Source organism: Ptychodera flava, chromosome 16 (assembly GCF_041260155.1).
Source record: "Ptychodera flava strain L36383 chromosome 16, AS_Pfla_20210202, whole genome shotgun sequence".
NCBI lineage: Eukaryota > Metazoa > Hemichordata > Enteropneusta > Ptychoderidae > Ptychodera > Ptychodera flava.
In genome coordinates this window covers 19,661,410-19,724,382 of record NC_091943.1, presented here as the reverse complement: position 1 = coordinate 19,724,382, position 62,973 = coordinate 19,661,410, and the positions used below count along the sequence as shown (strand labels likewise).

At 37.5% G+C, this 62,973-nt stretch overlaps 2 protein-coding genes across 2 annotated transcripts; one reads left to right on the top strand and one right to left on the bottom strand.

Moving 5' to 3' along the window:
- Positions 1-8,146: 8,146 nt before the first annotated feature.
- On the bottom strand, positions 8,147-31,237 carry LOC139114229 (anaphase-promoting complex subunit 2-like). Its single transcript, XM_070675806.1, has 10 exons — positions 31,115-31,237; positions 29,490-30,046; positions 28,857-28,989; positions 26,524-26,821; positions 25,601-25,718; positions 24,861-25,036; positions 23,072-23,367; positions 22,176-22,434; positions 10,901-11,139; positions 8,147-9,673 (listed from the first exon to the last, which is right to left on the bottom strand). The coding sequence occupies exons 1-10, from the start codon at positions 31,190-31,192 to the stop codon at positions 9,461-9,463; spliced, it is 2,367 nt and encodes a 788-aa protein (XP_070531907.1). The 5' UTR covers positions 31,193-31,237; the 3' UTR covers positions 8,147-9,460.
- A 184-nt stretch (positions 31,238-31,421) lies between these two features.
- Positions 31,422-37,722, top strand: LOC139114230 (peptidyl-prolyl cis-trans isomerase-like 3). Its single transcript, XM_070675807.1, has 5 exons — positions 31,422-31,594; positions 32,262-32,389; positions 33,013-33,121; positions 35,057-35,175; positions 35,736-37,722. The coding sequence occupies exons 1-5, from the start codon at positions 31,592-31,594 to the stop codon at positions 35,872-35,874; spliced, it is 498 nt and encodes a 165-aa protein (XP_070531908.1). The 5' UTR covers positions 31,422-31,591; the 3' UTR covers positions 35,875-37,722.
- Positions 37,723-62,973: the final 25,251 nt, after the last annotated feature.

Here is a 62,973-nt window from a genome sequence, read left to right as displayed (position 1 = left end):
GGTCATGTTCTCGTTTACCCTTCATTATTCATTTCTGGTTTCTCTGGCTGCCAAGGTCTTGTTTTCAAAGCTTAGATCACTCCGAAAATTCAGACATTGATATTTTTCTGTTAGTAGTATCCTCTTAAAAATTAAAGTCAAAACATCGAAAGGGACGCCTGCTAATAGCGGGTTACTCATCGCGCTGTGAAAGTATTTAAAAACACCAAACGAATAGACAGGAGAAGCGACGTAAACCCATCTAATGGGTCAGTGAAGATTGCAGAATGCCAAATCGACAAGATTTGCCGTTTTGCGTCGCTCTACGTTCTAGCTACCTAAAGGTAAGCTCATCTGAGAGAGAGAGAGAGAGAGAGAGAGAGAGAGAGAGAGAGAGAGAGAGAGAGAGAGAGAGAGAGAGAGAGAGAGAGAGAGAGAGAGAGAGAGAGATGCTGACAGACAGACAGACAGACAGACAGACAGACAGAAAGACAGAAACTTTTTACCGGATGTAGGTAAAAAGCAAATGCTGGAAAAGTTATGAAAATGCGAATCCAATGGAATAAGTTTATAATACATAAACGAAATCTAAAAACAAAACATTTCTACATAAATTTCAACATGTTGTTGACGTTGGAAGATTTCTTTTTTTCAATTCGAAAGTATCAGAAATAGTACTGTTTGAGAACTGTATTTGTTGCTTTGTCGACTGGTGACATTAATCCTAAACAGAATATCTTTCACCTTTCTGATTTTATTTTCTTTAGAGAGAAATAATCAAACAGCAGTAGCTGTCAATGAGTTCGATAATATATCTGTATATCAATCGAATAGATAAAACAGTGTACAAGTCAAGCGAAGGAAAATGTCGATTGCAGAAGAGAATACGATTTTGCTTAATAATATTAAGATCTTCTGCAGAGATTTTCTAACGTAAGGGAACATTAACATCACGTACAGCAAAGTCTTTCCATTATACCTGCATACAATAGTGGAAAAGGGACTCAAAAGACATAAACATTTAAAACCTAGGTGACAATTGCCGGAGGAAACGCTGAGCTAGTCTCTATTCAAATTATAATATGGTAGCGGAATTATACTGCACAGGCCCTCAGTAGTAGTATACCAAGTTGTTTCAAAAGGGTGTAATGATTGATATTAATTAACTCTTAAAGAAAACGATTTTACGGAAACAAGATCAAAAACACGACTGGAACTAATTTGGGATAATTGGATGGTGGAATAATGTCGATTTAATCTGCAAATGTAACCTCATCTGATTTTCTTTTTAAGTTACATACTTGTTTTTATGAGTAATTTGTAATATCGCAGCATTCAGCTATAGGGCACCTAACACTTTTGAGAAATTCGTAAAAATATAGAGATCCAATTATCACAAATTAGTTCCAATCGTGTTCGTAACTTTTTTCTTCTTTACTTTGCAAAATGGGTTTCAAAGAAGGCATTGTAAGCACAAACTGGTAATCAAAGAGTTTAAGACAGTATTGTTTTTGGAAATACTCCCCAAGGAAAGCATTTAGCGTCATATGTCAGGGGAATTTTTACCAAAGTGTAAAAGCTTTCGCACTCAGTGTCTTACATTATAAGTTATTGTGTTCTAATACTGCAATAATAGGCAAACATCCCATAAATAATTTGCATTATTGTTTCAGGTCTACATCTACATTTGTTTCTGGTAGTTAAAAGACTACAGGATGACATGGGCGAGAGAAAGTCTGCCAACGTTCAAGAGATGAATGTTTTACAAATCATGATTTACATGCTGATAGAACGAGATTAATGCTCGTTCTTTCGTTATAGGCGTGTGAATTAAATGGTTCTGAGATCGTCACCCAGAGGACATTTTCCTACCGCACACTATATTAGTATCTCTAATCCAAAACGAACCGGTCGTTGGCAAATTTCAAAGATACAGTTGTGAAGTGGGCGCAAGTTAAGCAAGAAAAATTTCCACTGTCTTTGTGTTTCGAAAATCGAATAGAGTTAACATGGAGATATTGGTAAATGAGGAGTCCCTGGTGGTCCTGGGTTAGGGTAACGGACTCACTATCAGAGGATGGTGAGTTCGAGACCCGGTTCAAGACCCAGTAGGTCCAGAGTAATGGACTCACTGTTAGAGGACGGTGACTTCAAGACTCTAGCACGGTGTTGTGCCCAGAGCAAGGCACTTTACTCCTCAGTGCTCCATTGGGGGTTAGTGGGTTATGCGTACCTCCATCCTGTAATTGGGCTAATGCCCGTTGGACGATAGACTTATTAAGAAAACAATAAAAAAATAAAGATGTAAGTTAACTTGTTTCTGTAGTACCAAACTTTGCAAGGTGACCCCTGATATTTTAGTCCACACACTTGAGCTGATATGGTACCGATGTCTGTCTGTCTGTGTGTGAGTGTGTGTCTGTGTGTCTATCTGTCTGTCTGTCAGTTTATCTCAAGAACGCTGAAAGGATTCAAGTCAGATTTGGTACAAAGATTTTGTTTAAGAATGGCGAGAACTAATTAGTTTTTGGTGGGCGTGGCTTGCATATTTCGTGCTCATTTGCATAATTGGTAACTCATTTTAGCTAATTACTAACTAGGGATGTATATCTGGATTGACTTGACCAAAGTTGACGAATCTTGCTACGTATATTGTATACATACTAGGATATAACATTACCAAAAATCAGCTTTGATTTTTTAAAACATCTTATTACTAATTTGCATATTTAACAAACTTTTCTAATTAGGGGTATATCTTGATTGACTTCATTAAAGTTGATGAACCCTGCTATGTATATTGAAGAAATATGATAAAGTATTAATGAAAGTCGTTCAGCATATTTACATCAGCAAGATACAAATTTGTTTATTTAGCTAACTTTCCCCATTAGGGATATGAGACTGGAAGGACTCTAGAAAAGTTTATGAAACTTGCTATGTATATTGATGAGACAATTATGTTGTATAAGTGAAAGATATTTTGCATTTTCATGTCAGCTACTTTATAACTTATGTATGTAATGAACAATCACATTTGGCAAATATAGCTTGAAGGACTTGACCAAAGGCAATTACACTTGTTATATAAAGTGGTGATACAATGACAGCAGTCAAAGACATTTGATACGTATTTTTATTTCTGCTAATTAAAGATTTGTATACTTAATGACCTTTAGAATTAATCTGTGGTGAATATTCTTCATGATGTTAATTATAACACTTTCAATGACGTTGCAAAAATCTGACAAAAGTTTAAATTCACAGACAACTGCAATATATACTGAAAAACGTGATCATTTTCAGTTCATATCTGATTATTCTTGATTTGGTAAGAAGATGGTTGAAAGTTTCATTAAGGAAAGTTTGAGCAAAAGTTTGTGTTTAACTTAAGATGCGCATGATACCTTAAAAGATATTTCAAAAACAGGTGTCTTCTTAAGTGAATTCGAATCTGACATCAATTTGGCACATGATGACCAAGTATTTAAATTATACCAAAGCTATGAGAGATTCTTAAATTCCATGGGGATCCGCTGATAGTTGGTTCCACCTGTCAAAACCCTTGTCAAAATTTTCGAACACAATTTTATCAACTATTAAATCTTGTTTAGAGCGCCACTGTGACAAAGTTTATGCAGCTACTAACATAAAGCAAATATATGTGAATATTAAAAAGTTCAAAAGAATTAATACATTTTTTGCAAACTAACAAAGGCGTCTAGTACAGTTCATCACACACATTTTTCTCTTTGACATTGTACACAACCATTCTGTATGACAAATTTAAAGATATACTGTCGTTTCTAGTGGAGAAAGATAAAGATATACTGTTGTTTCTTTTAATAAGGAAAGCTTTCCTTCATGAGAATGGTAATCTCAGGTATGAATACATTGTATCGAGTGCAACTCAGGATGGGAAATTTACCAACAACCATGATGCAAAATGCAATTTGGAATTAATCAAGAACGACAACATATTTATCAAAGTTGCTTGAATAAAATTCAGGCAAACTACATGTATATACATTCTGATTGGCACAAACTGTGCACTATATCTTTCAGACTTATATATATATATATATATATATATATATAATATATATATATATATATATATATATATATATATATATATATATATATATATATATATATACATATATATACACATATATACATATACATATATATATATACACATATATACATATATACATACATATATATATATATATATATATATATATATATATATATATATATATATATATATCCAGATGACTTGGAAATAAACGAGACAACTGACAGTGTGGACTCAGCATTTTACCTTGATACATTTTTTTAGACAATTAGACAAAATAATTGCATTTTAAGTTATGTGTCAAAAGGAACGGTCTCAGTTTTTGACGAGCTTTCTTTACCTGTCCATTAATACGCCATCAACTCCAGTCTATCATATATACAGTTCAAAACTTCTTGGTGCGAAACGGTTGAGCTTGTAACTATATCAGTAAGACACAACTTATTATAGCATCGTAACAGAAGCCTGTGAGACATACAAGGATTCTCAGAAAGTAGATCAGCTAGACCATTTAAGCAGTTCCATTATAGATACAGAGATATTGTATCAAAATATGACACATCTGTTTCTAAAATTGATGAGTTACAGCATTCCTGGCTATAACTCACGACAATAACTTGGTGCCTTGGCCGAATTACACGAATTTTTGTCACTTTGGATCAAGCTTGACAAATGTAACATACAGCGGGGTACGCTTACCCATTCAGGACACCTGGTACCACCACTGAACAGTGTTTCAAGATGCCTGTATCGTTATTGTCATTTTCTATTTGTTCGTACGAACCTGGTAAATTTTTTATCTTGAATGATGCTGACCTGTTTTAATGTCGTACTTTACAAACATGAATCGGTTAATTTAACCAATCATGAGCCTATTTTTCCTTCGCAATGGAATCTCGTATTTTCAACAAGTGCCTATACGTTATGCTTCGAACTACAGAGGCTTATCAAAGCACTGATACACGCTTACTCCATCGGCAGATTTTACCGATTTTTTCCCAACAGACTGCGGCACTATTTGTTCTTCATCACAAGAGCCCTTAAAAACTAAATTTTGCAATGCGTGGTAAAACTGCGCACACATCTACATCCTCATCATTAGAACGATTACTCTGATGTTGCATATATCAAGTTCAGTTGACAATATTACTTTTTATGGAATTTCACCAATCCAAAGAATAATCTTTTGACTGCCCGAGGGGGAGGGGTACTCCTGATATTTTCATACGGGGGTATGCCGCCCAAATGAAACCATCTACCAACGTATATTCCAAAAATATGGCCCATTGTTAGGATTTTCTCGACAAATTTAGCGAATTTTCACCTTTATTTTATTGTATCCGGAGATTTTCCTAAAGCGTGAGACATTTGCTTTGTTACCAACCCGTGTTGAGGTTCTTTGGGATGAAAAATCTACCCATGTAAAGGGATTTTTCTGAAAAGTGGATCCATTCGAGCGGCACATACCCGTACACTTTTCTATGGCAGTACCCCCGGATGGTTGAATGTCTGTACACTAAAATTGGTAACAACAGCTTTGCAAATACGAAAGAAGACAATGAACCCTGAGGAGTGTGTTTGATGCATAGGTGTTATTAGACTTTAGAATGAACATCATTCTTCTCAGGTTCTAAGATATTGATATTGTTAGTGTTAATGTCAGTGGCATTTAAATTTTTGTAAGTGTACTATTGATATTGAAGTAAACCATTTAATTGATGCATTTTTGATTACATATGACGAATGCTCCTCGTTTTCAACTTTAACCTGATTTCCTTCCTACTTTTGGTACACAGGACAGATACAATAGTAAGCAGAAGAAGAAAGAATAAACAACAACAGTAGAAGTTAATTGACGTAGCAAGTGCTCTTTCAAAACTGGAACTGTCCTCACAGATGAGATCGGATATACTGGTGAAACTGCGTTTACAGTCCAGACTGTATACTTTGTCACCGAAGGCAATGCTGTTTACTAACAACTTGAATAATCTTAATAAGGATTACCTACTGCTCAGCATTGTTTTACTGTACTTTGCCGGGGCTGTCTTCTTCGTTGTTTTCGTGGTCTCCTGTTGGGATGTTATTATTGGTTGTCATGGTAGAAAGCCGAAACGGCTTGTTCCGACCTACAGCACAATCCAAGGCCAAGAACCTTCCGATCAGGAGGATGCTGACCTTGAGGCAACCGGTGGCAGTGATGTGGATCGGTACGTCACAACTGAAAACACCGTGACGCGGATACCTGACATTTCATGGATATAAGTGATATAGTGCAGTACTTTTCCAACTTCCAGAGACCTAGAATTTTGGGAATGATATACGTTTCATGGTTCGGATCGAAATTGATGTCACAGAGTCTGAAGTTACTAAGGTGTGGACAAAGTGTTTTGTTTTGCAGGGAAAAGAGTCATCGGCCCAGAAAGTGAAGAAATTGCGGAGAGACATTGACAAAAAGATGATAGGTTCTGAAAACGGTGTGTTATTACGCCACAATGAAAATTACTGTGTGTTTTTGTTTGCTGTTTTGGTTTGGTTAAAAATCATTTATCATAAATGAAAGTTACAGATTTGCGGGGTATTTTGTGAAAATAATGGTACTTGTGTGATTAAATATAGAAAGAATATCATAGAGTAGTTATCGAGTTTGCTCTTCTTTTGATCAGCGAATTTATAAGTGTGCCTTCTGTATGAACATACCCGGTATATAAAGTTTAATGTTGCCTGACATGTCTCATGTGAACCAACGTAAAAACCATAAGTAAACACAGTTAAATTACAAAGATATTATTGTATATATCCGCTATTCTGCCGATTTTCAGGCTACCTAAATGTCAAAGTAATTTTTTTTTAGATTTTCATTTTTCATATGAATATCGGTATCACACTGACCACATAAGAAAACAATTTTGTATCTTAAACATTACATGGACAACAAATCGTTGTTTCTTCAGTACGCTGAAATATTCATGCTCAACTTAGCCTCAGGTGTACACGTTTCACGGTAATTCCCGCATACAAATTAGCTTAGAGCAGGAAAAACCAAAATGTAGTTACATGTAAACAGTGTATCTTTAAGAATAATCCGACACGAGAAACCAACTGGAACGGAAGTCAATTGCAATACGAAGACTCGAGGCCATGGAAACTGGCTACCGATTGCAATACCTGCCCGCAAGGCATTTCATGTTCAGCGGTGACTTCATTTTCACGAGTGTGATTGGATATCCACTTGATTTTCACACAGTCCCTCCCGTGATTTTCACAAGCCTGATGGACAAGTCTGGTGCCGCAACGATTACCTCTGAATCGCTGTGATGGATAGGTAGGTTATTGACGTTAACAGACCGTAAAGCGAAGTTTCGCCTTCTACACGAGATTTTGGAATGGATTGAATGTAACGTCACCGACTGCAGCACATTGACGGATATTTTGAAACTAATGACTGTTATGAGATGGTATTTGTAGAAATGTTGCTGCCGACTTTTTTATTTGGCCAACTCGATTATTATTTATGTAGACAGTTGGTGAAGATAGACGATACCAAGTCGATATTTCTTGAGTGTCACATCACGATGTATATCTCAATATTTTTCAAGATCAAGAACTGTCATTTAAAAACATTTAATATTCTAAATAATATACCAAAATGTGAGCTAAGAATGACTGTTTCTTAAAATAGCTACAGATTTATGGTAATTTTTCTCATGGTTTGTAGAAAATTCAATTTTTTAAAGAGATAGTTGCTGTTACTGAATTTGTGATTGTTTCACTTGTTGTTACTGTCAATTACACTTGCTTTTTCATCTCTCTAAAGGGTGTCAAGATACACATTGTAAGCTCACAACTGGCAAAAATCGTAGAAAGTTATAGGATGGAAAGTTACAGCTAGTGGTCCTTCATAGGAACTGTGCTGAGTTGACCCGGATCATCAGTCGTGTAATTTGCTGTAATAACTAAAAAGTCCGCTGCACATTGTAAAGTACAGCTAGTTTCCACTTGTTGATAACTTGTATCTCATCCATTGACTCACCAACTAAGCATATAGCTGGTGATAATAATACTTCAAAATCAGTCTTAACAAAATTTGAACTTTTGAGCTATTTATTGGCGTTATATTTACAATGAAGTGTACCTCGATAAGGTATAAAACAATACATTTGTTCGGCAGTGAAGTCTATAGCAATGAGATATACACAAGAACACATTGGCATTCGAAATGGACACCACATCAAAATGAGGCCAATTTGGGTTTACTAAGTATTGGTCAGGTTCTGATCACTTATTTCAATTTTTGCTGTCATTTGCAGAACATGATTGATGAATAATTGCTTAGTCAGCATATCCTCACTTATCACAGCAATTGTTTTTTTTTTGCGCAAAACTTTTGAAAGCTGCATCGTTACAAAGGACGTCTTTCACAGCTTTGACTATAAACCCCAATGACAGGTGCATTGTTCTGTATATGCTTCAAGATATAGGAATTCTTCACATACTGTAAAGCAGTGCACTGTGATATACTGATGTACAAAATTTTGATTTGCAAATCGCATGGCTTACAGCTGAGCTCAAGAGAAACAAAATCCAACTGTACTGTATACAAGATGAAGGTTGTGTTTGTGGTGTACGAAGTTATCACGTGACATTTTATCATTGGCACCTCATATGATCACGACTGAATTACCATGCAACAAAATCAGCCCCTGTGATTGGATATTGCTTTTGCAACAATAGTGTTGTACAAGATATTTTCACCTTGATTATGGAGTGCCAAACTACAAAACCTAGACTTTGAATGAAGGGTGGGGTAAAACAAAAGCACATGCACATATGTGCATAGAATTATGTTTCTCTTACAATTTTGTGCATATTGTACCCACAGAACACTGCGTATTTTTTATTCCCCATAGACCCATTATACACCCTCGTTTCATCAAAAGCAGCATCAATGAGTTTGTGTTCCTGCAGACTTTCTGCATGCATATTTTGGTCTACCATGTGGTGGCTCATTTTGAAGCTCATGGAGAAAATAGCATTTTCACCTGCTTATTATTCTTAAAATCTAGAACTTTATATTTTGCTGTAGAGTTACAAGCAGGGACGGTGGCCATTTTGAATTTCAAGTGTTGGTAAATATTTGGTATTTTGTGTTTTTTCAGTACTGAATTTTGCTCAACGACACCTGATTTTTATTATTGATTTCAAAGGGGAAAGGGTTTGAGTTTCCTATGGAAAGGTGGAGCTTAACTTTAACTCTTTATAATTCCAGGCGTGTACTATCTTCACCGTGCATAATGAACAATTTAAAAACAAATTGTTTACTAATGGTTGTTTACTTGACACAAGTCTTTTATAATGCCTCTTCTACGTGTATTTTATCCGTAGTTTTGCACGGAAATTTTAGCTTGTTCCCTTGGGAAGCCTGTACACTCCACCGGAGAAGATCAACTTTTGTTCCTTGACTTTGCAGTCCAGGAAATGTCTCAGCTCTTCCTCACTGCATTCCACGGCAGATGGTCCCTGCATGGCAAACATCTTCAGCATGGAGTAGATACGTTCTAATGGCAAGCTCTCCAAGTTTGTTAACATGCCCACAATGTAAGACCAGAACACCTGCAGGAAAAAAATCACATAAGACGTGACGGAACTGTTAATTCCTGCTCTATCTGGTATTATGGGTTAGACTTTCTTTTCAGAGTCCTTTACTTACCTTTGAGGCCTTTTTCATGAATTTGTAATATTTTTTGGTAGAATAACACTGAAAAGTATAATTTACCAACAAATAATTGAATGAAGAAACTCTTGCTTCCTAATAATTGTTATTTTTGTTGTTTTCCTGTGTAATTTATTATTGTTTGTTTTTTAAAGGGCCAGTAGCTGTAACTTTGGATGATTTTTTTCACTATATTTGTCTTGTATATGCCATTGCAATAGACGATGTTCCGCTGATTGCGAGATCTCGCGAGTCTTTAATACATGCCCGTAGAAACAGGTTTCCAGCTTAGTAATACAAGTCAACCTTTGTATGGAACTAGAAAAAGTGCAGAACTAAGCAAAGATTGCAACTTCATATATTTATTTAGTGTTTAACTTAATTAGCGACTTGTCCTGTTTTACGCAGTTTGTCCTGTGTTGCGACAACACGTCCACTGCGAACCACATATTCTCGCGATATCTAGAATGTCTCACGCGGTTCGGAACATGGTCTATTGCTTGTTCTACTCCCCAACTGGAGCATGTTGAAACACCAGCTGTATGGCTTGCCAACACAGCATTTGTACATGAAGAATGTACGCCTAACTTATTGTTAACATTTGAATTCTAGTCTGGACCATGATTCACTTGCCAACAATAACAATGCAGACTACATATATACAGGTTGTGTGTTGACAAGCTGAATACTGTGTATCTCAACATGCTTCGGGGAGTACCGGTTGAACAAGAAACCTGTAGTTGACACTGAAAACAAACCAAGAGGAAAAATAAGCGAAAGTTGCAGCTACTGGTCCTTTAATTATCAAGATCTTGGCAATAATGGTAATGATCAATATCGCATACTAATAATCTACTTCAACAACATATATTTGTGTAGCAGGTGTCTTGGGTTTAATCATCTTAGATTCAACCTTCAGCATTCTACTCCACATCTTAATCTCTTACTACCGAATGTGACTTTCACAATACACTTTTGAGCTTACAATGAATGTTTATCCATTTTTACAAATATGTATTTTGGTCCCTTTGTGTCATTTCTTACAAATATTACACATATTAAGTATCAAAATATTTGACATAAATTTTGGATGACAGTAGGGGTTAAGATTATAAATATCACAATACCTGTAGTTCCTCTTCTCTCTGGTCTTGCGCCGATGCCATGGCCGATTCAGTCTCTTCGTCGCTGTCAATCATCATCACTTCATGGTTGCCACGGCCACCAGGCCGTTCCTCGATAAGGACAAATGTGTCTGGGGCTTGCTCTTTGACCACGCCCTGACTCTGCCAGTAGGCAATCTTGCGTCTGAGGGCAGTGCTGGGTACCTGCATCACGTTGCTCAGTTCCTCAATGGTCCAAGTGTCTAACAAGGCAAAGATTGTTGGATTGTTTGAATGGATATAACCTGTTCGCCCCAAATTCCCTGTAAACCGGTCCATACTCACCATTGATAACAAGGGGTTTGGGCCAAACCATGGTGGTGAAAGGCTGAAGTCAGGGACCACACACTCAAAATCACTTAAAAATACCGTCAAGGACACTATGTGCTCACATTCGGTTTGAATTGGTCCATTCGAGAAATATTTAAACCAGGAAAAACAAGAATGACAAAAGCAAATAAGGTCTCCAACTTAGGTACTTTAGGAACATGCATATCAACTTCTATAGCAATGGGAGAAGCAGATTCTAAATAGTATACATAAGCAAATGTCAACAACAAAAAACAGAGAAGGCTTGATAAAAAGAAAAGGTGGGAGTGGGACAAAAATGCACAAGGGATCTGGTAAAAAAGTAATGCTACATCATTGATCTTCTAAACCCTACCCCCTCCTGCATATCAAATGTTCCACCCCTTGGTATTACATAAGACCAAATGACAGGAAGTACATTTACAACCTTGGAGATTTTTAATTAATGCCATGAGTGTTATCATCTAATGTAAACAGCACTTAAGTTAATTACAGATAGTGAAATGCCTTCCACTGTGGTGGTGATTACAACATCTGGAATTATCCTGGATCCAAATTTCTCATCAGTTTTTGTATGTCTTACATAGAAAAGTTGCAAAAATTGGTCCAAAATGAAAATCAAAGTGAGACTTGAGTGGACACCGTGGGTCATCAGTATGTATTAGGGAGATGGTGCAGTGGCAAAGAATGTGAAATTTTCAGAAGAGTTACTTTCAGAATGTGCTTAGGAATACAATTCAGAATAACATTCAGACACTCACTATGTGAGATAATATTCTGTATATTCCAGAAGAGTCCTTTCAGAATGTGCTTTGGAATACAATTCAGAATAATATTCAGACACTCACTATGTGAGATAATATTCTGTATAGAAGTAACAAGTCATTGACATTGACATAGTCCCCACTTGTAATAGGAGTATTAGTCTTGATGGGGCAGGGAAATGAGGTCATTAAGAAGTATCACTGGAGTGTATATGTTCAGATCTATGGACACTAGGTCGATGTCATTGTTCCCATTTTGAAACAAGAGGCATGTCTAAGTTATGGTTCTAAATCAGGAAAAAAAGATCAGACCTCTAGCTGTATTGGCCAGCCAAGAAATACATATGTGCATAATAAATGAGGTACAAGATGTGACATCTTAAGGTCTACTATCTTATCAAATTGAAGCGTAAAGAACTTGTGGTTACTGAGTTATGCATATATATGCATATTCAAGGTCAAAGGTTATCAAGGTCACGTGACATTTTGAAAAAAAAAACCCTGTATTGCTAATTAATCCATATATGCCAAAATTCAGACCTCTAGCTCTATTGGCTTGCCCACAATTATATATGGGCATAATTAACGAGGTAAAGCATGTGTTGTCATAAGGTCTCCCATCCTACTAAATATAAAGGACATAGCACTTGTGGTTACTTATTTATTGACATAATCGTGTATTTTAGGTAAAAGGTTATCGAGGTCACATGACATTTGTCAAAAAATTTCTATCCTATAGTCTGTCCCTATATACTAAAAATCATACATTTACCTCTATTGGCTTGCACAAAATTAGATATGCACATAATTAATGAGGTACATATGTGGTGTCATAAGGTGTCCCATCATACCAAATATGAAGGGTGTAGCACTTGTGGTTAGTTATGGACAAATATGTATATTTGAGGTCAAAGGTCACCGAGGTCACATGACATTTTGTCAAAATAATTGTATTGCTAAGTTATCCCTATATACCAAAAATCAGACCTCTAGCTCTATTGGCTCGCTCAAAATTAGATATGTGCATAATTAATGAGGTACAATATGTGGCGTCATAAGGTGTCCCATCATACCAAATATGAAGGGTGTAGCACTTGTGGTTACTGAGTTATGGACAAATATGTATATTTGAGGTCAAAGTCACCGAGGTCACGTGACATTTTGTCAAAATAATTGTATTGCTAAGTTATCCCTATATACAAAAACCAGACCTCTAGCTCTATTGGCTCGCTCAAAATTAGATATGTGCATAATTAATGAGGTACAATATGTGGCGTCATAATGGTGTCCCATCATACCAAATATGAAGGGTGTAGCACTTGTGGTTACTGAGTTATGGACAAATATGTATATTTGAGGTCAAAGGTCACCAAGGTCACGTGACATTTTGTCAGAATAATTGTATTGCTAAGTTATCCCTATATACCAAAAATCAGACCTCTAGCTCTATTGGTCACTCAAAATTAGATATGTGCATATTAATGAGGTACAATATGTGGCGTCATAAGGTGTCCCATCATACCAAATATGAAGAGTGTAGCACTTGTGGTTACTGAGTTATGCACAAATATGTATATTTGAGGTCAAAGGTAATTGAGGTCACGTGACATTTTGTCAAAAAATAGCATTGCTAAGTTATCCGTACATACCAAAAATCAGACCTCTGGCTCTATTGGCTCGCTCAAAATTAGATATGCACATAATTAATGAGGACAATATGTGGCGTCATAAGGTGTCCCATCATACCAAATATGAAGGGTGTAGCATTAGTGATTACTGAGTTATGGACAAATATGTATATTTGAGGTCAAAGGTCACCAAGGTCACATGACATTTTGTCAAAAAATTGTATTGCTAAGTTATCCATATATACCAAAAATCAGACTCTAGCTCTATTGGCTTGCTCAAAATTAGATATGCACATAATTAATGAGGTACAATATGTGGCATCATAGGGTGTCCCATCATACCATATATGAAAGGTTTAGCACTTGTGGTTACCGAGTTATGGACAAATATGTATATTTGAGGTCAAAGGTCGCGTGACATTTTGTCAAAGCGTCTGAGATATCTGCGTGAACGGATGGACTCACATGGATGGACTGACGGACTGACATGACCCAATCTATGAGCCCCCTGGACTTTATCTGTGGGGACTAAAAACTGTGTCACTGCATCCTTTTTGCAATATGAATACGATGAGAAACTAAATTTTTATTGTTCTTGGCCTTATACATGGGAGTCTATGGACTGCCTTATACATGGGAGTCTATGGACTGCCTTATACATGGGAGTCTATGGACTGCCTTATACATGGGAGTCTATGGACTGCCTTAAACATGGGAGTCTATGGATTGCCTTATACATGGGAGTCTATGGACTTCCTTATACATGGGAGTCTATGGACTGCCTTATACATGGGAGTGTATGGACTGCCTTATACATGGGAGTCTATGGATTGCCTTATACATGGGAGTCTATGGATTGCCTTATACATGGGAGTCTATGGATTGCCTTATACATGGGAGTCTATGGATTGCCTTATACAGGGGAGTCTATGGAGGCGAAAACTAAAAAGTCCTCTAACACGGCCAAATTTGATCACATTGTGAAACAAATCAACATGCATCTGTATGAGGTAGAGTACTATCCTTTTACCAAGTTTGAACGAAATCGCTCCAGGCGTCTCTGAGATATCTGCGTGAACGAAAAAGTCATAAAATATGCAAATGAGCAATTAATTAATAAGCCACACCCACCAAAATCTAATCAGATCTAAGTCTCATCATGATAATACCAAATACCAAATTGCATGACATTGGACCTAAGGGTTCTTAAGTTATGAGTGGAACAAAATCTGTCTACGGACGGACGGACGGACGGACGGACGGACAGACAGACGGACACACACACAGACATTGTGGCGACATAGGACACCTTTGGTGCTTCGCACCACGGTGTCCAAAAATCAGACCTCTAGCTCTGTTTGCTGGATCAAATTTTCCTACAAATTGGTATCAAATATGACAAAATTATGTTCACAGCCTTCAAAATTGTCTCACAACATATCCTGGGTTAGTATAGGTCATTTAAGGTCACAAACTGAGAAAAGTATCTAAAATATACAAATTTTTGGGTTTCCCAACACTTTGAGCAGAGAATTTATCTAATAACATCTTTCGGGACTTTATACCAAATTACAAAGCTATCAAACAAGGGACTTTATACCAAATTACAAAGCTATCAAACAAGTAATGTTGAGATAAAGTTTTCTTGACCAAAATGACAATATTGTCTTAAAAATACAATTTTTTATATTTCAGGACAATTTCCACATATCTAACTATTGTCATCTCTGTACGTCTGTGTAGAAATATGAAAGCTGTCTGTCCAGGGTTTTAAAAAGGAACACTGTCTAAGATTTTTTGACCAAAAATGACAAAATTGCACAAAAATAGTAATTTTCCCAATTTTGTCATAATTTCAACAATTAGAAGAGTAACACCCTTGCAAAGAGACAACCCAAATTTGAGAGCGATTGGGCTGGCGGTTTCAGAGAAGAAGAATTTTTACTGAAAATGAGAAAAATCACAAAAAAATTCAGCAAAAATACAAAATTAAGGATATCTTCACAATATTCATAAAACTGTATAAGGTTAACCTAAGGTACTTGCACACAAATTTTCAAAGCAATCAAAAAAGTGGTTCTTGAGTTATTAATTCTTAACCATTTTCACATTTTGTAAGCTCATTTGCATAATTTTGGCAATGCAGACTTCATTTGAACAAAATCCCATCTATAGCCCAGGATGCATCCACACACCAAATACCAAGATGAAACGTGCAGCGGTTTGCGTGTTTTTGATGTTGACGGACATAATGTACATACATACATACATACATACATACATACATACATACACACATACATACAGACGCCATCGACTTCAGCCTATACGATAAACTCACATTGGTAAAACCAAATGTGAGCTAAAAATTCAAGGATTTTCAAGGACATTTTGAGGCCAGAAGCACTATTTTCCAGGTATCATTTTTGCACTACATTACTTTCATATATAACTTTACTTATCATTTTTATGATATCACTACTAATTATTTTGTGATGTTCGAAAACTGTGGAAGTATTGTCACTTTTCCAGGACTTTCAAGAATTTAATTTCATTTTCAAGGATTATTCCATGACTTCCGGGAGGCTTTAAATTTAATTGCTTTCAAGGACTTTTCAGAAGCATATGGACCATGAAAGAGAATTCAACAACACAACACAACAACAGTATCAAAATGAGCTCACTCCAGATTAAAATAATACATATCAGCTACAAGACTTGTCCTTAAGCAAGACCAATGAAAACTTTACAAATTGACACACTCCTGGGGGCTCAAGCTGATTTAAAAAGCTGTGGGAGGGCCCAAAGAAAACTCAATAATTTGTATAAGGAAGATTTCGGTAGTGCGCCTTCCATTGAAACAATTAACAAAAGAAGTTAGTTGATGGTGTTAAGAACAAGCATGCTTGTATTATATCATACATGGCTACAGTATGCATATGTCAATGCTCATTTACAAACTTGTTTTTCTATGAAATGCTGTGCATATCCAAAGTATCTCAATCAAGTTGCTGCATGGACCTTAAACGGTAGCTAAATACCTTTTAGACACTTTCAGATTTTATTTTTTTCTCAATTGAACATGTCCCAAACCCCAATAAAGTATACATTTTCTGAAAGCCCTGATATAGAGCTATCCGACCAAGCACAGTGCACGGTCATTGTTTGCATAAGAGTCACGTGACAAGCGTTTTGCTGAACCTTCAAAAAACCGGTTTTCCCGGCCTTATGCGAACACGCTGCAAGATTTCCGGTTGGAATTTCTTCATTGACAAGCCTTGACAATATCCTTCAAAAAGGTGTCTGCGATTTTTTCTCGGAGGCTCCATTCAAATTATATGGCGTGATAATTAAAATTCCTTGAAAAGCACCTTCGTCCAACACCTTTAAGAGCGCATTAAAAAATAACAAAGGCATATAAAGGAAATCCCAGACACAGATTTTGAGTTCATTATGTTTCCAATGGACGGTGTGAATTTCAAGCAGCTAGTGTTTGTGAGCGCGAATTGACGAGGTGCCAAAGAAGGGTACTTCATTCACACATTGAATTCGAGAAAAACGCAAAAAACATGTTTTGATACTTCTACGCTACGGCATTTGATAATTAGACGTGCACGAGCCTCAACGCGGACATACTTCGTTACCAAGTGATGATGTCGGCCGGAATGACAGTTGTTCAGAGAAAAAGTCCAAGGAAAATAAAATAAATCGCGGAAAACTACCAATTTTTGGAGCCTTGCGTGTCGACACATCGCCACAGCAAATGGCTTCAGTGGGAAAAACAATGACGTCAGCAGTAATTACTGATAGCGGGCGTGTCCTAAATTCATATGCAGATAAGCTTGTTTGCGTTCCCAAGATCAAACTCCCCTCACACGCTACATAGACATTGCAGAACCGTAGACTTAATAGCGTACTATCGCACTAATTGCAAAGTTAATTCTAGAACGCACCATTGCGAAATAAAATCTCGAATGGCCCTCATTTCTACGTTTGACGCGCCACTAAGGGCGCTACATTATATGAATGGGTCGATCACGCAGAGTTCACTTAGTTCATACATTCGCGTAGTTCCCGAAGGTCATTACCTCAGTCATAGTGTGACATGTAAAACGATTCAGTTACCTATCAACCTTAGCAATTACATACCCACTACAGCATATATGGTGGTACATAGGAAGCTGGGTAGAAAGGACTGATGTGTAGGGGCAACGGTGTTTTGGAGCCGTACGCATGTGCATGGCCGATGAATATAAAACAACGGCACTGGCCGCTGCGTAAAGGTGGAAAGCTAGTCGACACTCGGATTTTTAACGCCGGTATAGTTGATGAACCCAGGATCATCGGGAAGTCCCTTAAATTGAAGCGTTTGCAACGTCTACCGTCCATACAAACGAGACGTTGAACACTGCAAGGAAAACGTCCATGATCGTTTTGAAGAGCAACACATTTTAGGTCGAACACATCTCGTTTTCCAGAGTAGCCAGGTCTTTGCATAGAACAACACCGCTGTGTAAAATCCTTTGGCCAGAACCAATGATCGTTAATTTGCTAATACATACGAGTTATGTTTACAGTTAAGGCCATTATTCTTCGGTGGGGCAAGTTGGTAATTACCTACCAATTTAGCTAGGGATATTGCAATATACCAAGGGAACTTCCTAAGCCAAACTCTGTTTTCCTATCTGGAGCGGCAAGATGAAATCTAAACAAACACAGCGGGTAACAAATTTTACAGCCACGAATGGTGATCTGATACCGGGATGAACCATAATGTACTCCACTGCCCGCTTTATGTTTCACTAATTTAGCTGGTCAGAGGGAACTTTGGTAGTGATTTTCTATGTGTGGCTCAGTTCATCGTGTAGTATGTTGAACACTGTTCTGATTGCCGGCTGGTTTTGTACAGTACAAGTTTTCTAAAAAAAAGTATTTTGTCAATATTTTACTGGCTGCTATCAAAGGTTTCTTCACCCACAAAAAATTAAGCAACTAGTTGTGCAGGTCATGTCAAACTTTTTGATTGTGGTCTTCTAGGATGTTTTGGGCAATGGTACTGAGAATGAGATGGGCGATGACATGCTGAAGTGCCGTCTGTGGTGCATTTATTCTCTGAGCGATATTTCTAATAGTTTCAACTTCATGTAGCTTCGTACAATTTGTTCATCTTGTCTCGAATTTCGATGGAGCTTTCAAGACAGACTGTAAAGTTGACTTTTTTTGAGTCGCTGATTGCTTTTGAATTAGACTCCTGTGAACCACACAGTAAAGACCAGCTTTTGAAAGATTAATAGACAAGGGGTGATCTCAAACTTTTGTACAAAATACCATGTTTTGTAATGATGTTACTTCATGCAGCTTTTTCAGACCTATAGTTATGTGCAATATACCGGTATATCAAAAAGAAGACAAGGCACGATATGATCTCTTGGGATTGTGTTTTATTAGTCCCCACGGACACCGTCCGGGGGGACTTATAGGTTTGGTCATGTCCGTGCGTGCGTGCGTGCGTGCGTGCGTGCGTGCGTGTGTGCGTCCGTCCGTGCGTCCGTCCGTTCACGCAGATATCTCAGAGATGCAAGGAGCGATTTCATTCAAACTTGGTACAAGGATTACTTCATATGTCATACAGATGCACGTCGATTTGTTTTGTGATACGATCCAATATGGCCGCCAGGCGGCCATTTTATTACGATATTTTCATGTACAGAGCCATAACTCAGACATGTTTCAACTGATTTTATTCAAAGTTGGTACAAGGACATTGACCAGTGTCATAGATATGCATGTCGATTTGTTTTGTGATACGATCCAATATGGCCGCCAGGCAGCCATTTTATTACAATTTTTTCATGTACAGAGCCATAACTCAGACATGTTTCAACCAATTTTATTCAAAGTTGGTACAAGGACATTGACCAATGTCATAGATATGCAAGTTTATTTGTTTTGTGATCGGATCTAATATGGCCGCCTGGCGGCCATTTTATTACGATTTTTTCATGTACAGAGCCATAACTCAGACATGTTTCAACCGATTTTATTCAAAGTTGGTACAAGGACATTGACCAATGTCATAGATATGCATGTAAATTTGTTTTGTGATACGATCCAATATGGCCGCCAGGTGGCCATTTTATTACAATTTTTTCATGTACAGAGCCATAACTCAGACATGTTTCAACCAATTTTATTCAAAGTTGGTAAAAGGACATTGATCAATGTCATAGATATGCATGTCGATTTGTTTTGTGATACGATCCAATATGGCCGCCAGGCGGCCATTTTATTACAATTTTTTCATGTATAGAGCCAAAACTCAGGCATATCTCAACCGATTTTATTCCAAGTTGGTACAAGGACATTGACCTATGTCATACATATGTACCTCTATTTGTTTTGTGATACGATCCAATATGGCCGCTAGGCAGCCATTTTATTACGATGTTTTCATGTACAGAGCCATAATACTCAGACATGTATCAAGCGAATTTATTCAAAGTTGGTACAAGGAGATTGACTACTGTCATACATATGCATGTCAATTTGTTATGTGCGGCCATTTTGTTACGATTTTTTCATGTACAGAGCCATAATACTCAGGCATATCTCAACCGATTTTATTCAAAGTTGGTACAAGGACATTAACCTATGTCATACATATGTAGGTCTTTCTTGTATGTAGGTCATTCTTGGCCATTGAGCGCTATCTGTATCAAAGTATCTTTATCACAGACCTAATTAATGAAGATGACTCTATCCTCTCTTAGGACATGTAATCAAAGTACCCATTAACAAGTGGGGACTGTGTCATCAACGATGACTTGTTCCTTGTAGTTTTCATTCCCCAATCCAGTCCCCTTTTAACGAACCTACATGAAAATGGTTCATCCCAGTTATCAGATCACCATTGCTGGCTGTAAAATCTCATTACCCGCTGTGTTTGTTTAGATCTCATCTTGCCGCTCCAGATAGGAAAACAGAGTTTGGCTTAGGAAGTTCCCTTGGTATATTGCAATATCCCTAGCTAAATTGGTAGGTAATTACCAACTTGCCCCACCGAAGAATAATGGCACTGACTGTAAAAGTTGATGTAACGATCACTTTATTTAGGTCGTACGGGTTACAGTCTCGTGCTATATCAGTGTATGAGTAGCCTAATTGTCGATGCGTGCAAATCGAGGCCACTCTCGGAGAAACCCTACCGGTGCGCTACGCTTTGATCATGATCGTTTCCACAGTCAAAATCACAGTCCTTAGCAATTTGTACAGTTGTTCAAGTCCGACATATCAATAATTCATCACATAAGTTACGTAAACAATTGAATCAAACCAAACGGTTTGCTGTTGCCATTATTGGGCCTGTTGCGTACGTACAAGGGACAACTTTGCAGTAGGCTTGGTTGGTTACGGGGCGCCCGATCTCCAGTATTCTCCTTTTCTTGACTTGATAGACTATTGTATTTTCTGCAGAAAATTCAAGGTTTTTACATGTGTGATGATGATGCCCCCGATTTTCTAAAATGGCCCCTTGGACAGGAGTTGGGGCCCAACAGTGGCCCGTTGTTTTTAAGTCCTAGAATGAACACTGTGTAATTGTTTATCTAACATTGCGAAAAAGACGTCAACCACCATAAAGCGGCGTGTGCAGCCTCCAACCAACCCTAAGCAAAGAGTGATAAAACGTCGCACTGCTGAGAAATCGTCGTTGACACGATGTCTTGACCACACTAAGAAAAATGACTTGCTCTCTGGTGTAGACTATGTCTGGAACTGTACGAATACTTGTTTATTGGACTAGGCTTCGACAAACATTTAATTACGGTTTATTGTTTACAGACGGAAGTAATCCTGGTGTTTGGAGAAGTCACAGCACGTCATTATGTAAATTAGCTAGTGCAATGCAACGTTGTGTCACTCAAGATGGATTATGGAAATAGCAATGCAAATGTGTCCACAATGTTTACAAAAGCTCCCCGATTTAACCGGGATAGCCACGTGCATTTGTTTTGATTTTTAAAAATCGTGAATTACACGGAAACCACTCCTTATCTTGAACTGGCGACACATCTCAATTCTGCGTCTTACTTCAAGGCGTATTCTCAGAGAATTTTGAAAATTTGACAGAAAAATGAACAATTTGGTATTTATCATCCTTAAACGAATCTATGGTTGTTGGTACAAATATTTTGCTACAGGAACAGATCATTCATCCAAGGGAAAAGCTAAGTTTGGAATACTTTGGCATTCTTGAGTGTTAGGTACATGTTGATGTGCAAGAAATCTCACAGTTGGACACACATCTGAACTTGCCTTGGTTTTAAAAACAACACTGTGAAGGCTGGCCCGTATGGACTCTGTGGCAGAGACAACAGGTCAAAACATTAAGCAGAATTAACTTCTACATTACATTTAGGCAACCTAATTTTTGGGTAAGACATGCTGGCGTTTATCAGATAGTTATGACAAAAACATGAACATACATATTGAAACTTGTATTCTCAAACCCAACAAAGTCCTTTCCATTATGATCCATACCTTTCTCCTGGAAGTGCATGATGATAGTGGCATGGATGGGAGACACGGACAGGCTGAGTTTCCGGTCTTTCAGCTCTACTTCAAGAGACACAAGTCCAAGGTGAGGCTTCCAGTTCAAAGTTCTCATCCCTTTCAGGGTCTCATACTCCTTGGTGTATTTCTCCATGGCGTCTTTGATGGACTGAGGCAGCTCCAGTTTCTCCTCTCGGAAGGACGGCCAGAACTGCGCAGACAGGATCATGGAATTCAGATCCAGGCACTATGAAGAAGGATAAATGTGAAGTATAGCATTACAAATCTGTTAACAAATGAAACAATTTTTATCATGGAATGGCGCATTGATATATTCAATTGATTTTATATGCATTATTTTCTAAAAACAGGATTTCCTATATATAACTTGCAATTTGAATATCTTTCGGTACAAAATTTGTCAAGTTGAAAAAAATCTCAGGTTCACTTCCAGTGAAATGATGACTATACAGCCTGTGATGTTATTATGTGTCACCATTGAATCCTATGGAGTGCACCATCTTTGGTACAAGAGGCATGTAACAAAGACCTTTTGAGAGTATACAAGCTACAAGTAAACATGTACCAGCTGATAGTGAGTCCTTTCTTTACAACATAGCGGAGCAACACTGACTTAAACTTTCAGTTTCATTATCCAACTGATGTTAAATAATCCTTTTAGAGGGGCCACTTTTATCATTCTGAAATGCTGTGCATGAATTTTTCGGGAAATTACCATTTTTGATTTTTTCTTCCATGTTTTTATGGAAAATGTCATGGGCTGTCGATAAACTTGTTATATCCCTGCATTTCTCTGATTTTATTCCAGATGACTTTATGTTGCCAATCTCTTTGAAGGCTGATGTGAATCATCTTTAACTTACATCAGTTTTCTCGTCTTTTTGCTTCTTGTCGTCCAGCTCTCGTATATGAGTGTTGATTCGCTTGGAGTCGGCCACATCCTTGAGCATGACTTCACAGTAGTGGAGCTGAGATTCACCAAATCGCAACTTCAAGAGTTCCAGATAGCGTATCTCGCGAGCTGTGTCATAGTTGAAGCTGGACAGGATCCTATCGGCCAGCAGTGTCCGGTACTCATTGACGAACAGCTCACGACTGCCGTAGATATTTACGAGCATGCTGATGATGTCGGAGGAGCGTCGACTTTTTGAAGTTTTTGCTGATAAAGTGACAGGAAACAAGATATGATGAGTGGTTAATATTTGATTTTAGGTTCAAGAATTTATACTCACATTGGTATCTATAGAACTTGTAAAAACTATGACGATAACAAAGAGATAAACAAACATCACAGTCCACTTTGAAAGTAAGATAATGCAAGCAATATTCAGGGCAAGTAACTTTGACTTTAATGATTTCTCACTTATTGTTTTTCCCTTAATGTCAATCATTTGCCAACTGAACCAGAGTATGTATAGACCGCATTGTTATTGTTGACAAGCCAACTCTGGTCCAGACTGAATTTATTGAATGTAAACAATGACAATGCATTTTCAATGTATAGACCCAGTGTTGATTTATAAGCCAAATAGCAGATTTTCCTACATGCTTTGTGGAGTAGAAAAAGAACTTGCGATTAACTTACAAAACAAAAATAGTGAAAAGTTTACTATGTTGATGAGCCAAATAGTGGATACATTTCAATATGCTTTGGGGAGTAGAACAAGAACTTGCGATTAACATACAGAACAAAAGTAGTGAAAAATTTACAATGTTGGGGAGCCAAATTGTGTTTGTTTCAATACACTTTGGGGAGTAGAACAAGAACTTTTGATTGACATACAAAACAAAAATAGTGAAAAACTAACGAAAATGTTACAGCTACTGGCCTTTCAACTCTTTTTTAAAGAGCAGCTGAAGAACACTTGGCCAAATCTCTGTTATGGAAACAAAGGGTGTTGCTTAGGGGGCCTCCAACAGCATTTTGAAATTACTGGACCCCCTAGGACTGTGATAATTTGTAAAAATGACCAATTGTGGGCCCTGTCTTCACCAGCTTTCCTCCTTTTTCTATCAAGTTAAATTCTAAAGTGTGCTGTGAGTGCCTGCAATGCCACAGCTACAATTTTGCAAGTATTTTTTTATTTCTCCACAAATATGAATCAAAACCATCTAATAACTGTAAAAAATTCTTTTGAAACATTACACTATCAGTAATATGTACAATTTTAAACTGTTATTAAAAATGTACCAATTTGGCTTGATTATCACACTCTTGAGATGGAAACATCAGAAAATTGGTAACCAATTAAGGTAGTATGTGCCTCGAAAGTGAAAGACTTAAACTTTTGAAAAATTTCCTAAATGAAACTTTAAACCATTTTCTTACCAAATCAACCATGAAAATTGGGGGTCACAGTGCAAATTTATGAACGAGAGAAACAAAGTATCCAACATTTCACAATATTTGAAATTCAAAATGGCTGCCATCCGTCTGTTAACTCTATGGGAAAAGAGTAAAGTTTGGATTTTCGAAAAACTAAGATGGTGAAAGTTTTTTACTCAAAGAGCTTTAATTAAAATGAGCCCCCACAAGTGGTGGATCAGAAAGGAATTGTAGTAAATTGAGAGCCCAAACATCTGTCCCCAAGGTGCTTTCTACCTTAAAGTTTGTGTACAAAATTTCAAGGTTCAGAGAAAAAGTGAGCATACCTGGATCAGCATCAATTGGATCTGGCTGCCAGGTTTCTGGATCCCCACTCTCCTCATCGCTGTAGTAATTTTCATCCATGAGGAGAGGTTCACCTTTGGAGAGTTCATCTGCAAGGTCACTGCTACTGTCATCAGTTAAACTGGACACGATACACCGCACTGTATCATCTCGTGTTCTGGAATACAACATTTTTTCAATTCAATTTCTCTGGGTATGAATTTCTCTCTGTTTTGAAAGTTGGAAATATTGCTGGACACAACTGTACAAAATGTATGATTCAAGTCTTGGATTTAAGTATTGTATTGAATTGTATTGTATTGTTGAATTCTTAACTCCCACCAACTTACAAAGTGCAGCTCGACCAATTTCAGGGACCAATTTATCTCCAACTGAAATCCATTGTAATATTTAACTCTATATTTTTGTTACTCAATCAATAGTGTACTGTACATGTTAATCCATTTACCATCTCGTTTTTGGAATATGAACAATCCAAGTGTTTCTCCAAGAACTATTACAGATACTTGAGGCAATTTTGACAATGACAATTTTGAAAAAAAATTGATTCTCTTATTGAGAACACAGCGATGATTTTCTGTCTTGAGTTTTATTTCAGCTGATGTAGAATGTCCTCCTTGGTCAGATTTAATTTTGGAACCACTACACTATCCACGCATGTACTTGAACTTGGTCAATTTCGTAAAGTTGCTCAGATAGCTGTGATGAGTCGCCCATTTACCTGAGGTATTTCCTGACTGGCTCACACACCAGCTCCAGTATGACACCGGCTGGGTCTAGAACTCTCAGTGCTCTGATGGAAGATATGTACTGAGTCAGGATATCGGCCGTGTTTGCACCTTTAGAGAGAACACATCAATCAGTGGTCACATTAATCATTTGAATTTCTGTATTATAGACTACCGGTATGTCTATCATCACTGAGTAATGTGACAGTCACATTCAGCATGAAAGAAACCTGGGGGAGGGGGGAGTTGTGTTACCATATCTGTCAGAGGTAGATTATGTAACAATATGTAAACATACTATAGTCTTTACAACAAAAAATTGAAGTTTTGTCCCTAAGTCTTGAGCCATAAACAGAACTCAAAGTATCTCAATTTTCTCCTTTAAAAGTCAACTTCATCATCTTTCTGTTTTTCTTTCACATTATTACTGCAAAATATCTGATTAACTTGCTCATATGCGACCATGCTGTAAAGTAATTGTGTGGCGAGGTGAAAGTCACCAAGTCTCTGATCAGCAAAATCTGTTACCGCAAAGTCCTGCCAGAAAAAAATGTCTAAGAAACTATCTTTCATTATATAATTTGCAAAGTAAGTGATAAACACTTTGTCAGCAGGATGACAAATGTCAGTAAAACAAGTTGGCTTTACAATGCTTCTAGTTTTTGTTTTTGTAGTGATTAAGAAAAAGTGTTTAGAATTATTAGTCTTTCATAGACATCAGTCAAGCCAAATAAAGCTGAAAACAGTTGCAATTCAACATTATTGCACAGCTTACCACCTTAATTTTAAGTGTTGCATGAAAGGTTACCCCTTACATCAACTTCATAATGGACTCCCTGCACTACTGGTATATTATGAATTGTATATGCACACAGAAATGCAAGGGAGAGAGGATGAATAAACAATTGCGTGTTACCTGGATGGAGCAGGCGTGTTTCAAGAGCAGTCTTCAGTGACATAACAAGTTGTTGTCTTTGGTCTGTCTTCTCAAGACAACACTTTAAATCCTCCAGTGCCGGCATGGAATCCGGATACTCCACAATCACGTTGAAGAGTTCCTCAATACGTAGATTGGCGTACGTCTGATAGAGGAAGTACTGGAGCCTGTCTTTCCACTGGACCAGCGAGGCCTCTGTGCCGGCACTGAGAGTCCTGTCATTGGATTCACCGCGGAATACTAGGTTCAGCCAGCCAACAACTTTACTGTGTAGCCACTGAAAACAGTCAAAGTAAGACTTTTATGGCTCTATATCATACTGCTGTCATTTCTTAAAGTGGCGCTCCCACTTGGTAACATTTTTAAAGAACATTTTTTTAATGCCAACGGTCGATTTTTGACTTGGCGACTGCGCGGGTATCACGAGATATCGATAAAAACATGTCCTCTAAAAGGTAAAAGTTTGAATTCCAGTGCTCCACCTAAATTCAGCTTCCGAACATTGAACATTCGGCACTGGGGCCATTGTCAACTAAGCTATGGAGTACGGGTCTACGCTTACGCTGCTGTATGCCACAGTACCACTCGCGTCAGTGATCAGTCATGACCCCTGAGGGAAAGCCGCGTCTTACTGACTCTGAGAAAAAACGGAAAACAAAGTTTTATTCAACCAGAATTCGCATAAGTGACTAGCATAGTTACGTGCGGTTGATACATAGCGGCCACCGAGTGGTATGCGACGCATACCACGCGTGCGGCATACTGTGTGGCAGACGACAAAATGTAGTCATCGGAAGGCGGGGTTAATATTTGACTCGTAAAAACTGATGTTTATGTAGTATTGGTTCAAATATAGTACAACTAATTAAGAATAATGAAAACGACAAAAAACTAAGGAGAAGTTTTACAAAACTTACCTGAGGTAATGGCATAATGCTGTATATAAAGTCTTTGCAGTGGGAAGTAAATTAATTGTGTCGTTCGAACTTATTGTAGACTCCCTAGAATATCGTCAATCAGCACAACAACAAACCTTCGGGGGATTTCGGGTCAAAATCAGAAACGATCGTAAAACTTCGGGATGTGAAAAATACGCTCGGGAAATGACATTTTTATCGATATCTCGCGATCCGCGCGCAGTCGCCACGTCAAATATCGACCGTTGGCATGAAAAAAATGTGTTTTAAAAATGTTACCAAGTGGGAGTGCCTCTTTAAAAAGAAAGGATGTATGAAATGGAAAAAACATTTTTGCTAGAACTTAACCAGTCCATGGCGCCTGAAAAATCGAACATAGCAATAACTGGGATAGGCATGCAGTATCTTCACTTCTTTCACAAAAAATTAGAAAGTATTGAGCAAATTTCATCACCATGTGCACAAAACACAAAGCAGATATGCCTAGGAACCTGTAAACTAAATTTGAAAGCTGTTGGGACTAGCATTTTATGAAAAATGTGATGTTCTGCCACAAGAAAGAAAAACTGCCGTAAAATATTTGCATACATGTGCTCATGTCATACTAATTTTCACGAGTCAAATTAAATCACTGTTAGGAACCTGTACATCACATACGTTTTCTTCTGAAATCCACAAATAATGTGTTGATAACCTAGACATAAGAGCTACTGATTCATTTAATCATTTGGCTACCATTAGAAAACACAACAAAGGCACTGGTCTTATGGCAGTGTGTTGTTTGTGTGTGCAGTCGATCGCTAGTCTGTTGACCAGTAAAAGGTTATCAACTGGCAGCCACAGTCTTCTTGTAATAGTGAACTGTCTCTGCTGAGACAAGAGCCTCTCTATTCTTTTTCTGATTAATACGGAATGCATCTTTTCTGAGACCAGTGCCTCGGCTGTGCTTATTCTAGATAATAATTCAGTGAGTTGGTAACTTCCATGTCTGTGTTATCAAAACATTATATGTGTATTTAAAAATGAAAATGTGTGATGTACATACAGCTGTAACGGGGAAGTGAAATCTGCTGTATCTCTATAAATACAAGAAACTGAACATTACAACAATTACCAATAGCGAGGGTACTTTTGAAAAATCTAACCATATTCAAATTACTGAAGGATATTGAATGGATGACATACAAAACCATATGGAACTTGTGGACAAAGTTTGATCAGCATGTTGTTCATCAAGTATTTATCAACTTTTTAACTAACTGGAAATGGCGAAATGAAATGTACCTTCTCAGGACAAAAACACTTGACCTTGTCCACAGAAATTATGACCAAGTTCAGGGTAAAATCATTAATACTGAAAAACACGTACACTGTAGAAGATTGAGATTTTCTTACCTTTTCTAAAGATTGTAAGCAGGACGACTCAAATTCCCCTTTACAGGTATGCTGGATGTGATGTTCTATCTTGCTATGAATGATGGATGTGACTGCCACTGCCGACACCCTCTCTAAAAGTCCTAGTTCATACCTGTATGTGCATACATCATTCAAAAGCAAGGAACATTGATAAGAATGAAGACATTTCCAATACTTTCATTCATTGCTGGATGAGGCATACCTACAAATGGAATTTACATTCTGCTTATACCTTAACATTTCTTTAATCTTTCCGTACACAATGTAAGTTCAAGGTTTAATTCATGTCTTGTCAAAAGAAAACATAAATTGTACTACAAAATCACAGGTGACAGGTGTGTTTTACCTGACTTTGGGTCTTGGTACTCAAGGCTTACGGTAAATCTAAACTAGTCAAAATATGGCCATTGCACCATTGCATCTGGTCAACCATGATGGTTAGCTTGCTCAGTTGTTATTTCTTTTGCAATTTCTAAGACTTACATCTCAGCCGTGCTAAACTGGCTTTAAAGTTGGCTAAAATTTAGCAATAAGCTTGCTTTGAGTGAGTAACCTAGATTAAAATTTACCAAGACTATAAATTTCTTTGATCAACATCGCAATTTTACTCACAACTCTTGATTTACTTGGTGAAAATCTGACAATACTTTGGCACAGTCACACTGTTCAGAGTCCTTGCTGCAACCAGGACACCTTGGCCCCTCATCATCATCATTATCATCTTCATCCTCGCTTTCTTCATCTTTGTGCAACTGATGAAAAGCCCTGAACGCCTTTGAATAAAAGTCACTCACTTTTTCATAGAAGTTAGTTGGTATTATACTGAACAGCACAGCTTTGAACAAAGTTTGAACTCTCTCGGTCAGACTGTACAACCTTGGCCTTGCCTCTGACTGAGTCAAATCTTTCAACTCTTCCAACCACTCCACACACTTCATGTAAGGGGATGAGTTCCTGTGGAGTTCATTGATGGCAGACACAAAACTGTTTGCATGCGGTTCTCCATCTGGCAGTGGATCTTCCGGGAAATTCTTCCAGAAATTTGCAGCAATCCTCCGCTGTAGATCTTGCTGCAGCGTCTCTGTGAACCAGTCTTCAATGATGTAACCCATGCCATGTCTCTGTAATGTCTTCAGTGCTGGCTTGCACTCTGGTGGGCTTGAACCCCTCTGGGATTTGAATTATAAGATGGACAAAAACATTTTGAATTGATAATAGAGCCATGAAACCCTGTATTTTATGATTCATCCAGGCATTTATGAATGAATTTTGTCATTGTATCACACATACATGTACATGTACCGGTACATAATGCAATTCATCAAGGCAAGTTAATGCTGTATTGCCGTATGTAGGAAGTGGTACTTTAAAAAACGCTACCTCAAAAACCGCTTATAAATTTTTTTTTTACCTGAAACTGATCTGATATGCAACATAAATCTGACAGTTCATGATGTTGGTTTCAAAAAAATATGTTTATCCACTTTTACTCATGTTGAGTAAAAATGTCAAAGCTCCTGCTTGAGGTCAATGTAATGGGGTTTTTGAGCTGATTTTTGCCTGTTAATTACTGATCATGTCACATGCATTCATTTGAAAAACGAACATTAACTGATACTATCAACATCTCATGAACATTGGTACAGCTGCAATACATACCAACTGTAGGGGTGTGTTCGAGCTGTTTAATCTATGGCACTGACAGCAGAACGGGGCTGTGAACGGGGCACTTGATTAGTTTACACCATAGACCCTAGAGTTTTTCTCGAGGGTCTATGTTTACACATATGACGGGTATAGAAATAAATCTTTCTACCCCCATGCACATATGGACTCAAGTCAATGGAGGTACTGTGGGCTCGCTTGTTGCTTTGTGGTTTACCAGAGACTCAGTGAAGTAAATGGTTTCTTCTGCCAGACCGATATTGAATCCAAGTATATCGACTCTGATAGTTCTTTTTGTTATTTTAAATACAGTTCCAGTCAAGTGCTAAACTAGCTAATTTGGGCATAGGAACCCCACATGTAGCTTGTGTTGCGGTAGTCAAGTGTCGCCGACAGCAGTGCATGCAGACCGTCTGAATTTCAATTCAAAACGCCGCGCCGCCGGAACAATCGCGACGATCACAGAGACTGGACAGCGTGAAGCAATGTCTCTTGAAATCCTTGTGATCTTTACATTCAGCTTACATAAAGTGAATGCATTATTTGCCTATTGGTTTATCATACATACTCACCTTTTCACTCTGCGCAGAGAAAGTTGAGGTCAAAACTTGCCAAGCCGAGTCAAGATCTCGTTCAACAGAGACCGCCATTTTGACGTCTAGAGGGCGCAGCAAAGTACACCTAACTTGTTGAATTTTTGTTTCGCAAAATTCGATTGCAGGATTAAACGAAGTATTTTTAAATGTTTTGATATTTCCTAAGTTGATAATTGAGCAAAAGAATAAGTGCACTAATTTATTAATAACGTAAATATCAAAGAATGACACGAAGGACATTGTAAACCTTCGGCGTCAGCTTAGGGAGTATTGGGATATCCCTAGCCTCGATATGACTTCGCCATGCGATGCTTTGCAGTAGCGTACGGCGTCACAACATGAACATGTAATGCTGGTAATATCTAAGCTGTTGAGCACACGCATTCGCATGCCGGAATCGTATTTGTGAAAAAGTATATCTCACGGGTCGTCAGATAAATTTGTTTCGCTACAATGGTATGTATACTCTTTTCAGAGCATTGCAAGAAGCGAAGAATGGTTCACATGTAATGAAGATGGTCTCGCCTGTACCTCCATGTCGTTCACATTGCATTGCCTCATCATAAACTCAAAAAACCAATAATATAGACCTATGAACTTCAACTCTGTCTGTGCATGGCTGTACAAAAACATCCATGTTCTGTGTTTACTTCCATAGTTATCAGTGCACGTGAACAGGATATTACTACACTGTCCTCAGACGACTGTCGATGAATGTGAAACACATATCAACGTACTCAGGCAATATCAGAAAATTAATTTGGATGTCAGGTTCAGCTGTGGGTCCATAGCTGTGGTGTTTTCAGACGGGATTCCTGCCTTTTACGGGCTGGTTTTGACTTTTACGATTTTAACCCCGCCAAAATAGTAAAAGTCCAAACCAGCCCGTAAATGGCAGGAGTCCCGTCTGAAAACACCACAGCTATGGACCCACATCTAGTTTTAGAGACGTTATTGTTAATCTTTTTTTTCAAAAAATATTGGCATGCGTGTATTTTTTTAAATGCAGTGTTTTACCATTTAATAGTGTGTTGTGCGAGTGTGACATATTGAAAAAGCTGATATTGGGACCAAAGTACAAGTTCGAATTTGCTCTCATTGTATTATTTTCTATCTTCCACAGTCAGTCACCATCCATACAGACCTTGGCGACATCAAAATAGAACTGTTCTGTGATCAAGTTCCAAGAACGTGTGAAAACTTCCTTGCATTGAGTGCAAGTGGCTACTATGATAACTGTATCTTTCACAGGTGAGACAATGATGTGTATGTGAAAAGGATTGGTTTCAATAGCAGTCCACTGTTTACTTCATCCTGGTTATGCCCATGTGTGTCTTAACCCTTTCACCACCATGGTTTTTCCCAAATCCATTGTTTTCTATGGTAAAGTTGGACCTGTATACAGGGAACTTGGGGTGAAAGGGTTAAATGACTGATTACCATGGTCTTGAAGACCTGACCTGTAAAGTTTGCAGCCTCTTCACCTGTAATCTGAATGACATTTGAATTTTGGCAGCAGGGTTTTCGCATTTTCACAGGTCAAGTGTCGTTTTGTATTTTTGCCATAAATTTAGCACTCATTAACATATTATAACATTATGATGGTGTACATTAATTTTTTTATAAAGGAAATAAAAAATAACTCAGCCATGATGATGGCAGATTTGGGGTCATTATTGAGAGAGACCAGTTTTCAGGACATGTTTTGGTCTCACTGGATTCTGTGTTGCCTCACTCTGATGTCCCAAGTACAGAAATCCCTCAGATATAACCAATGGCAGCATTTGACCAATATAGGTTCAATAACACCTGATTTCAGGATCATAGCTATATGTCTACGTGTAGATTACTTCTCCGTCTATCACTTGTCTCAGGAACATCAAAGGCTTCATGGTTCAAACAGGCGATCCCAAAGGAACAGGCAAAGGTGGAGAGAGTATCTGGGGTGGTAAATTTGAAGATGAAATCGTAGATACACTCAAGGTAAGACATATGTTGACATTGAAGAGTGCACAACATTAAAAAAATACGGATGTGGTTCAAATAGTGAAAATCAAAAGACACAATGATAGTACTTTAGTTCATTGTACACATGACAACCAGTATAAGTACAAGTAATTTCCTTTACTAGACTGACCAAAGATTTGAATGTTTAATTTGCTGTGACCAGAAATCGTAATCACCACTCCTATAAATTCATTGTACTTGCCTTGATTACCGGATGGTTTTATTTTGACTGGTGTTTAGCAGAGTTTGATCTATGAATAGCCATTGCTCAATAAAAACAGGAGAGAGGGCATGTTAAGGCAGCACACACTTCAAAATCAAAACACTTATAAAGCATTTTCTCCAAGAAACTTTAATCTTGTCTCTTTCAAAAAGTCAAAGATAAATATCGGTGTTCATCTCGCATATTTTGGTACTGTGGAAATATCTTGCCTTAGGTTTACCAATATTTGAATTTCAAAATAGCCACCATCCCTATCAGTGTGTAACCTGTATGGAGAAAAATTAAACTTTCGATTTTCACAAAACTAAACTGGTGGAAATTAGAGTCTGTCCATCAGCTTCAAAAGAAGCCTCCACAGGTGGTAGACCAAAAAGCATTATCAAATTTTGAGAGTCCAAATATCTGTCACCTAATAAACAGTGTGAGTCAGAGGTACGTTTGAATACTGTAGGTCTTTTGTGTCTCAGTCGATATCCTCCATAATATTCTGTGCACAAAAGTAACTCACTGTCTTTACAGTCCTAGCAAGGATCTGTGGAATTGTTTATGATAATAATATTCTATTGTCTACACCAAGCACAAAGGGAGCAAAGGTTCGTGTACCATACTTAACTTTAGATGACTGTTTCAATTACCAGCATGTACACTGACATGTAGGGAGCTAATAGTGTCTCGACCCACTGAAGTGTGTTTTCAAATATTTGTGCAACTTCACGCACACAATACAATTCTGCCTACACCAATTGGCAGTAAGTACACACAACCAGAGCTAACACAAGGATAATAGAATAATTTGACTTCCAACCAGATCTATATTCATGATTTTAGTTTTATTTATATGTGCAGCTTCTAAATTCACACATACACCAAGAAGTTATCATTTTCCAATGCCAGAAATCATACACAAAGGAGAATAAGTATGGAAGCCGAACCAAAATATGTAAAAATATCAAATTCATATTTTGCAAACACATGTTAAAGCTCAAACCACTTCTCATAAGCCTTAAGATTTCTTGACCAAAGAAACTACGAGATACCCAATGTGTCAATATAAATGAGTATTAATGATCCCAATATTTAAGCAGTAAAGCACACCCAGCGACGGTATACCACAAGGTTTTGAACTGGTCAAAGTCGAGTGGTATACCGATACTGGGTGTGATTTATCACTATTATAACATAACAGTATATTGAAATTCTGGCATGGAACGTGAAAAAATGGATTTTTGCTCAAGCTGGGCAATCGACCAATCAGATCATTGTATTTGCGCCATCAAAAGTGAATTTGTGACGTCAAACCCTCAGATTATTACTGATAATCCAATTATCTGACATCATTGGCTCAGATGTTTTCCATGTCTACAAATTCACTAGCATTGCCAAAACTATAAAAAAATAGCGATAATGTACCCCCTCCTTGCCCATGATAGACTCAAGCATATTTTTCACTCCCAAATGAACTTGGCTTTGCCTCTTCCATTATGTCATGCAAAGTTTGCTTTCGGCCTTTATGGGCTGGAAGGAGTACATAAGTAAATACCAGTATTCAGGAAAGTTTGTTAGAGGCATGCAAATATTTTGTTGATGTTTCATCAAAAATAGCACAGTTCAGTGTGAGTATTTAGAATTAATGTGAAAATCAATGTCTTTCTCAACAAGCTACATGTCTTTATCGTTTTTAATTGCAGCATAATGTCAGAGGAGTGGTTTCCATGGCAAACAGCGGAGCCAACACCAACGGATCACAGTTTTTCATCACATATGCAAAACAACCACATTTAGATATGAAATACTCAATATTTGGGAAGTGAGTGGTTCAAGTCAGTTTTAAAGGGGTCATTTGACTTTGGCAGTGTTCAATGTTGCCTTCAAACAAATACAAATAATTTGTTGTTCATGTTTACTTATTTATTCATCACACATGGTTATTATTGTCTAGTTATCAGCAATCTGTGAAAAACTGGTAAATTAATTTCACCTTTTAGTCCTGTCCATATCTCACTAGGGGCACCACATCATATCTAACCAATCTCAGAGAAATCTTACAAGAATGTTCATAATCATTATAAAAGCAAATTAGCAATCAAAGCTCCTTTTGTGACACTCTGTGATAGATATCACAATTTGATAAGTCATTTGTGTAGGAAAGGTGGAAATATTAATTTGTGTTGCATGACAAAGAAGTGAGACTAAATTTCACATTACCTTAGCATATTACTACAGCCCTACTTGTTGTTATTGGTCAGCTGAGAAACTCTACTGTGGAGATCAGAGATGAATTTATTTCTTGTTTGACATGCCTACATTATGACACTCAATGAATGCAAGAGTCACCTGCATAAATTTTTTGATGTGTTTAAATTTCAGAGTAATAGATGGACTTGAGACGTTGGATGATCTTGAGAAAGTACCTGTGAATGAGAAGAACTTCAGACCCATGAATGATATTAAGATACAGAGAATAACAATCCATGCCAACCCAATAGCTGATATGCAAGAACAATAATAAAACTACAAGACCCCTGAAGGATCCCAAAATTTAACTTAACCAAATTCTTTAAAGTTGCCACAGGAGGGCGTATCATCAACCTCTTTCAAGGAGCAAAAAGAGAGGGTTTCAAGCACCAATTTGTATGGACATTTACCCTGTCTTTCATCTAGACTTCACAATTGCATGATATTCATGAACTTCGCAAGTGAGGTGCTACTCTTTGAATCACACAAGATGGGATTCATAATTTCCTTGATGGACTGCTTATCATGAGATATCCTTATCTGTGCTCATTTGAAGACACTTAACTTGCCATTATCCATTGATGACCAAAGCAACAAATGTAATACAGATACTTTTCAATAACTATACTGAAAATACTTGAGTGACCATAGATAATCAAAACAGGCACATGACAGAAGAAACACATTGCCATTGACCAGTGACAAAATTATTGTTTTCTAACTACCGTACCCATGAAGATGATAAATTGCTGTAATTTGTTGATCAAAGTTTATGCTGCTTACAGGTTTTTGAGCAGAAAACATTTCAAATAAATTCCATAGAGTGATTGAGCATCATGCATATACATGGTTTCCATGGCATAAGAGTTAGTGATAATTAATTAGTGAAATTTGTATACAGTAGGCAAATACATCTAAAACCCCCTGCCCCTAAAAGCAATTAGTTTCATTTGTCACCTGAGTGTTACAGTCATCATGGGCCCCTTAGGGATATGGTAGGCAAATACATCTTGATACTTTGTTCATTATCTGAATAACCCTTCCAACAGCTGTCACCACTCATAATATATAATTCGTAGAGTACTGCCTGAGACTGCTTTCATAACTGAATGTGGATTAATGAATTTAGGTTGAAATAAAAATCAGGGAAAGGGTTTGTAAGTTTTTTTTAAATAAAGTACTATTCTTAAGAACCCTTTGATAATTCTAAGCCTCTTCTAGTCATGTTTACATCGAGATGACACAAATTTTATTTCAATTGTCATTCTGAATGATACACCAGTTGTCCATAGTTCACTTCATTATGCCAATTTTGAAGTAGTGTCTTAAGTTATCTGTTTACGATTACTTTAGTATGCTCCTCGAAACCGAAAGTCTTAAACTTTTGCCCAAAATTCTGCAATGAAACTTTCAACAATTCTCTTTCAAATTCAAGAATAAAAATCAGGGGGTCACCATGCAAAGTTTGGCACAAGAGAAACAAATTACCTAACATTTACCAATATTTACAATTTAAAATGGATGCCATTTCTGTGTTAACGCTACAGGGGAAAAGAAAAAGTTTAGATATCCTGAAAAACTAAGATGGTGAAAATTTTTCCTACTCCAAGCCCTTTAAAACAAGTTCCCCACAAATGGTAGCTCAGGAAAGAATTGTAAAAAATTGAGAGTCCAAATATCTGTCCCAGAGCCGCATTCCACCTTAATAAACATAAAAGCTTGTGCTAATGGTCAGTTTGAAAAGGCAGTCAATATCCTTATAATGTCTGTCCATCATCATTACTATCAAAATGATTTTCTAATTGTAGTTCAATGGAGCTTGATATTTTAACTGTAATCATGGGGAGGATTTCATTGGCTGGAAGTTGTTGACAAACATAAAGTGAAAATTTGAAATATGTTGATCAGTATGTGATTCCGAGGTATTGTACAAGATTTGATTTAAGTTAGTGTAGATATTGTAGTGGCTTCAAGGGCCAGAGACTATTTTAGAAATTTAGAAAATTGAACTTCTTCTTACCTGGCAAAGTGTGAACTTTATATGCAGATCCGTTTTGTAATGTTACTACGTTACTGAAATTAAGACTTAAGACAAAAATATAGTAGTTTTATACAAACACTACCATGAGTATGATATATATTTTAATGAAAGTTTCTGTACCCCCTCCCCCTCCGTGTATTGATTTTTCACATGAAAGTAACATGACCACAAATAACCTGATGAAATTTGCAATATTCTAAATTTTGAGGCTTTTTTCAGTTTTAAGGTAAAAGATCTCAGAATACGCTCATCTAATTACTGTGAAATTTGGTACAACAAAGTTACTCCAGATAGTCTGAGTCAGATGAGTTCAAATTGTGATAAAATCTGCAATATTGTATATTTTGGGCATTTTTTGCTGCTATTTGTAACAGTTTCGGGAAATTATGTAAGTACATTTGTTCACATTATGATGAACTATTCAACATATTTTGGGACCATTTTTGCCATTGTTTTGTAAAAAAATCTTCCTCCAAGAATGCAACATTTTGGGGGACATTTTTACCAATTTTGGGAGAAAGACATCTTCCTCTCAGAATCCCCTCATCTGATGCTCCTTGAAAGTTGGTATACAAATTTCGGAGCATGATCTTTGTCACACTTGTTAAAATTGTATCGACATATTTTGTCTTTTTTTTGGGGGGGGGGGGGGCAACTTTAGACTGGCCCCAGTCGCCTTGCTTTTCTCAGCAGCTGAGTTACTGGCTGGCCAAAGGGTTCACCCCACGGTCTGTGCAACAGCCTACCACTTTGTAATTTATTATGTGTTTTGATACTTATATGCCCACAGACGTGGAGCAAGTCTAGGGCAACTTTTGCCTTCAAATATCTTGACTCATTCATACACATAAGTTAAATTTGTTTCTGAAAATTTACCTCCTTTTAAAAATTATCAGTCAAATTTTAGTACCGTTTATTCAAATTCATTACAGATGGTTGCCATGTGTTGCATGGAGTTTGCTGGCTCTTGAATAAAACATACCAAAGGCATATAGTCCTTTTGGCTCCAGATCAAGTTTTGTCACCTTTATCATAGATACATCAGTCAATTTTTTTCTAATCTTTGCTAAAATTTAGATAAATATGCCAGAGAAATGTGATGTCCATTTGGTCCAAAATTATGAAAAAAATAATACAGAAAAATTAAATTGGTTAAATGTTACACTAAAAGTTTGGCGAGAAAAATTACAGCGCTCAAAGGGTTAACGCGGTCATGTTATTACGGCCACATCAGGCATTGCTTGAAGGCTATGACATTTCTTGTCTGGTTCTTCACAACCTATGCCATTTTTGTCATAGTTTCATCAGACAACCACAGCAAGATGTTTCCTTTGATTCATCTGAAGAACGCTTGGCTCAATTACCCTTAGGATTGTGTCTACTTGAATGTCATAGGGTGCCTGTTTGAGAAAATTTATGGATCGATACCCCATAGGGTAAATAAGGATATGCCTTTTGCCTCGGTGAGATCTTAGTTATCTAGGCAAGGGCCGGGGTCTTGCTGTTTCATCTCTTATAAGACATACCGAGAAATGGCTGTTCGAGATTCAGATAAGCAGTAAAAAGCTCAGACTTTCAGAATCCTTCATCAAACGACATCTGATTATTAACACAAAATATTCAAACTTTGTTCAAGCTTATAAACTTGGAATCAAAGAAAATAAAGAGGCATATCCATCAAGAAAGATTACTCCCCTCCCAAACCCAAGCGCACACACGAACAGTCGAATAGGCGTGGTCATAGTTCTCCTTGCCATAATTAGCAGCCCTTTAAAAAACGCAATTACTCCAGTTGCTTGATTAGTACAAAGGAGTACCTTCGTTCTATCATGGAAGTAGGAGCGTTACCGCTTCTTCCACTTTTGTCATAGGCGGTATTCTTGTCCGAGAACGCTGTGCATTTTCGCTTTGTTGTCAACATTTTAAAAGAAATGAAAAAAGAGAACTCTAGCACAATTGCAAAGTTCTGTATAATGATGATTAATGCTTCATCGCTTCCCATTCTGTATAAAATGTTGTAATTATAGACAACCAAATATAGGGATTGATTTTGCATGAAAACACTTCTACAAGCTTCACCTCTCGCAGAAGAAAGTTGTAAGTTCTACTGTTCAGTGTCTCCACATATTTCGATGTCGGGAATCAAGGTAATATGTCGAACCAATATTAAGAGAACATTCTAGAAATAGTTTTTGGCACGTTTTAAGCTTATTATTAAAATTATTTCGTTCTGCACAATCTAGATAATTCGCAAGAATTGTTTACTTTTGTTCACTCGTTCTTTTACATTTTTGCAATACTTTGGAAGACAATAAGCCGGGTCGTGCAGCATTTCGATGCACCAATGCTGCAGATCATCCCAAACCAGGCTTCGAGATGTAGTATCGTAATTTTGATATAAGAACTACGTAATTTTCAGCTAGCAGTGTACTCTTGCCAATGTTTTCCAAAGGTACTCTGTGTAATACATGATAGCATATGCATTATTATATCGAACGTCGCTCGCTCCATAGGATTCAATGGTGACTCGTCGATGACGTCACGGGCCGCATAGTCATCACTGGACTGAAAGTAAACCGGAGCTGTTTTCAACTTGACAACTTTTGGATATAAAATGTTAAAAATTCATGTTTGCATAGGAAATCCAATTTTAGGAAAATTTTGCATAAAAGATTGATAAACCGCAAAACAATAGTCTAAAATATATCAATACGCCATTCGATGATGAAAATCGTTCCATTAACTGATGTTCGTCTACGATGGAAATAAAGCATTTGATATAGTTGGCATTCGTTTTACAATGTACAGAGACGATGCATGGATGGGAACCTCTCTTGAAACATATGGAACCGAAAAACTGACGGAATATACTAAAAGGTGTAATAATGTTGCATATAAATGAGCAAATTATTTAATTATTTCAACATGTCGAACAAATATTGCCATTCATGCAATCGGATCGAATATCATTCATCTGTTACAGATTAAAACAATTAAAACAAAATCTACATCAATCCTTCCAAATAGTATTATAATGATATCCTGCGTCATTTTATAGTCTCATTACTTTCTTATTCCAGCAAGATTATTCTGGTCCAGTATTTCCAAGTCTATGATTGTAATTTGTGTTGTATTTTCTGTGCTGACACATTACAAACAAATTAATTTCACTTTTAAAATTTTTATAGTGATACACATGGTGCAGTACTGCCTTCGATATATTTTTATCTCACTTTGTAAATATTTTATAGCTTCAAAGGTGCAATTTCCAACTAAATAAAGACAGAAACATTTTCTCGTTTTATGAGATTTCTATAGGCTTATGAAATATGCAATTCAATCACTGATAAGCACCCACTGATCAAAATGTGATGGTCCAAACTTCAGGGTCATTTAAATTAGACGCCCTTGGCTGACAAAATACTCGCTAGTCAGTGAAATGCTCTCTGCAAGCTTTCCGATAGTTGAGCAAGTTTGTAAGCACCGACTTGACCAAGAGATCTGTTACTGCCGAATCATCGAGCGTCGATGTCGACACTTCGTCACTTTACTAACTTCTGATTTTGAGTAATGAACTTGTAACCGTAAGAGTTTAATGCAACGTATGAATCATATTTTACTTTTTGGAAAGATGGGTTAGTATGAAGATTCAGAGTGTGCCATTGCCGATATTACCCGTTACAGTGATCTTGAACATTTTACTGGTATAAGCTTACTAACTCTCGCTCTTAGAATGCGCCTCGGGGACAGATATTCTCGCTCTCTATTTTTTACAGAATCCTTCTGGCCTGCCACTTGTGGGAGATTCTTTTGACGTTCATAGAATTAATAAATTTTTCATCGGGGTATTTTTGTGAAAATCAAACAATTATTTTCCTCCGTAGAGTTGACATAGGGATGGTGGCCATTTTGAATTTCAAGTATCGGTTAAAAATGAGTATTATTTGCATATCTCCAGCACCAAATTTTGCGCTGTGACCCCTGATTGTTATCCGATCCCCGATTTCCAAGGGAACTGGTTTAATATGTCTGTGTTAATATGTCTGTACTGAGCCCAAAGATGTGCACAAATGAAGCTGTATGAGTGTGCAGTAGATACGACAACGGCGTTTGACACTCGCGGAAAGCTCGATGGAATTCCTATTTCGATTCATTCAGCATTGAATGGAATCACTTACGAAATGAGGACTTTTGTTGAACCATGATGCATTCTTGAAATTAACACAATCATTCTGTTTACTAAATGATGTATCAGTCGTTAGATTATTTAAGTCTTACTGGCGTCTGTCGTTAAGGATTGATTGAGCTTGCCGTTTCTATCACTTGTTATATTACACATGTTTGTGAGGATATTTACACAAACTGTTTTTGCATCTGGTGTAAATCTTAAATACTACTGCTGTCACTCTACCCATTGACTTGGTGTATGCTGGTAAACAATAAAGCTAGGTATCAACAGTCGATATGGTGTTCGATTCTCCCCGGAAATTACAAGAAACGGCCGTTTGTTTGTTTATTTATTTTCTTATTTGTGAATTTTCTTCATTTCTCCATTATTTTTCGAGGGTATATATTCGTGAGATATGAGTTTCCCAAATACAGGTGAAACTATATTCCTGAGTTTAATCAACCAAATGTTAAAGGTTTCAGTGAAAATAAAATTTACACCGTTGTCCTACCATGTTAACCGCGTTTAGGCCAACTTACTGCAGGAGAAAGTCTGAACAGAGTATTGCCCAAAAGAGAAGCAACGTAAAGGCGGGCATGCAGGCGGTTTGATTATCAAGGTCAAGGTACAATTCGTGACTAGATGCCGTACGTCGTGACTTCGAATCTGATCGAGAATCTACTGTATTAATTTGATCCTTCTGGCTTTGGGCGCAATAATTGAACAGTCATAAATGCGTTTGTCATATCACAATACCCAATTATTCACTATCTCTTCGACGCATACAAAGATAACACGCAGCATATGAAGTAACGTACGTGCTCTTGTCAATAATTGATTTCTTTCCAAACTCGACTCGAAGAAAGTCTGACTTTGGCAAACAGATCGAATATTTAAGCGAATTAACTTTACTTTGAAGAATACATTTGATATATTTAGATATATTCGACAAAAAAACATTGAAGAAACATGCTAAAATGTAAAATTGTTGAGTCACGTGGTTTGCCAACTTAAAGACGAGGCCATCTTTTTAAAAATCATCAGGAATTGAAGAGAATGCAATTCATGAGTATCGTTTCGCGGGACAAGATGCTACACGTTTCGCTGTGTGCTGCTTCCGCAGTGTTTGTGGCCTGTCTGGCTGTATCGGAGACGACTTGTCCTGCCTCTTCAGAAGACAATACACAAATCGTAAGTAATATATTCATTCCACTTGCTCTATGATTTCATTCCAAGAGAATGTGTAGAAACGGCGATGAAAGTATGCCCAGATGAAATATCAACGATATTGTCGAAGTGGAAATTAGTTTCTGTTCAGCAAAATCTCCTATACTGTCTTAGGTGGAACGTAATGTACCGATGACGCAATATTTTCCTGTCCGGTGTATTGAGTACGTCTAAGTTAGAAATTTTGCAATTCAAGTAAAAATCATGACTTCGACTGGCCGGATAGCAGGCACTGAGTATCATTTTAGGAACAATGAAGAAATTCTTAAACAACAACATTATCGCAAATAATTTCTGACACCACGTGACGCTTTGATATCTTTCGGGCATTTTATCATGTATATGTGAAACATGAATACATTCATCACACAGATATATTTCAACAACTGATGGTGCTTCGCGTTGAATGTAGAAAAGCTCACCTGATATTTATACGTAATTTAAGCTTATCTATTTGGCCAATGAACTTTGTAACACCGGGCTTTGTCTAAAGAGCTGTCAGATCCATCTTTGGAAAACTTTGTTTGGAGGTCTGTACAATTGTGGTCGCGGACGGAGAGGAGAGTGCGATGAGCGAGCAGTTGTGAACATCTCTGGCAATGGTGGTTTTAGGAAAATTCATATGGTCTTGAGGGCTATACTGTCAACGTCGACCAAGCAGACCAAACTAACTCGACGCATGCAAAGTGGGCCTAGACCATCTTGGAATGAAACCGACGACGCTTGAAATGAATTCGGTCCCCGTCTGAGTTATCCAAAAGCCAATTGAGCCATTTCAAGTTTCAATTATAACACGAAAGTTCGACACCAAATTTAGCCAAACCATTGCCGCTCACAGTGAGTGATTGCCCCTGACCTTAACATTTAATATAGATTTCAATTTGCTTGATTTTGCGTCAGATGTGAAACTACATGTAGTAAGGGGTACCGGGCCCAGATCTTGAACATGACGGGAACTCCACCGCTTCTTTATGTTCGTTCCGTACCGATCTCGTCAGCTAACTCAAACCCACGTGCGTTATATAGTGAACAACCAGGGATGGTGAAAAACGTCGTATAAATTTTGGTTTTACATTTTTTTCAAAATTATAATTATCGCAGCCCAACTTTGCTAGGGCCGAGTTGGTGGGCCGAGTAGATTTTGGTCCGCAATGGCTTTGGCAAACTTTGATTTTCAAGTTGACCGATTTGACCGGAACTCAATTGGCTGTAGTTGGTAATGTAAGAGGATTGTGCAGATTAAACCTAACACTATGAGCTGTACATGTCAAAATGAACCGGGAACTTGATTAAAAAATATTACCACTTTGCAAACAAGGACACAAAGCTTCGCTTTGAGCTCGGTGGAAATTGTCTCGTCACACTAAACGCACGAGATTTGGCAAGAGTTGATGGCAGGTTAAGTATAAATTTTCTAAGTAAACGGATATATATAGGATGGAGATTTTTGCCTGTGATATTTATGAAGTAGTGATCATTATAGAATCTCGATTGCATAAAGTAACGATGCTTATTGTTATACCTTTGGAAATAGTATCTATTTTCGTTTTGTCTGGACATAAAACAAAACATTTCTACCACGAAAACGTAATTTTATGTCAGATAGAAAAAAAGGAACTAAATGAATATTGATGAAAGAAATTTGATAGACGAGTTAAACATACAGCGTCACATTATCCGTGATTAAAAAGATAAGTATGTCATTTTAATTTCAAAACGCGAGTTTTCTCTTCATATTTTTGAACGATTTCGCATGTTATTCTATATATCCTTCGATCTTTTTGAAAATTGGCTTTCCCCCAGGGAACATCTCGTTATTGCCGAAAGAGCAACGTCACCAAATAAATTCTCAGCGATGGTTGAAATTGAAAATGACCGCCATCCCTGTGTTGAATTTACCAGAAACAAAATAATTTTCGATTCCCAAAACTAAGACTGTAGACTAACGTTAAAAGTAAGCCAAAACCAAGACTTACTCCAAGAGCTTCCAAATGAGCCACTAACAAGTGGTAGACCATAAAAGTATTCAAGTTGTGACAAATTGACAGGCCGAATATCTGACGCCGAGGTGCATTCTACCATAATTAATCCGTAGCACATACGAACAAAGGGACAAACAGAGTAAGACTTACCGAATAATTTTATTTATTCATACTTACAGTGTTGTTTGTCTTGAAATGCGAAGAAAAATTAAACCACAAGCAAGAGAGAGTAAAACTGAGTGCCCATCTGTAATCAAGATTGTGATGTTGGCTAATCAAGAGTCTTACCATATACTTTTGAGGAAAAAAAAGAACATTGGAAAACAATTGAAGAGCAGCGCTTATTGCATTTTATGTCGCATTCTAAATGAACGGACTCAGCCAAAACAAAACCCAAACAAACAGCGGGAGAATGAAAAACAACTCTAAATCATAGACTTATCCCCGGTGATATTGCCCTGTGACTCTTTGGTACATATATCATTACTGGTGTGGGTACGGGTGACAGTCCTAGTTGCCTAATGCAGGTAGATTTTTCATGTTTGAAGCGCCCTGTGTTTCTCTCATCATTTCCTTCAAATTCTAAGAGAAGAATGATTGGCTGTCTGAAAATACACGTGACAGTTTTCTGAGAATGAAAGAATCTGGAAGAATGAGTAATTTCACATGTTCAAGGTTGTGTACCTGAAACCGATCAAATTCCGTGATTGGCAATTTTCATCACGTGTATTACTTTTTAAGATTTGGGTCTCTTGAGGAAATTTTGTAATTCCCAATCTTTCTTTGTATAAGCAGTACCCTTAAAACGCAGTTGAAATTAATTGCATGAAATATGCATACCACGCGGTCAGCGATCGATAACCGTGCTGATTTCTCGTTCAGCTGCTTTCAAACTAATGGCAAAAATCGATGCACTTGTTCCTATTGTGCTTATATTTACATAGATATTTGTTATCACTGTTGCTAAGCAATTGAACCCCTCGGTATAGCTTTTTATGCCGAAAGAACAATACAGGAAGAAAAGTGTCGCCTTACTTGTCTCATTATAAATATCCCGGGACGCTGATGACAGGAGCTGCAATCAGACGTTTTAGAAAGCGATGCTGACAGTTTGATGGTAGAAAGTTTATTCAGAATGATGCAAAATCAAAGTTTCTCAACAAATAAACATTAACAATATCAGGGATATTAAGGCCGTTTTAGCTGTGTCAACATTTATTTTGTGTTTTTGTTTTTCGGTGAAATTGCCAAATGATTAAAGTAAGTCGATGTGCTCCTGTAGTTCTATATATGCTGGTAAGATAATGTGGCTTTGCACTTACAGTTGTTTGCGTTTCGTGGCAATACGTGAACTAGACATTTTGTGCAAATCGAAGGTGGTGCCATCTCTATCGGGAGCAATTATCGGCTTTGCGGTAATGCACTGCGAAAGTTGAAACATTGTTGGAAAGGCGGGCATGCGTAGTCAAAACAACAACACATAGATCTTGTTAATTGCCCAGAATGCACAACTTGCTGTCAAGCGTAGTATTCTGACGATAAAAGGGATGTATGTGTGCCAATTAAAAAAAAAAACCTGTTATGCGCAAAGTCTTCTTCGAAGAATTATATTTTATTTATTTAGGCTACAGGTAAATGCGTTAAGGATAGCAGGCGTGGTGTGTGTGTATCCGAAGGTGTTGTTAACTACAACTGACCTCGTTCCAGCCAATGTTCCAACTTTCACATATTTGATTTCTTTGTGAACGACTAATATAACCGCTTAGCCGAGAGATGACCTAACAGTGTTGGCGACAACTCAATTTACGTGTGTACAGTTCACCGGTTCAACGCAAACCACTGTAAGGGCTCTCTCCATTCTGGTTTCGAAAATGTTTATCAAAGTGGAGTGTTGCATTTTAGTTTGACCATCAACCCTTTGAGTGTTGTAATGTTTCCCACCAAAATTTTAGTGCAACATTTTGCCAATTTTTATGAATTTTTCTGTAAATTTTTTTAAAATTTTGGATCAAATGGACATCACATTTCATTGGGTACAGTTTTTAGTCAAAATTTTGGCAAAGCTTTAGAAAAATTTTGACTGGGGTTTATTTTATAAAGGCCACAAAAATTGACTTTGGCTCTCAAAGGGTTAAAGTGACGGTACTCGTTCTATATGATACACCTTGTAGTATCAGACTGGCCACTTACCACTGCACACTTACCACTAAAACACTTTTCACCCTCAAGTTTGGCCAAGGCTGAGGGTTAGGACAATTAGTGCCCGGTGAGTAACTGTCGAGGAGACCTAAACTGTCAAAGTACCCTTTATATGTTCTGTCCATTGTCGTGATTTAGGCATAAAAAGAGTTGTTCTGGGATTTCCGAAATCAACATGAAGGAAGAGAGCCTATCTGAATAACAATTACTTCTGATATCGTGGTTGAGATGGAATATCGATGGTTTTGTATAATTTGTGATATCCAACATAGTACAGGCTGTTCACTTCTAGTCATCACTTTCCCTCTAACTTTCGAAAACCCCTACTGCCCTCTCCAGGTCATAATGGCTTAATTCCCGCTATCCTCTCGTTACGAGATACTTTCTTCCCCTACCTTAACGCAACAGTGCGATAGTCAATGAAAAGTGCAACAGTAGCATCATGACAAACGGTAAAACTAACTCTCCAGTATCTTCTGAAGACGTTTAAAACTTTCCCTCGGCCAACAGTACGTTACAGTAGATTAACCGCTCACTTTGTTCAACTTTTGCCGAGTTTGAAAAATTGAAACCGTGATTTCCCATTTTCGCCCCATGGCATAAACAAGTTGAAGAATCGTTCGCAAATACTTTTTACCCAAAGAAATCCATCAGCTGTACACGTTTATTGTAGCCTTTCATTCAATAAGCTGAAATTTCATCCGCGCATGTACTACTGAGACCATTTGTCCTGACCTTCACAAACTCGACTAATAACCCTACAGAGACGTGGATTGGGGATTTTGCATGGTGAAAGGGAGAGGGAACTATTCAATATCCCCAACCCTGGAAAGAAACAAGGCAAAAGGAAGATTTGAATCATACCTATTGCAACATCATACCTTTCAGTGTCATTCCTTCAGGCCTATAGTAAACACAATACATGTGCAAAGCCCGCTTGTGTGTGAACATTGCAATCCAAAATTTTTGCGTATTATGATTCCCCATCCCTCCGCATTCGCCGACATCTTTTTACGAAGAACTCCACATGGCGAAAAATTGTGAGATTTCTCAGACTATGGTACCTCGAGTTAATCAAATTTCTCATCCGTTTCGTCATTTTTCTACCAAAATCCCCGGGGCGGGGAGCACAGGAAGCTTGTACACCCATTTGGTGACACCTTAATGATATCTGAAATATTTTCGGACATGCATTTTCTGTCACAGTCCCTCTATGCGTTTCTCTCCTATCCATTCACTAAGTACACTGATTGCAACCTTTCATCTTTCGACCAAACACTGCTGTTAGTCCTTAAAGTTGCCTTATCACCCACCATATCACAGGGTATTGCAGGCGTTATTTGTCTATAAGCTATGAATATTTTTTTATTTATTTTATTTATAATATTCATCCACAGCGGACACTATACGTGTACCGACATAGGATAGGATGACTGAAACAGGCGCGAACCACCTATACAAAGCCAGTCACCCTAATGAAATGAAATATGTACAAATGAAAAAAGCAAACAACAATACATACAGGAGATAAAAAATGAAGAAAGTCTAAAACAAATCAAATAAAATCTACATAGGTCTTCACCTGCTACACAGACAACGAGAAATCCACGTACAAGTGTTGTCTGGATCAAAACAGTTATAAAATTTATCCCAATACCATTTCGTCAATGTTACTCTAAATGTACAAAGTGAAGCAGTGGTTCTAATTGTCGCCGGTAAATTGTTCCAGAGAATGACAATTCTATTAAGAGAAGGTGTTGGAAAGTGACAGTTTTACAATGGTTTCTATCCAGTGCATTTGTATAGCACTAGAACGTGTATTATTTTAGATGAGTGAGTTTTGACATACTTATGAACATTTAAAGAGTATTTCCCAGTAGTGCATTTATTAAAGAAAATCAGATCAAGAATCTCCCTGCGAAATGACATCGGTAAAAGGTTTACAGCGACTAATCTTTGTTTATAATCAATGTCAGTGGGATAATTAAGAATATACCTTGTTGCTGCTCTTTGGATTTTTTCAATTTTACTAAGTTGCGCTTAGACTGGGCTGCCCAAACGACACTTCCGTACTCCAGATGACTACGCATTAGTGAACAGTAAAGAGCTTTAAGTGTTTTAGAGTCACATTTGTAGCCACAAGTGCGCTTGATCATGCCAAGCAATCTATGAGATTTCATGCAAATACGATCAATGTGAGTATTCCAATTCAAGTCGAAAGTGAGATCAACACCTAAGTCACAGTATTTTTTAACTGATGCTAAGTCATTACCATTCATGATATAATCAAATTCAGAAAATTTTTACATCGTGTAAAGTGGAGGACATTGCACTTTCCTGTATTAAAAGTCATACCCCATTTGACACTCCAGCTATAAAGAGAATGAATATCTCTCTGTAAAGCTTCACAATCTTGTGAATTTTTATCACACGAAAACACTTGGAGTCATCAGCAAAGAGAGCTAAGGTAGTCTTAGGAGATACACAGACGGGCATATCATTAACATATAATAAAAATAAAAAAGAACCCAAAATGGATCCCTGGGGAACTCCTGAAGGAACAGGCAACCAATCTGAGCATTCACCTTCAACTACCGCTCTCTGTCTTCGATGTGACAAATAATTAGAGATACCATTAAAACCAAAAGAATGCAACTTATTTAATAATTTGTCATGAGGTACTTTGTCAAATGCCTTTGGGAAGTCCAGATAAAGCATATCCACCTGTCCTCCTTTATCTAAGACTTCTCCGATGTCATGAACAATTTGTACAAGTTGGGTACTACATGACTTCCCCTTGCAGAAACCATGTTGTAAACTATATATCTTTCAGATAAGATTGGATAACTCTATGATCGATAAATGTCAGTGTTAAACTTTTTTTCAATATACAAGCCTTACCTTTGTCGCGTGTGTACTTATTACTTTACCCTGGCTATCTCTGTATAATAATTCCACTATAACGGTTTATATCTCTTAATTACCTCCCTATCCCCTTCATTAATTTGTTCTACCGATCACCAATGTGGGGGGCTTATCACCCTGACCAAATAACTCGTTAGCAGCTCATAAGGTAAAAGCTTTGCAATACCCTGTGACCATATTGACGACCTTGTCAGGGGGTTAAATCAGTCTGTCAACACCAACAGATATTAACTGGTAATGGGAAGGGGATTGATGTCAAGGGGTGAAATCAGTCGGTCAACATCACGCTTCTGATGATGTGAAAGAAATAGTTTACACGATTAACATTTGGTTTGTCACTATGGATAAAGAATGCAAAAATGACTATAATATTCTTCGTGCTCGCAAATTGTGAGCTTGTTAGAAATCAAATTTGAAAATAAAACGTAACAAGAAGTGTTTTAGTATCACTTTTTTGTGTTAAATAGGCTATTCATATCAAACCTATACCGGCAAGCCTTATACAATTTTCACTTAATGGTATCCTATCATTTATTCAACGTAGATAGTTCTCCCAGTAGACATTACATCAGGATAATACTCTTTCAGCGGGATGTGTGATGTCTGGCTCGTACTCATAATGGGCGTTTACTTCTCGCAGGGAGTGTGTTCTACGAATCCTTGCCTCAATGATGGCATCTGTGAGGAAGACTGCAGCGTCAACAGTTACATTTGCAGGTGTCTTCGTCATACAACGGGTACCAACTGTGAAATAGGTAATAGCTGAAATAAAATCAATATATATATATATATATATATATATATAGAGAGAGAGAGAGAGAGAGAGAGAGAGAGAGAGAGAGAGAGAGAGAGAGAGAGGTGTGAAAAACGACTGGATGAATATTCATGCTACCTACGACTATCTTGGTATTTTACACAAATTATCAATCCACAGCCCGTGCATCAGCCCAATCCCGTAGTGATTTACTTCAATATCAGCAGAAGAAAGAAATAAAATTATATATATATATATATATATATATATATATATATATATATATATATATATATATATATATATATATATAAAATATATATATATATATATATATATATATATATATATATATATATATATATATATATATATATATATATATATATATATATATATATATATATATATATATATATATATATATGTGTGTGTGTGTGTGTGTGTGTGCGCGTATCGTAGTTGTTAACTTATTGATAAATCTCTCTCCTCTCTTCTCCCTCTTCGCCCCTCTTCCCCCCTCTCTCTCACCCCAAGTGCTCTGCCCCATAGGATGGATCTCCTTTTCGAATACTTGTTACTTCTTCTCGACTGATAGGAGGACGTGGTTTAGCGCAAGCAACGAATGTTTGAACCTAATGGACTCTATGTTAGTGTATGTTCCCGACTCGAAGACTCATCGATTCATAGAAAGTGTCGTAGCGAAAATTCCCAATACATGTACTGACAAGAATGACTGCAATTTTTGGATTGGACTGACATATAATGTGAGTATATCATCTCATGTGTTCTTTGCAGGAATGTGTCTGTTTTTTGTAATCGGTTAACATTTGACCATCAATGCTTTAACTATTTAGAGGTAAAAAGGCAATATGCTGTTGATAAAATAGCCGATAACAGACCATTGGTTTCGAAACTTGTGGCACCTCTATATTTTTTGCAACCGTTTTGGAAGCTGATGATATGAGTAAGGGTTATGTCAAAGATACAAGCTGTGATCAAAATTAACAGAAAAAAACTTGGATGTAATTTAAAATGTATCTCGGAAGGTAGTCCCATAAAACACGGCAGAAGAAAACCTGCTTATCAGCTGAACTGAAAACAATACAATAGGTCGCTGTCCTAGCGTCGGTAATTTATTCTGAAAATAACGACGAAAAAATTGAAGCCATGAATCGACAGAGATCAAGATCGACTCTGATAGGGGCGCTCGGTCACGATACAACAATGCTAATGTATGGTATAAGACTGATACCTGATCAGAGGTGGTCGTTGGCCGACTTGTTCGCAGTTCTTATCGAGCTGGCCCGAGTTCAATTGAAAGTCTTCGTCATATTGGACCTTCCAAACACTTCGTTAGAATTCAGTGCCTTGGTAAGTTTTGGCTACTATACTGCCTTTGCATTGGCAGCGACATTGCGTGTGATTCAAACATGGCTTGTATTTCAATAATACGATGCCAAATGACGAAGAAAACATTGTCACGACAAACTGTAATAACAAACGTTTATATCCTTTTTTCCAGCCTTCGGATGGGTACTGGTGGCCAGCCGCTGAAACCAATTTAGATGCGTTTGCACCCTGGGATGCTCCCGAAGAACCTGATGGAAATTCCACTCAAAGTTACTGCATTGAACTCGTTGAATCAATAGGCTTGTGGAATGACGAGTTTTGTGGTTTGGAGAAACGATACATATGTGAATTGTACTAGAATCTTAAAGGGGAAATTTACCCTGAAAATTAATTTTGGAATATTAAACTGATATGGTCATTGAAAGGCTTTCGAGTCGATTTTATTCACTTTCACTCGCTGGCTAACAAACAGCGGCGTAACTTTCTGACGATGTCAGTCTTGGATCATCGATTACCTAAGAAAGTCTGGGTAAATTTCCCCTTTAATGTCGGTTAATCAATTGATGAATTACTTAAATCTTGACAGACACTGGCAGAACAAACACGTTCAAACACAGGCGCTATTTTCGCGCCCTCTACGAATCACACAATTGACACTGTGTTTTACACTTCAAAGATATATTGAATAGATTGCATACAATTGGTAAAGTTTGTTTTTTCATCGCTATCAATCATTATTTATTTCGTCATTTAAGAAATTTTAACAACTCACAGAAAAAGAAAAATGCATCAAATCACTTCAAGACTTGTAACAATATATCAATTTTTTAGCTTTAGCTCTCTGATAGAGCTCATTTCTCCCCAAAATGGCAGAAAAACAAGTACTATAAATGTCACATAAATTATATTTATGTATCGACCATTTTGAAACCGCTATAACAAAATTCACATACTTTTCATATTTCCTTATTTTCAATTTTACTCCTCCGATGACATTCACGAAACAAAAGGGCAACTGTCTTTCTAACATATCAGTAATTATATTTCTGTTGTTCGCCAAACGTTTCTTTCTTTGCAACAATACAATCTCAAAATCTGAGCCTACACATGTCAATTTCTTTACAATGCTTACAAAATGGAGATTCAATTTCCTTCCATGGAAACAATCTCAGAATGTATGAATTGTTCGACAAAGCTAACCTAAAGATATCTCCATGTATGCCACTCTGTCAACCAAACGCCTTTTGTTAATTAACTTTTGTAAACTCATTCTTAGTTCTTTAAATGGAGCAAGTACATTTCTCTTATGTGTCTTTAACCAACTGCAGGTACAGTTGGGTCATTTTAAAGTGCACTTAACCGACTCAAACATTTTAATGAAATTAGGATATACAGTAGGGTTCGGGGAAACACATGAGCAAATCAGTGTAAATGATACAAGAAATACTGGGAAACACCTTATTATCGTCGCTTCGATCAAATGTTACCCTTATGTAACTTCTAATGCCTGAAAATTCGTGTTCTAATAACAACATTCAGAATTACATAAGCCTTTTGTAACGCACAAAAACAGAGACATACGGGACAGCATCAACTATTGTCAAGGGTTATATTTTCATTGAATAAATCAGTGTCATCAGCATTAATCACGCAGTGTGCAGTTTAATTTTGCAAATTTGCTTCATCAATTTTTGCATGCGTTATGATAGACCTAATTAGGGGCCCAAGCCGACCGGCTGGGACCCTATTGTTATTGCTCAAGTTCTACTGACTTCCTCTTCTTCTTCTTCTGCCGTTTCTTTGCTCACCTAGATCTCTCGAACGGCTGAACGAAAACTTCTCAAACTTGCAGGGCTAATAGGAGCCAATTAGTACTCGTGCACCTGACCCTTGAAATTTTGATTGGTCACGTGACCTGGCGGCTATATTGGATTTTCCAAAAACCTAAAGATGGCTTCTCCAGAAGACGTAGGGGTCTAGTCGATTTGAATTTTTTTGTATAGCAAGCATGACCTAAGGTCTTTAGAATTTGCAAATAAAATCGCATGCGGTCACGTGACCTTGGCCGCCATATTGGATATTCTAAAATACTCATTTAATTTTTAAAAATCTTCTTCTCCAGAACCAAAACACCGATTGAGCTCAAATTTTACTCATGTCATCATTACAGTGATCTCTATCAAGTTTGCAAAAATCATTTTGATCTGTCACGTGGTTTGGCCGCCATATTGGATTTTGTGAAATCCCAATTTAATCTTTAAAAATCTTCTTCTCAAGAACCAATTCACCGATTGAACTAAAATTTTACATATATCATCTGAAGTGTGATCTCTTTCAAGTTTGCAAAAGGCATTTGGATCAGTCACGTGGTTTGGCCGCAATATTGGATTTTGCAAAAAATCGTAATTTAATCCTTAAAAATCTTCTCCTCCAGAACAACAACACCGATTAAGCTGAAATTTTACTCATGTCATCCTAACAGTGATCTCTTTCAAGTTTGCAAAAAACATTTTGATCGGTCACGTGGTTTGGCCGCCATATTGGTTTTTGTAGAATCACAATTTAATCTTTAAAAATCTTCTTCTCCAGAACCGATTCACCGATTGAACTAAATTTTTACATCTATCATCTAAAGTGTGATCTCTTTCAAGTTTGCAAAAGGCGTTTTGATCGGTCACGTGGTTTGGCCGCCATATTGAATTTTGTGAAATCGCAATTTAATCTTTCAAAATCTTCTCCTCCAGAACAAATACACCGAATGAACTAAAATTTTACACTTATTTTCCTTAGTGGTAGTCCTTTTAAGTTTGCGAAAGGCATTTTAATCAGTCGGGTAATTTAGCCGCCATATTGGATTTTGTGTAAATCTCAATTTAATCTTTAAAAATCTTCTTCTCAAAAACCAATACACAGATTCAACTGAAATTTTACTCATATCTTTCTTAGTGCGAGCTCTTTCAAGTTTGCGAAAGGCATTTGGATCGGTTAAGTCGCCCCAATGTTCATAAGGCTGTAGTTTAAAACCTCGTCAGTCAGAAGATCGATCAGTGATGTATGTTATATTGTACACTTGAAAGTCAAAGACGACATGACAGACTGCAATGCCCGCTGTCTAATTCAGCTAGCAGTCCCACGAACCCTAATCTCGGCCCCTTGTGTAAGGCTACATTGATGCCTGGTTTTGTACGCCAGGTGACGTTGTCAAGTATACTGCCACAGAAGTACTTAGAGGAGTGTGATTGACTGAATAAGAGCGGGACAAGGTCCCGCCAGGGCACAATTACTGGGGTCTACGCACAGCTAATATGTGAGTGTCAAGGATCATAAATGAAGCTGTTCGGGTAATTTTATATGTAGGTGTCTGAATGCATGCTCACTTGTTCGTCACGAGTAAAAAAAGAAAGATACATGACATTGCAAGGTGTGGTGATTTGTTTTTATTTCTCTATCTGGCAGATCGTCCACGTAGCCGACACGAAAACGAAGTGTCTGTTACCGGCTATCAAATACTATGAAAAATAGTCAAGAATGGGCTACAAAATCACTATCAGTTTTAAGTTGCAGGTAGAATAAGTCTGTGCCTTTGTATAAAATACTATAAAAATAGTAGAAAGTGAACAACCAGCGGAAAGTTAGTTGAGGAGACCATAACCGCATATCATTTGCATCTATGGCAGTCTGACATGCATGGAGTGGCCCTGGTGTCTTATGTAACTGAGAGCATGTAGCTGATAAAAAATGTAAACAAGAACACATCAAGCCAAGCTCTTAATGTCGTAAAAATCGCTGATACATATCCATTAAAACAACACCTTGTTCTGCAGCTTGATCGAATGTCACTGTAATTGCTTTGTGCCATTGCACGCCCAGTCTGTGAAATCGCCGAAATTTGCCCGATATTTATCAGCGATTTTGGGACTCTAATATCGATACCAGACGATACTAGAATGACTTGCCCTGTGCCTCCTTACGCCGGATCTGTGAAATCTCCGATATTTACCCGATATTTATCGGCGATTTTGGGACTCTAATATCAATACTAGACGATAGTAGAATGACTTGCCCTGTGCTTCGGTACGCCAGATCTGTAAAATCGCCGATATTTACTCGATGTTTATCGGCAATTTTGGGACTCTAATATCGATAGTAGACAATACTAGAATGACTTGCCGTGTTCCTCGGCACGCAAGGTCAGTGAAATCACTGATATTTACCAGATACTGTATATAGTTATCGGCGATTTGGGGAGTCTAATATCCAAATCAGACAATACTAGGTTCTGTCAAATCGCGGTAAATATCCGATATATATCGGAAATTACACCACCTTACAGATCTGGTCAAGCCCGACTTCCAAGGACTGACTCTTACTTTAATACTGAAGGATATAGATTCTGTCAAATTGGGGGGAAATATCCGATATTGGAGATTTCACCACCTTCTGACCTTGCAAGTTTTGGTCAAACCCGACTTCCAAGGACTGACTTTAGCTTCGATACTAGACGATATAAATTCTGTCAAATCGCGGGTATATGTCTGGTATATATCGAAGATTTCACCACATTACAGGTTTTGCCAAACCCGACTTCAAAGTACTGACTCTAGCTTCGATACTAGACGATACTAGCTAGATTTTGTCAAATCGCGGGTTAATGTCCGACATATATCGGAGATTTCACCACCTCACAGTTCTGGTCAAACCCGACTTCCAAGGACTGACTCCAGCTTCGATATTAGACGATATAAATTCTGTAAAAAAATCGCGGGTAAATACAAGGATCATGAATGAAGCTATTTGAGAAATTTTATGTGAAGGTGTCTGAGTGCAGCCGTATTTTTTTAACAGAGATAAGGCGCGCAGGTTAGACTGCACTGTATTGGCTTCTGTCAACTTGATCTGGCATTTCTATGCAACCCACAATCCCAGCCCCTACGCAGTGTGAAAAGGCGTTGGTCAGAAGCATTGATAATAACTTATAACAAGCTATATGCATCGATTATGTGTTTAACGTTCATATCAGAGAGTAAAGTCTGTCATCGCGCTGTAAAATCTGGTCCATACCACAGCTAAAAATAATTGTCGCGAGCTCATTTTTCAGTTATTGATGTTTGTCATGTGATGATTAATATATCATTACAATACCCATGACAACAACTCGCTGGAGCACAGTCGTGGTGACGATGAGATAGACGTTAAGTCCCTAATTGAAACTAAAATGTCAATATTATGAAGTAAGGGTGTTTTATTGGATAAACATTATAGGCTGTTTGTCATAAACATTTTGAAACCGGAAAGTGAGAGGTAAAATAATTGTAGAAAACTGTATTGCGCCATTGTTGCTGAAATCACAGGCTATCGACTCAATGCCGGCGATTTGAAAAATCGTCACTCACAGCCTGCAGGTAAAATGGAAGGTCTATGATCAGACCTGGACGCTCTTGCCATTGTTCTAGGTCTAAATAGGTGCGACCATATCAGTTGTTGGTGTAGCTGTTCAGAATGTTTGATTGCACAGCTTATTACAATGGGAACACTCAGTAAACATGCACTTCCTCAATTCCAAGGTTTTGAATATTTACGAATTGGTGTGTGGACTTGAGTAAGACCAAGTTCAGAAACAAAAATGCTAGAAATGTTTGCTCCAAGTACTACTACTGTCACTATTTAGTCTCAACGATCAACTCCATGACTAATTTAGCACTTTCCTTATGTGTTTTATCCAAACACTCTACATTAGGTGCCACACAATTAATTCTTTGTTTGCCGTTCGCGTGCGGGTAGGATTTTCAATGGACGAAATCTGAAAAACAAACATAAATCGCCTGCTTGAAAATAAGGCGCGTTGCCCTTCCTGTGTTCGCAATGACGCAGGCAGTGTTTCCGCTGCCTGCTCGCAAAATCGCAAATGCGAGAAAAAAGTAGTGTTTGCCGAGAAAATTTAGGCAAAAATTAGCCAAACTTGCGCATCGAAAATTGCAGTATGACGTCATCACTTTGTCTGTCCACGCGCTGTCCTGCATTCAACTTGAGACGTAATCATGCTTTATCTCTGTGCATCCCTGACCTTATGCGTCAGAAGATAGAATTTGTAACACATACAGTAATGAATAAAATTGTGACGAAATAGCTCACAATCCAAATGTACCCATATGTTTACCATGACTATTTGACTACAATGTTACTAAGTTTTGGGTTAGACAACTTTGCACAATGTGCCTACAGATTACTGCGTGCACTGTGCAGTACAGTGTCGTCGTCAACACTGAAGGATCAAAGTGACGGTGAAACTAAGCAAAAACGGCAAACTTTCGATTTTGACTCAAGCAGCTCCACCAATATTGGAGAGAAACCACCCTTAACGCAGGTTCTAAGCGCAAGTAAAGATATGACATGGAAAGAAAGATTATGATGAGAGTAGGAAAGTCGACTGGAATTTGTAAAGTTAGGAACGGCATGGTCAAAAGCATACGGCTTTTTTTCAACGTAGAGCGAGTAAGGCACTCCTGAACGGTGAAAATGTTGGTGGTGTATTGCTGCAAACAAGAAAATATCTTTACTGACATTAGGAACTTGTGTGAATTGGCTTCCTTAAAAATTTCGCAAAAATTTTCAGTGTATTCTGACGTGATATTGTAAACAGATTTTGAGAGAAGGCGCTCGCTCGTCCGCCGAGTACAGTCGACGTACTTCCGCATTAATATTGTGCAAATGCGCAAGTCTTGTCGCGATATTTGAGCATTTAACTTGACCGTCAGTGAAACAAAAAGATGTTTCTCCATATCAAATCATTATGTGCTTTATATTTTAGGGTTCTCTTTACATAATAGACATGAACATTTGGATTTATGATCCGTGATTTCCGCGATCCCTGGCATGATTCAAGCTAGCCGTGAACTTACGCACTGACGTTTTTGGTGATGATCCCTGACCCTGTGCGCTGTCCGAGCATCGCTTGCTAAATTCATGGAGCTTGCTAAATTCAAGCGTAAAGCAAATGTATTGAAAGTCTAAAATGCACACATTTCTCAAGTCTGACAATATTTTACTTTTGAACTGCTATGAGAATGGATATCTAATTCGTTTGAAAAACTGGCATGCTGAAGCAGGTTTCGTGCCGTTGTCTATAGCGCGATATGTACAGTACTGCATTGAAAGCGATTACAGGTTTGTAACTATTAAATATAGCTGCATCGCATACGCCTAACTTTTGACAAGTATAACTAGCCTTTAAAGTTACAGCTAAGGGAGCATTTCACTCAACATAAACAGTGCTCAGGACAAGTATTATTTGACACTTAAAAGAAGGAATCGTACTCAAGGCTGTTATGATTTGTTCAGCGACCCACTCTTCTTACCGTAAAAAATTGTAATCTAAACAGACAGTAGTTTTAACTTTTACCACGATGTTTAGCATTTGTTTCCAGAGTGACAACTCCATACTTTGTTATTGCCAGTAACTTTTGCAGTTTAATATTTGGACTTTTCAGGTTTTGAAGAACACCTTTTTGTTCTACCCAACAGTTTGAAATTCATAGTGTACAGGTCATCAACACAACTAGTACGCCAAGAAAAATAAAATGTTTCTTTCTTATCCTAGACATATTTCAAAAATTATGTGGTGACGCAGGTTTCATTTTTCATTCTTCAATCAACAACGCGGGAAAAAATGACAACAACATACAAATGCACACAGAGATAAATGTACAGCAGTGTTGCTTTATTATTTTTGTACAGCAACAGTTCAGCGGTTTGACTTTAAGTGCAGCATTTGCAAAATTTTCACAGAGTAATATAAGAGTGAAATACGTGTACAGTTCTGAATGGAATGTTAGTGTCAATTATTTAGTTTACGGTTCTGTTTTATACATGCACTATCGTGATGTATTTTTTGCAGTTTTTTTCATTTATTTCCTCATGAGCAGAAAATAGGTGGACGCAGCAGATATGAATTGACACGCGCAAGGATAAGAAAAAAACTATATTTTTCTTGTCATCACATCAGTCTGTATGGCTTACAATCAGTGGAAACTTATTGTAATGCTATGTCCCCTTTGTCTATGACACACACTTTTCAAAGTCATGTAAATGGGAAATGGGGAAAACGATCTTTGACACGAAGTTTTCATGTATAACAACTAGTTTAAGGATTTATCAACACATAGGACACATGGTAAATTTCCAGAATGAGCTATGATGGTATACATCAATTGTACTTAAAATTCTTGTTCGCCTCTCTCTGTCAAGCATACTTTTCAAAATCATTTTAAATGAGAATTGAGATGCGTGAGCTTTTAAATGTATTTCCACATGTGTTAACAACTAGTCTAAAGATTTCTCTACACTAGAGACACATGGAAGCTCAAAATTTGCACATTGTATCATCTGTGCAAGTACTTTCAACCATGGCAACCGCTTGGGCCCCGCCAACGCTGCTTGCAGCTTTATGATAGACCTAATATTATGAATGAAGTTGTACAGATTGTGATTACAAAATGCGGTCTCTAAGGACTGAACTTCGTCAATTTTACTCCACTGTTTTAAAGTCATCTCTGTAATATTAAAAGAAAAATCAATATATTCCAACAAACAGTAAATCACGTGCGTAGCCATATTCCAGCTTCGAAAATAAAAATACCATAATAATTTCAGCAGAAAGTGTGAAATAGAACATCGTTTTGTCGACGGAGAAAAAACAACCACATACAGCTAAAAATTGCTCCCAGGCTAAACGTTTTTGACCGATTACCTTTAAGGCAGCATGTACCTCGAAAGTGAAAGTCTTAAACTTTTGCTCAAACTTTCCAAATGAAACTTTCAACCATGCTCTTTCGAAATCAAAAATGAAAGTCGATAGTCTTTGTAAAAAGTGTGGTTCTAGAGAAACAAATTACCTAAAATACGCTGCTATTATATTCGAAATGGCCGCTATCCCTTTGTTAACTCAACAGAAACATCAAATTTCGATTTTCATAAAAATATAACAACAGGTTATTTACTCCTAGAGCTTCAAATATGGGTGTACACAAGGTTAGGATCACAGAAGTGTGGCAGAAACTTGAGTCTGAGTGTCTATCCCGAGGCGACTGTACCATAAGAAAGAAAAAGATACCGTGCAAAGTCTTATCTAGAATTCAAGCTATGTACAGATTATTAGACCAAAAAAAATTGAATTTGCAAGCCTTCATAATGTAGGCAATTCTAGCGATAATTGATATCATGGCAATGCTGGACATCATAGCCTTTATAACGACCGCCTCATTGAATCACACACACACTTAAATTCTTAGAAACTTGGATGTTTCATTTCCCTACGTACTTACTTCGATGGCCCTATGAAAGAGGACGTCTCGCCTTTGTTTTGACAAGCGACATACGTCACTCCTGTACTGGGCCATCGACTTAACGCCAAAACTCCCTTGCACTATAAACAATATATATAATACGGCAACGTGGTTGGCATTCATATTTCGTACACTGAAATTAAAAACTACAAAGTTCAGCCTTCAATCAGTTGGACTGCTAACAACACTTTCAAGGTTCCGTGATTCTATTCAACATTACGTTTTGAACATGCTGATCGAGCGATGAAGGGACTAAAAGTCCATGTCAGTTTCATGTTTTCAAATGCTATCTAGCCGGATATGGCTAACTCATTTTGATATTCTGCGATAGTAAATGTTTCCTTCATTCCTGAGTCATTCTTGGGGACTAGCCACAATGGCTTATATAATTTAATCGTATCCATCACATGACGATACGTGTAAGTGTGTGTCGAGGGGCGTGTGTGTGAGAGAGAGAGAGAGAGAGAGAGAGAGAGAGAGAGAGAGAGAGAGAGAGAGAGAGAGAGAGAGAGAGAGAGAGAGAGAGAGAGATACTGTTCAAATTTAAAGGATTTTAAGCTCGGAATATACAATTGGCCTAATGCCATTGTAAGCTGATCAGTTGAATATAAATACTCACATTTCAATACGGTGAACAAATATATCTTCTTCCCCAAATAATTTAGTAATGGAAATGGTGACAAAAATAAAGTTACTTTTTACCATTCATGTAATCGAAGCCAACATTATTCACAGCGTATTGATGATAAACAGAGAAAAAGTCCACGTTTTATTTTCAGATATAATTATCGGAGCTTTGTCTGTCATTATCAAGTCTCATTGCTGTTTCTCTAGACTAAAGTGTACAATGTTTCCAAATCTATTTTTGTACTAGTACATTACATCGAAGTTCACCTCATCCTGTGACATATAGTTCTTTTACCGGACGGTTCCATGATGCTGTGCGCGCTGGGTTATACAAAGCGTGCGTAGTACTCATAGAACTTTTTAGCCGTGGGGTATACGCAGGGTATGTTATTTACTTATAGAACACTATGGCAGGTTACACTTTGACCTAAAATTTCGTCGACGGTGGATACAAATTACACGACGCATTTTTTGACAAAACAAATGTATGTCATTCCTGTATAACAATCCGTTAAATCAATTCGCTTTTGTTGTTTTGAGCATGTATAGGGTGTTTGAAGCAGCCAAAGCAATGCATTTTGTGATAACCGGGAACGGGTCTATTCTTAGGTTCTCATTTTGTGGCTTTTGATTCTGAATAAATACGTTGAAGGACCAGAATTCTGGTATATATCATCAATCATGGGGGGAAGTTGTAAATTTTCCATTCATAAATATAGACAGATAGAAAGTAATATCTTCTTATGATGTTTA

What these genes read in the sequence shown, in the direction of transcription:
- LOC139114229 (XM_070675806.1), bottom strand. Translation starts at nt 31,192, where the DNA reads ATGGCGGTCTCTGTTGAACGAGATCTTGACTCGGCTTGGCAAGTTTTG. An exon ending in TCTCTGCGCAGAGTGAAAAG is followed by an intron (nt 30,047 to 31,114) that starts GTGAGTATGTAT and finishes TTCAAATCCCAG; the next exon opens with AGGGGTTCAAGCCCACCAGA. An exon ending in TCCAATTGATGCTGATCCAG is followed by an intron (nt 23,368 to 24,860) that starts GTATGCTCACTT and finishes TCACTTTATCAG; the next exon opens with CAAAAACTTCAAAAAGTCGA.
- LOC139114230 (XM_070675807.1), top strand. An exon ending in GATAACTGTATCTTTCACAG is followed by an intron (nt 32,390 to 33,012) that starts GTGAGACAATGA and finishes CACTTGTCTCAG; the next exon opens with GAACATCAAAGGCTTCATGG. An exon ending in AAATACTCAATATTTGGGAA is followed by an intron (nt 35,176 to 35,735) that starts GTGAGTGGTTCA and finishes TTTAAATTTCAG; the next exon opens with AGTAATAGATGGACTTGAGA.